The sequence below is a fragment of the Megascapheus bottae genome, chromosome 23, assembly GCF_031878675.1.
Source record: "Megascapheus bottae isolate mThoBot1 chromosome 23, mThoBot2.hap1, whole genome shotgun sequence".
Lineage (NCBI taxonomy): Eukaryota > Metazoa > Chordata > Mammalia > Rodentia > Geomyidae > Megascapheus > Megascapheus bottae.
The window spans coordinates 25,240,911-25,305,340 of NC_143531.1; the positions used below are offsets into that span (position 1 = coordinate 25,240,911).

Genomic DNA, 64,430 nt, shown 5'->3' on the forward strand with positions numbered 1-64,430 from the left:
CTGTAGGGTTCATGTTGAGATATGTTTGGGGCACTGATCTTATTTTTAAGAACTTCATGTGAGGTTTCATATAAGATAACTACAATAGAACTTGGCGCTGGCTTCTGGAGCTTATCCAGTTGTGCAGTTGTGTTCTGCAGCAATTTATCTGTTTAACAAGTACCATGGCTGAGAATGGCAGAAGAAAGGATTGGAGCTTAACTTAGACTCAGTCCACATGCATGCTTTCATTTACTTGGATAACACAGCCTTGTTACCCAGTGAGTTAGGACTCACTCCCTAAGCCCTTGCCTTGGTACCCTTTCTACTACAGGACCTAGGGAAAGGTCGAGAAAGCACAGCGGCAATACCTGCCCAATCTGCTTTGTGTCAGATAAAGTGAAGGGCAGGGTTAGGTTAAAGTCAGCTTCAGAGGCTACACTGTAGATGAACCTGAGACTACACCTACTTAGAAGCTATTAATAAATGAGAAATATCACTAAGTTTGAGCCTCTATTTTTTTTTTACAATTTCATAGTCACAGTTCATTTCTTTGCCTTGATGTCTGCCATAATTTGTCTTCAGTGGTCTTCAAAGGTCTATATATTAGAGTGTTACTATTGGGAGGTGGCAGAGGTGGAGACTAATGCAAGGTCTTTAGATCACTGGGGGAATGGTCTTAAAGATTTGGGGAGACCAGTCTCTTCCTCTTTCTCTCTTTTTGTTCCCCATGTGCCTCTGCCACGCCAGGCTGCTCTACCACAGGCCTAAAAACAACTGCAAGTCCTAATAAGTCTTTTCTCTTTATAGCTAATTACAAACAGTATGATGTCCCAAGATGAAGTCATCTGGAAGCAGCCTTATGTGTGGGGAAATAGAATCTTTGCTGTGTAGTCAGCACTCGATAGGCATTAATTTTTTATTTTTATTTTTTGATGGGTCATGAGGCTTGAACTTGGCCTGAGCACTGTCCCTGAGCTCTTGAGCTTAAGGCTACCGCACTACCCTTGAGCCAAGCCCCACTTCCCCTTTTCTAGTGATTAATTGGGAGATAACAGTCTCAAGTTCTTTAGTTCCCAGGATGGCTTTGCACCTTGATCCTCAGATCTCAGCCTCCTGAGTAGCTAGGATGACAGGCGTGAGCCACCTCGCCCGGCTTTTGACAGGCATTATTAATGGCTCAAGGAGCTGGCGTGGAGGAAACGCTGTGTACACACAGAGGTTAGCACAGTGCTGTGGATGTCTGGATCATTTTATGCAGCCTGCACATCCTTATTTTCTGTAATGAAGTATAAAGTATAGTAAATATGAGTTTCATAGGCCATTCTTTTTTTTCTTTCAGTCGTGGGGTTTGAACTCTGGGCCTGGCCATTGTCCCTGAGGTCTTCAGCTCAGAGGCCACTTCCTCAGAGGCCATTCTGTCATTGTTCCAAACACTCAAATCTGTGGCATGAAAACAACCACAGACGAGAAATGGTCCTGGTGACCCTTTGTGGAGCCCTCACCTGGCGGCTCAGAGATGGCCCTGGATCTCAGTTCTTGGCAAAGGAAGCGAGTGTGGAGGATTGTGTGGGACGTGGCTAGGAACCAGCTCCACCATGGAAATGTGGACAAGAGCTCACTTCCCTAATCCCACCATACTTCAAGATAGTCTGGAAATAAATCATCTAGGTGTAGGTTCAGAAGGAAAAGTAAGCAAGGTTTGGCAATACCCTGCTTCTCCTAATTCGTTCTTCTACTCACTAACAGTGTTGCACAGGTAGCACATTCAACCTCCCTGCAATAACCCTAAGCCCCACATAGTCCTTGCAACTCACTCCAGGTCCAGGGTATATACTCAGATGCTCTGGTATAAGTTTCCACCACTAGGTCCAGGTTAGGAGAAGACAAATCACTTGTCCTTCGTCTTCTCCTCTCTCTAACAAGCGACTATGGAATAGGATAACACAGCCACAGACAAAATTTCCATTTGGAAAAGACAGCAGTGAAGACAGAGCAGACTCTGGTTCATAAATTTATGAAATCCCATTGTATAGACCTTCGGAATGCTTTCAAGTTTCCCCTTTTCAGCTCTGTGTCAAGACCTTTCTTTTCTACAGTTCTTCCTAACTCTACCACCTCTTGCCTAGTGTTTTCTTTGACCCCATCTGCAGCAGGGAATATTTGTTCTTACAGTCCCTGGGCCTTTGAAAATTGATTTCTGTTGGATCAAAAGTTGTTTTAAATAACTTTAAGGTGGCCATGTTATCTTTGACAATGAACTCTCTTTAAAAGAGAAGTTTCTAGCCAGTTCCTTGTACACATGGAAGAGTTCTTCTTATAGACACATTAGACACATAATTCTCAGTTGCTATACTTCTGCTTCTTAATTCTAGGCCCTGCTTTATCAATTGGATGGTCCCTACTTTATGTTCATCTGAAACAATGAACCAAGATACTACATTCTAATCTACTGTTAGCCCTAAGATGGAATCTTTGGTTTAATTGAGAAGCACCACTGGCTTTTATTCCTCAAAGTTGTATTTTTTACTATTTGGGAACACAACCTATCACCTTTCCCAACACCTCAATGTCACATTCCTTGATTCATTTTGTGTATATATGCATGTATATATATATATATATATATGTATTGGAGATAGTCTCACTATATGTTCTAGGCTGATCTGAATTTGCAATCCTCCTGCCTCAGTTTCCTGAGTGCTGAAATTAGAGGCATGTGTTTGATTCTATTTTTACTTCAACTTGCAAATCAGCATTTTCTGGGCTTATTTCAAACCAGTGTAAGTCAATGGCAGCCAAGAGACACGAGCAGTCAAATGATCTCCAATCCCTTCCCCTAGAGCTCTTCCATTCGTCCTCAAGTTACATTGGGAGGCCATTTTTCCTGAAACAGTAGCCAATATTCCAGCCAGAGCCTCACTCTTCTTTCCAGTCATCATCTTACCACTTAGGTCTCCACTTCAAAGGCACCAACATTACAATGATTTAAAACCAACGTCTTGAGCCGGGTACTGGCAACTAATGCCTTTATAATCCTAGCTACTCCGAGGCTGAGATCAGAGGATCATGGTTCAAAACAAGTACAGAACTAAAAAACAAAACAAAACCAAAAAACAGCCTGGGTGAAAAAAGACTCTTTATCTGGAATTAATCAGCACCAAGTTGGAAACGGAGGTGTAGTTCAAGACATAAAGTACCAATCTTAAGTGAAAAAGCCAAGTGAGAGTGCAAAGGCCTTGAGTTCAAGCCACAGTACTGCCACAAACATTTTAAAAGACAAAGAAAAAATGATCTTTTGATCTAAAACCACCCAACAGGCGGTTGTGTTCCTGGTATCTTTCTTCCTCCTGACAACTCAAGAGCTTGGGCTTCTTCATCTTTTAATCTTAAAGCTCAGCAGGCCAGCATCTAGTCATATGGTCCCACCTAACAAAGGAAACCGGGGAAAGGAAACACAAAACAAAAGAAAAGCAGCTCTCTTCCCCGGGTGGGGGAATAATGACACCAGTGAAAAATTAGTATTGCCTCTGAACAGCTGTTTATTTGGTACAATTTTTCTGATTGCAGGCAGCCACTGAGTCATCAGGATTAAAGGAAACTGCTTTGCCTGTCTCCATGTTCTGAACAAGAAAAGAAGGCTCCGAAATGCACTGAGAGACACCATGTGGAACAGACACAGTGCGAACGCCAGAGAAGAAACTCAACTGTCAGCCTCTCAACTGACAGCTGAAGCTGGGGACAGCTGGACAAAGGCAGCCCCTGTGCTAAATGGCTTCAATCTGTGAACATGGTCCAGGGATCTTAACACCATGAGTTGAAAAATAGTTGAAACTTTTTCTCTGGATAAAGAAAGCTAAGGAACTAGATTTAGCTATGATTTAATAAGAGTTCAATAATAGAAGGCTAGTTATTTATAGCTAGACATTTATGGGTCTTTGGATAATACCCTTTATTTTTTGTTATGGCTCATGTTTTTCATTTTAGAGCTTATTTTTAGAAATCATAAATCATGTTGTGAACTTTTCATTCTTTTTTTATTAACCTCAAAGAAACCCTGGTATTGTTAGCTATAATCATTAATCGAACGTATGTGAGGATGAAACTAGATAAATTGAAGGGGTGGATGGGTTGGGTGACATGAGGGAGAATGGTGGAAGGGGTGACACAGCATGGTACACTGTACTTACAGACTGACATATTGAATTGAAAGTCTTTTGTACAACTAAAGATAATACCAATTAAAACTGAAAATCCTTCATTGATGTGTCTGTTACTATAACAAACACTAGTGCTAGTCAGTTCATAAAAAGAAAAGGGTTTCACCAGCTGTCTTCATGTTTTGGAGGTGTGGGTAGCATGTTAAGGCCCATCATTACTTCTTCATGTATGATGACACAGCTCATCGCCAAGGGTAACGCATGATGCACTGCAGTTACTCAGCCCAAGACTCAAGCAAGAAAGAGAAGAATGGATCATGATCCCACAATCCCCTTCAAAAGCAAGTTCCTGAAAACAAGCATACCACGCATTGTGCATACACAAAGGTGGAACTAGGAAACTTGAAATGTGGAAGGGAAAAGGTCTCCACATTATGCTTTTCTTCTACAACAAGGATATGGGGGGAAAAAAAAGAGTTCAACATCCCTAACCACCAGGGAAATGCAAATCAAAACTCTAATGTGATGTCATCTGGCTCCGCTGGAGTGGCTATTATCAAAGGAGAGAAACCATCTTTGCTGGCAAGGACATAGAGAGAACTCTTCAGCACTGCTGGTGAAAATGTAAATTGGGACAGCCATTATGTAAAACAGTATGGAGGCTTTTCAAATAACCAGAATCGAACTACTATGTGATTCAACAATGCCATTATTGGTCATACATTCAAAGGAAATGAAATCAGTTTGTTGAACAAACATCAGAACCCCTCATGCTTATTGTAGCACTCTTTCCAGTAGTTAAGAAATGGGTTCAAACTAAGTGTATCTGGGGTGATAAGTGGATAAAGAAAATGGGGTATTCAGAAAGATATCTTATTTAACTATAAAAGGAATGGGACCCTGTCATTTGTGACAGTATGATTGGAACTGGGGGATATTATGTCAAATGAAACAAGCCAGCCACAAAAAGATCAGTATCATATGATCTCACACATTTGTGGACTCTAAACATCTCAGAAGCTGAAAATAGATAATGATTTCCAGAGTCTGGGAAAATTAGGCAGGAAAAGGCAACAGCGCAAGACTGGTAAATAAGCTATTGTTAGAGAAGAGAAACAAATTCCGGCGCTCAATGGCATGGTAGGTAAATTACATATAACAATAATGTGCTGTGTATTAAAAACCTAAAAGAGGGGCCGGGAGTTTGGCCTAGTGGTTAAAGTGCTTGCCTAGCATGCACGAAGACCCAGGTTCGATTCCTCGGCACCACATACATAGAAAAAAAGCCGGAAGTGGTAGAGTTCTAGCCTTGAGAAAAATCCAAGGACAGTGCTCAGGCCCTGAGCTTAAGCCCAGGACTGGCAAAAAAAAAAAAAACCCCAAACAAACCCAAAAACCTAAAAGAAAGCACTTTGATCGTTTACATTATAAAGAAATAATAAATATTGCAGAAATGGATAGGCTTGCCTTGACTTGAATACCCCCATACATGTATATCACTGTATATTGATTAAATATTTACGAATTTTTAAAGCTAAAAAGAGAAATTCTTTCTGGGCAACAATAAATTTCCTTTTTCATTTATCCATTTTCTTTCCACTACCTGAACTTAGAGGTTTATTTAGTTTCTTCTCCTATTTTTATAGTACTTTATCTCTCCCCCCCTGTTTCTATTTCTTTCTCTCTCTATCCCTCCCCTCTCATTTTCATAGATTCAGGGTGGTTTCTTTGTGGTTATTACTTAGCTTTGAATGAAGGGAATTCTTTATGGACTATCTGCAGTTGACTCACAGTGCACAGGCAGTAAAGTAAGTATAGCTCTGACTACAAATGACAGCTTTGCGACAAAGTTGCCTGATGTTAATAAAGTAATAACAGCATTTATCTCATTGAAGTGCTATGAGGACAAATACATGAATAAGTATGTGGACAAGACACAGATAGTAAGTATTCAAGATGATAAATACCATCTTCACAAAGTCACCTCACTGGGCGGAGTGGTGCATGCCTATAATTCTGGCACTCAGGAGTCTGAGATAGAAGAGTCACAAGTTCCCGGCCGCTTAGGGCTAGGTAGCAAGACTCGGCTTTAAAAATGAAAATGTGTTGATTTCACGGTATCTTTTTATACCTCCCCTTTATCTTACCTATATTTGTCATATCTTCTTTACTTTTTTTTGTCAGTCCTGGAGCTTAAACTCAGGGCCTGAGCACTGTCCTTGGACTTTCTCAAAGCTAGACCTCTACCACTTGAGCCACAACACCACTTCCAGTTTTTTTTTATGTCTGTGGTACCAAGGAATCGAACCCCAGTCTTCATGCATGATAGGCAAGTACTCTACCACTAGGCTAAACTTCCAGCCCCTCTTCTTTACTTTTTATAGTTCAAAGTTACATATACCTTTAAGATCTATGTAAGATGAAAATATTTCTGGGATTTTTTCCCTCCTATTTTTAAATTATTTTTTGAGAAATGTTATGTACTTACCATTTCCTGCTATATGAAAAGATAAAATAAGCATCTGATGCTAATTATAGTTGATTCTAGGTTACGGAATTTTGGATTAGTTTTTCCTTTCTTTTTTGTATTTTTTCTTATGTACACTCTATATTCAAGACATCTTTTTTTAATATAAAATTGGACTCTTTTTGATGACCAGGCTTTATTTATATTTTTTAAAGAAGATATTTCCAAAATATCCAAATCCAAATAACAATAGCTTTTCTCTAAGTTTATATTTTCAGGTGAAATGTTCCATGAACAAAAAAGAAAGAACAACTAGTTTATCTTACAACACAGTCTTGAAAGTATTTTAGTTTTTTTAAAGAAAAATTATTGTAAAGGTGATGTCATGAGGGGTTATGGTTACATAAGTAAGGTAATGAATACATTTTTTTTTGGTCACTGTTACCCCTTCCCTCATTTTCTCACACTCCCCCTGCCCAAGTTCCTGTTCTGCCATGCTAGGCAAGTACTCTACCACTAGGCTAAACTCCTGGCCCCCTATGTTTAGTTTTTTAAAGGACCTCCATACTGCTTCCCAGAGTTGTTGAACAAGTTTACATTCCCACCAACAGAGTAGTAGAGTTCTCTTTTGGCCACATCCCCACCAGAATGTGTTACTACTAGTTTTCTTGATAATGGCCATTCTAACAGGAGTGAGGTGGACTCTCAATATTGTTTTGTTTGCATTTCTTTTTTATATATTTTCATTGTAATTAATAGAAGGGTTACATTATATTCACCAGATAGAAGGTGCATTACTTCACAAACATTGATACCCTTTCTCATGTCTTGGTCCCCATTTCCCTCCCTCTGCCCCCACCCTTCATCTTGTTTTCCCCCCTTCCCTATTCAATTTCAAATAACCAAATACGCATATATACAACATATCAGATAACAAGGTGAAATACTGTAACAATATGAGATAACCAAGGGACAGCAAAAGAGATGAGAGATAACATAGTACATTAAGGACAACAATCACTCATTATATGGCTTTTGTTTCTATATCCTGGAGGTCCTTTCATTTAGCGTCATTCTTTTTTTTTATATATATTTCTATTGTAATTAATAAAAGGGTTACATGATATTTGCCAGATAGAAGGTGCATTAATTCACATACATTGAAATTTAGCGTCATTCTATATGGCCTTATGTATCTAGGTTTTTCTCTATTGTAAATCTCTGCTAGGAGAGCCCAAGGTTTCTACTGATTATGACAAATGAGGGAAACCATTGAGCCTATGTTCCTTTGAGTCTGGCTGACTTCACTTAATATGATTTTTTCTAAGTCTTTCCGTTTCCTTACAAATGGAGCCATGTTGTTTTTTCTGACAGCAGCACAGAATTCCATTGCAGGTAAATACAAGACATCTTTTAGTGCTTTTGTATGTACGTACACTGGTAACACTGGTCCGAGGTCTTGAGCTTGGGGGCCTGAGCACTGTTCCAGAGATTTTTTTTTAACTCAAGGCTAGTGCTCTACCACTGAGCCACAGCTCAACTTCTGGCTTTTTGTTGTTAATTGGAGATAAAGAGTCTCATGAGCTTTCCTGCTCAGGCTGGCCTTGAACTGGATCCTCTAATCTCAGCCTCCCAACTGGCTAGGATTACAGGCATGAGCCACCTCGCCCAGCTATTTCAACAGAAGAGAAGAAAACTGTGAGAATGTTTCTCAAGAATATTAGAACCCTGGGGTATGCTAACTTCAGACGGAGGGGAGGGGAAGAGAGAATAAGAATAATTCCTCTGAAATAAAATAATAAAAAGGGCCGGGAGTTTGGCCTAGTGGTAGAGTGCTTGCCTAGCATGCACGAAGACCCGGGTTCGATTCCTCGGTACCCCACATACATAGCAAAAAGCTGGAAGTGGTGCTGAGGCTCAAGTGGTAGAGTTCTAGCCTTGAGAAAAGTCCAAGGACAGTGCTCAAGCCCTGAGCCCAAGCCCAGGACTGGCAAATAAAATAAAATAAAATAAAATAATAAAAAGATAACTGGAGATTTTATAAGATAAACATAGTAAGGGTTACATAGAGCCCCACACCAGAGGTTCAGATGACTCTCTCACTTAAGGAAAGAGATAAAGTGGTTTCCAGTGGAACCACTCTTTCATAAGAAACATCACAAAGAGCATGGAGTCTACGTCTGAGGCAATGGAGCGTTTGGATCTGAGCTGTAAGTGGCTTGTTAGTTTTCTGACTTAATTATTGCATGCATTAGATAAAGATAGCCATAATGGCACTGGATAAAACAGAAGGAATGAAAATGCAAGAAGGCAGGAACATGTAGGGATGACGAGAGAGAAAGAATACACCACTAATATAACGGCAGAAGCTGCCATTTGTTGAATGCACATTCCATGCAGAGCAAAAACTAAATGTGCTCAACATGTTACCTCATTTGGAGATCTAGCGTAATTCTAGAATGTTCCAGAAACCTATCTATGGTCATGCAGCTAGTCAAAGACAGATATGGAATCTGAACCCAGCCTGTTTCACAAAGAACGATGGACCTTTGATTTCTAAATAAGAAATTGGATTTACTTTTCCTTCACATATTGACTTCTTCAAATAGAGCTCTACCTAAAATTGTGTAAAGCACTTTTCTTGAGATTTCTTTTTGTTTTCTTAGATATATTAAAAGAACATATTCAAATGCCCTTTGAGTGTTTTCTGCAGAGTGAAGATTGAGTTTCCTCTATCTTATTACTTTACCTCATATTACTTTCATTTTTGCAAACTCCATTTCTTCCCAAATCATTGGAATGGCACCTTTGAGCCCAGCCTAGAAAAAGTATCCATCTTTATCTCCTCCTGTTTGGTAATGCGACACCCAGACATGGATCCAAGACTTCAATTTCAGTGCTGACACATTTTTTGCCTTTGTCCTTGGCCCATCTTTCTGCCCCCATCTCCTCTCATAAATAAGGATAGCAGTGAGAATTGCATTCTAGCATACCTAAGGCCCAGTCAATTTGTTTTTAAGTATTAGATAAGTCTCTAGAAAATGTTGAAATGTCAAGTGTTACCGGACATTTTTTATTGCTTCAAAATAAGGTAAGTTTGTTAACATAATAAAATAATCCAAATCAAGAAGAATAATTCACTAAGGAATTTGTATCTACTACACAAGTTGAAAACACAAAGTAGTCATTTTCCCTGACAAAAGGGGCCTCAGAGTGCGGACACAGGAGGGGAAATTCATCGTCTAAAGCACACTGGTCCTGCCAAGTCACTGGTGGCTCACACCTACAATCCCAGATAGTCAGGAGGCTGGATCTGAGGGTTGCGGTTCAAAGCAGGAAAGTCTTGGATCCTGTTCCTAACATTTTCTCTTGTTCGTTGAAGTAATAGGCTCCAGGGGGCAAAGGCATGGGCTGGAGTCAGTGGGTCCTAGGAAACTTTGGGGACTAGCTAAAATATGGAAGGGAAGTCCTTAGTTTTCATTGCCAGGAAAGAAAGCATGTAATGGCTCACCATTTAATTAGTGGGGAAACCGATTCTTAGCCAACATCACATAGCAGGTAGCCTCTGAGTTCTGACAGGACTTCATCCTTTCTCTCCTACCAAATCCTGTTTCTCATTTTGGGAATAGATAACTGTACTTAGAGCCTGCCAGTACTGTTGAACTATGAATTCAAAGAATATTAGGCTAAGTTCGAATGCCCAGGTGATAGGGAAAAAGCTGGAGGCAAAGCTATACCAACCTTACCCTGTAAAGTGCATGGGCCATTTTCCAAGCTCTTCTTTTAGTCTCAGTGGCTTAGTGGCTTTGCCTTCATCTCAGTTCCTCTAACATAACATGAAGAAATATTTTCATGCCTTCTTCATTGCTCTGCAGTAAAGATTAATTGGTCCATGCTTATTGTTTTCTTTGAAGAGGAAAAGCTTGGGCTGGAATTTTCATCCTCATTCCATATTTCTTGATTCTATTCAATAGATCTGGAACTGTGAATTCTCTACCAGTATCCTTTTAAAACTGGTTGAAACTAGGAACCAGGGGGGATTTCTTGAGCTTTCCTAACTGGAAGTGGTTTGAAGGGTTGAGTTGTTGGCTGGGATTGAGGAGAGGGAGGGAAGAAAGAAGCTTGACTGAATGGAAACTCCCAAACATTCCGAGGTCTGCACCTCCACCTGGAATTCTGGGGTTATTTCAGTATTGGCTTTGACCTTGGCTGGATATACTGCTTATTTATAACTTCTTTCCCTTCATGTCCCCTCCTTTCTTCCAGCCCCTTCCTCCTGCCAAACTGTGCAGAAATGACACACATAGGACACTCCAGCCCACCGAAAATGTTAGCACATATCACATCCACATACAGGTTGGATATCCATTATCCAAAGTGCTTGCAACCAGAAATGCTTCAGGTTTTGTCCACCTTTTGAATATTTGTGACCTAGGGTAGGTAGAAAGGTCACGATCACACCCAGGAGCTACAGAGCAGCTCCAGCACTGTATCAGAACATTTTGTCAAATATCCAGTTTCATCACTCTTTCTCATGTAGCCATCCCCCTCACTGAGGTCACATTTTTTTTTTTTTTGATCAGTCACCAGCGCTTGAACTCAAGGCCTGGGCACTGTCCCTCATCTCTTTCACTCCAGGCTAGCGCTTGACCATTTGAGCTACAGCACCACAACTGGTTTTCTCGTGGCTAATTGGAAATGAGTCTCATGAACTTTTCTGCCCAGGCTGGCAATGAAAAGTGATCCTCTGATCTCAGCCTCCTGAGCTGCTAGGATTACAAATGTAAGCCACCAGAGCCCAGCTCATTTCTGGAGGAAAGAAAAAGAAAAGCTTAATCTCCAATATACATCCCCAGTGCACTAACAGATATCAATTCAGAATGGAGCCTGGTTCATTTGTTGGCTAGAGCGTTCCAGAATCAAGCTCTTGGAACCTGGATGAACCACGAACTGCATTTTGTGGTCCTTGCCTGGTCTTTTTCATGTTTCCACTGCCAAGGTAAACAATCCCAGAAAGTCTCCCTTTGCTTCCCAGACCAGACCAATAGAATGTGATAATTGCAGTCAGCTATCAGGACTGGGCACTTCCACAGCTCATTTACATAGGTGGACCAGAACGAAACTGGCAGGACCTTCCAGTATTTCTCTATAGAAGGGGGCACTTCCTGTGTCTCCTCTGGAGCAAGCACTTTCCTTTTATATGGAAGACTTTCTCCCCTGTTTTGCAGTTGTTGCTTTCTTCTTCTTCTTCTTTTGAATATGAAGTCTTCTCTTTTATCTTGAAGTCTTTCCCAGTGAATTTTTGTTCACAGGGGCATAGGAAGTTTTTCTTTGGGGGATTTCTGGCCAGAGAAACCCCTTCTTACAAATGCTTTTCAAACAACCCCTGGCTTTCTATAAGAGCCCATTCTTTGGCATGGAGTCGGTTGCAGGATTTGGTGGGAATTCCACAGTCCTGGTGTACAATGGCAGGGTCAGACCCACGCTGCGTGGAAACTCAGCCTGCCTACCCTGCAGAGAAGCTTCACAGGGAGCAGGCAGGCTGTGGAGTTTGAAGGTTTTGTTGGTAAATGCACATTTACACCTTAAACAAGAAGGCACTCACCCTCTCCCTTGCCCGGTGGGAACAGTGCATGCCAGTTACTTTGTAGTCACACAGGTCAAGGTTCCCATCTAGGACTGACCCAGTGACCCTGAATGACATGGAGACTCCTTCAACAGCCCCTCTGGCCAGGGGCCTGCAGCTCATTCTAGTCCACTCATAGTCTCCAACCCACACATTGAGTGCCATTCTGTCTTGCCCAGACTACTGCTCATCTTCTCCTCCGATTCCTCCTCTTCTTGTTCTTCTTCTTCCTTTTTTCCTGCTCCTCTTCCCTTGCTTCAGAAAGGACAGCCTTGCTCCCATGCTGAGATCTCATTCCAGTCTTACTAGCCATAGTTCAGTGCCTTGCTTAAATGCCATTTCTGTTTCCCCCCCCCGTGTTGTTTTGAGAATATTCCTTGTCTATACCACACCTTTTGAAGATTTTTCATAAACTATCAAGGTTGTTATTCAATTATTCATTTATATTATATATCTATATACGAAATAAGTCTTTCATTTAAGAACAGGTCTATCTGACCTGTGTGTAGAAAGCTATTCTATAAATATTTATGAATTATAAATCGTTTAGAAGTAATTTTTCATGATCAATCCACAGGTTCACCAAAGGTATACTGAATTTTATTCTATGTCAGCTTGTGTTCCATAAATCTTTTGTTTCCTTCTCTCTCTTGTATTTGAAAATGAGAGGGTCTCTGAGCCATGATAAGAACAACCGATGCCTCTTTCTACAAACAGATTTCTTCAAAAACACATATTTTTGTGAGAGAGAGCAAGGCTGGGTTCCTGTTGTTTCGGCGCCATGTTGCTTCCTCTTTAACACATATTTTTTTTTAACTGACTACTTTTGGGGATGGAGTGGAGTATGTGCCACTTTATCAGAATGAAAACAAAATGCAGTATCTCCCCATGAGAAGGAAAATGGATTTTTTTCTTTGTAATTCTCACAGTAGGAGATAATTCTTCTTACTGTTATTATTCTATCTTATTATTACTTTCATTATACCTACTGTGTTCCAGACTCTGTGCTGAGTACATGTGAGATTTCATCTGGTCCTCACAGTAGCCTGCTGAGAAATTTCATGGGTAAATTATGGGGGTATCAACTGTTTTGACTATACTTTGAGCCCTAAGGAGTTAGAATGCCTGCTTGCAGATTGCAGGATGGAAATGTATTTGAGGGAAGCAGGTCATGACCAGGAGTATTAGAAAACACTCTTAGGAAAACTAGAGAGCACGGTCTAAGTTGGAAACCACAGCAAATCTATATTCACAAATCAACTCAGCCTCTTCATCTTCCCATCATGATACCAAGGTGCAGATGTGATGGAGAATCATATTCCTTTGTTAGTAGTCCTGAGATATCCAAATCACACAGCCCTACACTTAGTAAATTCTGAGAGGAACCAAATCAGGACGATATGCATTCCCATTTTCTTCTTTCTTTCCTCACATTTCCATTGATCTTTTTAATCAGTACATCAAGAACTAATTGTAAACATCTACCAATAAAGGCAGGCACCATATGGATTCTCTGACCCCAGAAGAATTTAGAATGTCCTAGCAAAGACCAGAAATAAGAGCAAAGCAATAAGGAATAACCCCAGTGATGTCTCCAGGTGGTGAGCAAATGTGTTACCACCACTTCAGAGGAATTTCAGATCAAAGCCAAACAGGCTGCTGTGCTCTCAGATTTCCATTTCTTCAGCAAGATGTGACTTGAAAACCTTGAAAGAGAGGTAAGATTTAGCTACTTAGAGGAGACAAGAGCAGACAGGCAGTTGATGTGATAGCTACAGAGTGAGCAAAGGAATAGAAGGATTCCCAACTTTGCCTTCCCTTTTTCCGATTTCCCTTTTACCTCATCCCAAAGATGATTGGAATTATGTTGTTGGTTTGTTTTTTTTCTTAAGGGGTGGGTGGGTGTGGACTGTTGTTCTGACTGAATAAAGAAGGAGATTCCTTTTGCGTTTGGACCATTCCCTTTATATTTTGAAATACTAAATGATATTCAACTCTGGCTTGGGAATATGTCAAAGAAAATACTATCTATTTAGCTAGTTAACTATGTCAATCCTGGGGCTTGAACTCAGGACCTAAGCACTATGAACTTTTTTTTTTTTCCTTGAACGTATCAATCTATCACTTGAGTCACAGCTCCACTTCAGCTTTTTTTGTGTGTGGTTAAAAGTGTCACAGCCATTCCTGCCTGAGCTGGCTTCAAACTGTAATCCTCAGATCTCAGCCTCCTGGCTAGCTAGATTACAGATATAAGCCACTAATGTCCAGCTATATCTATTTTTTTATTGGAGCTTGAACTAAGGGTCTCATGCTCTGGCTTAACTATTTTTTTTCCTCCTCAAGCATTCTACCACTTCATCCACACATCCATCTGTACATTTTTTCCCCTGTTTAATTGGAGGTAAAAGTCTCTTAATTTGTCTGCCTCGGCTGGCTTTGAACTAGGATCCTTAGATCTCAGCCTCCTGAGTAGCTGGGATTATAGGTGTGAGTCACCAATGTCTGGCTAGGGAAAAATACTAATTAAGGAGCAGAAATGACACCTTACACAAAGTATTAGGCCAAGTGGTCTTAAAGTTATAGCAAATATAACTAAAGTGGCCTAAACAATAAATCACATGTATTGCCTTGTGGGAAATGAAAAGGATAGAAATATTGTTCCGCGTGGAATAATGCACTCACTTGGTTCTGTCCAGTTTTCCGCCCATCCCCATGTGTATTACATTTGTCCTCAGACTGGCTCTCCACATGGTAGCAAGATGGTGGCAGACATGAGATGTCCGCTCAAGACATCTGGATTTATGCCTCTACTTAAAAGTTAAAAAAAGAAGAAGAAGTCATGAAGCCTCAGTCAAGCCTTGCTGGACATGTTCTTTCTAAGACTGGGTCACATGTCCCTTATAACCCACTCACCACTATGACCAATATGATTGCCATGGGAGCATCAAACGAATGCAGATGGACCTCTGTGTTACATCATAGACGGAGAGAAACTAGAGAAAAGGCTTCTGGGGGGAGGAGGAAGAAGAAAGGAAAGTAGAGTAGTCTGCTAGGTAGAGGATGCTGTAAAACCCCACTACAAATTCTTGGATATGCCTACCAAGATGGTGAGCCTAATTCCTTCCCTACATTAGGTGTGTCATACCCATCACACAGCTAATGGAAAGGCAATATCAGGCAAGGAATAAGGCCTCCTCTCAGCAGGTGTGTGGGTGAGGGCGCCATCTTGGAAGTGGCTCCTCTAGGCCTGTCAAGGCCAGTGAACTCCACCGACACCCTGACTGCAGGTAAACGAAGGACCATGAGCCAGGGCTACCCAACAAGTCACTCCTGAATTCCCCACAAACATTGTGAGACAATGTTTGTTGTTCTAGACCACAAAGTTGTTTGTTTGTTTTTTTTTCTTGTTACTTCAGAGAGATTTATTTCAGCTGAAGATTTATGATGTGTGCTAACCAGGGTGATAAAATTACAGAATCCAGGAATTAGAACAGTATATTCCAGAATACTAGAATTCTAACAGATTGGGTTAAATCAGAATTTTCACTGCTGTCTACACTCTGCTTATTTGACAGACACACATGAGTTCAAGTTCTGTCTATTCTCAGTTGCTGGACACTTGACACATTACTAATTTCTCTATGCCTCACTTTCTTCCTTGGTGCAAAGTAGACCACAACGTTTTAAGGTAATACACAATAGATTAGGCAACTAACTGTAACAGCTTGAGTAGTCACTCATTTGGAATGTGGAGCTCAAACGAATGTCTTTAAGATGTCTGATTAAAGTGCGAAGGAATCATTGCGAGTCTGAATAAAGTGGAAAAAATTGGATTTAGGCCAACCCAATTCTGGTCCTACCTCTAGTACCATGAAACTCTTTTAAATGATGTTTCTTCTTGATCTACTGAGCATAAAGGAACTTTATTAAATACTACCTGATGCCTCTTCCAGCTCTCTCAGTTCCCTCAGACGCTGAAGTTTTGCTTTGTTTTAGCTGATAGAGCACAGAATTCAAAGCTCCAGTTCTAGAATGAAATGCTTTGTGTTTAAGTCACAGTATAGTTTCTTACCAAGTTGAAGTCATGATGCTTGGATGAGTATGTTCCTCTTTTTAAGCCTTGATTTCCTCAGAGCTTTGGAGAGAGGATCAAAGGAGATAGTTCAGGTATTTTTAGCATACAGTTAGTAAGTGCTAAGCAAATGCAAATCATCATGTTATTTATATTATACAGCAGCCAACTTTTGAAATGGCAGACCTGTGTTTATTGTATCATTAATAGATGGTTTATGGTTTATTTGGCTTTAACCTCATCAATATGCAGAGGAAATTCTATAGGATCCTGGAAGGCTCCTATTCTTTTACTATGACAGAAATGTATCTACTGTGTTTTCCCTTATCATTCACTGTTGGTTTGCCGCAGATCGGGAAGCCAGCTGCCTAGTCCAGGCTCGTGCTATCAGAATGATGGAGTCTGTGGCCCTGATGATCTACTTTTTCCTGGGTTCCAGAAATTTCTCACAGTAGAAAGTGAAGCATTTCTATTTGCTTGATTATCTCCAGAACACAGCCTACAGTTGGCACTATATTTTATGTGCTTCAGCTAGCAAATAGAAGTCTCTGCTGTTTCTTCTCACATCTTACAGTGTGTTCATTAATGTTTGAGTTTATTGTCCACCAGATGCCAGTACCTGGCGGTGCCAGCTTGGAAAGCCTGCCTTCCAGGTCTCCCTGACTCACACTATGGGCTGGACAGCCCACAGTCTTTTCACAAGTCCCAGTCCTCCTCACACGCATCCGTAATGCTAAATCCCCGTTGGCCTAGCTCAGTTTTCTGAGATAATATCCAAGATCAATATCTGATGTTTATATTTGCTCTGGCACCTGTTGCTTGACTTAGGTAGGACTCATTTTGTGGAAACAGGCTTAGAATATTCTGAGATTTCTATTTTCTTCTTGCACATCCAGGGTCACCTGAGGTTTCAGACTAACTCTCCAGCTGGACGCATGGGGTATCTGGGGCTAAATTCCGTGCCAATGCGCCTGAGTAAGGCCAGGGCAGTGATTCCCTGTGCTCAGAGTTTAATATGCTAAGGTTTAAAAATAGAAATAACTTTTGTTCCTTATTTCTGTACTGTTTTGTAGCCTAATTCCATCCAAGCCACAGGGTTAGCATTCACATTGTGTTTTTCATTCAAAAGTCTGCTGTTCTTTTTACAGCCTTAAGGGGACTACTCTAAATATTCCTGACGGGCCTTGTTGTGATGTGTAGCACGAGTTATCTGAACAAGTTGAGATCTTGTGTGTATGTGGGGGGGCAGTTCTGGGGTTTGAACTTAAGATCTCAGCCCCTCATATAACTTTTTAGCTCCAGGATCATGCTTCACCACAAGAACCATGCCTCCACTTCTAGAAGTATTTTTTTGCCAGTGTGGGGCTTGAACTCAGGGCCTGAGCACAGACCTTGGGCTTTTTTTTTTCTCAAGTCTAGAGCTCTACCACTTGAGCCACAGCACCACTTCCAGCTTTTTCTATGTATGTGGTACCAAGGAATTGAACCCGGGTCTTCGTGCACACTAGGCAAACACTCTACCACTAGGCCAAACACCTGGCCCCTGGAATTTTTTTTTTTTTTGCTGTTTAATTAATAAGAGTCTCATAAGTTTGTTTTCTTGGGCTGGCTTTAAACCTTAAACAATCAGCTCTGAGCTTTCTGAGTAGCTGGGATTATGGGCATGAGCCTCTGGTGGCCAGCACAAGTTGATATCTTAGCTCAGTCTATTTTGTGGCTATTCTCTTGTTCCTCTATGCTTTATTATTTTGGTAGGTTTTAAGGTATTCTCTGCTTTCTAGCCTAGAATCATATCTTTCACAGTATTAGCGCTGTTCAGTTTGCATCCCATTTGCGATGTTAGGTGCCTATTTACCTCAAGACGTGTACTTTTCTATTGACTATGCCATCAGGAAGTGGGAACTCTGTCCACAGGGTATTATTTCTGTTTGTCTGTCTCTCCACAGGTACTATGAAAAGAATATTCTGCTTCTAATAACCATCAATAATTTAATGAGGCAACTTTTACTCAAAACACTTGTTTTCTAACAAGTCATATTAAAGTCTTGTTATCAAAACACAGGCAAAGGAGGTAAAAAACTTGTTTTATGGTTTTACAACTCAGATCAGATAACATTTAACCCATGTCAGAGTCCTGTAGCAAACACCCTCTGCTCGCCCTACGATATATTGTTGTGATGCCAACAAAAAAATCAACCTGATTGTAGATGATAGATTTTAAAATACACACACACACACACACACACACACACACACACATGCCTTCCTGCCTTTCCCCCCATATTCTGATGTGTCACCATCAACTATGCACATTTATGTAGTTGCAGTCAAATCTCAATTGTTGTGTGAGATTTAATAGCTCTATAGGTGATTTTTAATGACATATTTAAAATTGCTTATATGTGACTTCGAAATATATTTCTGGAATGGCATTTGGCAATAGAATTAGCTGACATTCTGAGAATTCGTTTCAAAGACAGTACTAAATATTTACTAGGAATTATTGATTCCTTTTGTTTCCCATACTTACTTCATCAGCTCTTCCCAGCTCTCCATTCTGTGTTTTCTCTCTGAAGGCTGAATTTGCTGAAACTTTCTTCAAGTGAGAGATATGTAAGTACTTAGGTATCAGAATTTTTTCACTTACAAATAAATTAAATATCAACCTGCAGAATAGCTACTGTCCACAGTGAGAACCCAAGAATCCATAAAGAATAACAAAGAATACATATATATATACATATATTATATATATTTGTGGGTCATGGGGCTTGAACTTGGCCTGGGCACTGTCCCTGAGCTCTTCAGCTCAAGGCTACCACCCTACCCTTGAACCAAGCCCCACTTCCTGTTTTCTAGAGGTTAATTGGAGATAAGAGGCTCAGGTCCTTTTGTGCCTGGGCTGGCTTTGAACCTTGATCCTCAGATCTCAGCCTCTTGAGTAGCCACCACGCCCGGCAACAAAGAATAATTTTGACAGAGTAATGATAAAAGAAAAGAAGAGAAGGCTTAGAAGGAAATTTGCTCTAGTCTAGCAATGACTGCTGTGCAATCAGGAAATACTGGCCTTGCCTTCTCTTTTATCAGCTGCCTGATGTCTACAAGTAACTTAACCTCTCTGACCTTCAGGTTTTTCTTTGTATACAATAGGAAGAATGTATCCACTTTTGAGCACTGTGTGAGGATTTGGTATCTTTGTAAAGAATGTTGATCAATGTTATTTATCGGAAGACCTATAAGAGTACTTAAATAGAGTAATTGAGGGATGTTCACCATACCACACACCCATAATCCCAGCTGCCTAGAAGATAAGGAAGGAGGATCTTGGTTTGAAATCAACCCCAGAAGAAGTTAGCAATACCTTATCTCAAAAAACAAGCTGGGCCGGGAGGTTGGCCTAGTAGTAGAGTGCTTGCCTAGCATGCATGAAGACCTGGGTTCTGGTTACCAATTCCTTGGTACCACATACATAGAAAAGCCAGAAGTGGTGCTGTGGCTCAAGTGGTAGAGCATTAGCCTTCAGGAAAATCCAAGGACAATGCTCAGGCCCTGAGTTCAGTCCCCAGGACTAGCAAAAAGAAAAAAGAAACAACAACAACAACAAAAAAAAACCCCAAGCTGCACATCATGGTTCACACCTGCTACTCAGGAAGAGGCAGTACAACTTCCTATCTGAAAATTTAACTGAGGGATAATGGCTCGAGTATAGAAAACTTAACTAACAAGTGCAAGGCCCCAACTTCAATCCCCAGTACCACCTGGATAAATTAATCAAATATAGCTAAGTATTCAGTGAATATTTATTGAATAAGTGGTAGCTATAACAATGATAAGAGTTAAGCTGGAAAAATTGTTCTAAAGTAAAATTATTACTGTTGTAAAGCAATTTAGAAGTAATATGGGTTCTTGCTATTTGTGGGCTCGGGGTAGGATTAGACGTGAAGCACTAAAAGACAAGCAGCTTCATTTTAATACAGACAGAATCTAGTGCATCCTTTGTAGGGAAGACGTGTTATCCATGATTGCATTGTTTAATAGTTACTGCTAAAAAAAAATATTGGTGTTTTAAAAGAATTCCAGGAAACCAGAAGCTTCTAGGTAATATATGAATCATAGGGAAAGGAAGCCCCATTTTCTGGCTAGAGTTTGATTCTCTAATGTTAAAACAATGTCTGCAGGCCAGATATTCCATTACCTTAACTTCAATTAACCTCTTCTAATGGCAAAGCATCCCCTGTGACTCAGGCAAACCCTCAGGCCCAGCCTCAGGAATGAAGCTCAGAATGTATCTCTGCTGTTGACAGAGATCTCTTGCATGGCCTTGAACTCCTGGCTGCTTCATTTTGCTCTAGGTCTTCTTTCTACAAAAAAATCATTCTTTAGCCATTTGTTTATTTCCATCTTAATTTCATTAGGGGAATTCCATGCCCTCTGTCCTAAGATTTCTGTAACCAGAAGTTGTATGTATGCACCAGCGTGTGTGTGTGTGTGTGTGTGTGTGTGTGTGTGTGTGTGTGAGTGTGAGTGCCTCAGTGTGTTTTAGTCCCTGGCTCTACTAGTGGCTGGAACCATGACCAAGGCCCAGTGTGGACTTGGTGTGGAGCTTCTTCCTAGCCCAGAGCTGAATGCACTAATCCCAGGCTACTCATTTTCCAGCTTCTTCTTCTTTATAACAATGACAGCGAGTATCCACATCCAAATGATGAACGAGACGTGGGAACATTCCCCCATTGGGCATCTGCTGGTCTTATAACCTTCAGAGGTGACGAGGAGAAGAATCAGGTGGATGAGACACACAGGTCTGTGACACGGGGCCCTGATTGCTGAGTGGGGGAATCTTGGAGCGTCACAGCCAAAACAAAAACAAAAACAAACCAAACAAATAAAAACAAATCTCACATTTGAGTGCATCTCAATTCTTACAGGAGCCACAAGGCTGAAGGCCTCTGCCCCGAAGCCCCAGGCTGCCTGCGCTGAGCTGCACTGTTTGCTTTCATCCTTTTCACTTCAGAATCCTGCCTCCAGCGAGGCAGTGCACTGCAGCCTGAGAGACCAAGGCGTGGGGAGTATCAGAACCCTCTGTCCACTCTAGGAGCTGACCAGAGGCCCCACTGGAGCTCACTGGCACAGGTACTGGCCTGTCTTGCAGCTGCAGCCAAGGTCAAGCCTTTCCTCATTAGTTCTCTGTGGGGAAAAGGTCATCCCCTGCTACTTGTTAGACATTCCTGCCCCCAAGACACCCAATCCCAAGGATTCCCATGATTAAACTCTTTCAACTCTGCCCAGGCCATTTCCCAGAATGCAGCATGGGTTCCTGGAGTGCTTGGCCAGTCAAGTTCCCATCTTACTCTGCAGGGATGGACTTGTATGGACAACATCTGAATTTGGGCTCTGCTCTTCTCCCGGAATAATAGCCAAGTCACCCTGCACGTAGGTGACTAAGCAAGGCCACTGAAATGGCCCAAGCAAGAGACGTCTTCCCATAGTGACATACCAGGACACAGGAGGCTGTTCACATCAGCCTTGTGTAAGCGTGTGGATTCCTAAACATTTCTGCCCCTCGGTCACCACACACTGAAGCAGCTGCAGACTTCTGCCTCGGCATTGGGAAGAGCAGATGCAAATGTTCACGAGGAATTGTACGGGGTGGAGGGGTAACAGTTCCATACACGATCCACGGACAGACACTGTGATGCTTTTTAATTCCCTCTTGTGTTCTGTGTATTTACGTCTCAAATCCTGAACATGAGACACAACAGTAACTCTATCTTTAATTAGTAAACATAGCAGCTTATTTCAACAGATGATGATGGAATACACACACACACACAGACACACTCACACACAGACACACAGACACACACAGACACAGACACAGACACACACACACACACACACACACACACACACACGTGAGGCTTTTGCGTATTATATATACCACTGCAAAAATCTGGACTACTCTTTTCCTTTCCTCTGCAGACAAACCTAAAAATCACAATTCTCATCTTTTTGAGGGGTGGGGTGATACTGTCTTGTAAACTCAGAATGTAAGATTTATTAGGCAGGCACTCTGCCACCACTCAAGACACATTTCCAGCTCTTCTTGTGTTAGAGAGGGCCTCACTTTTGGCAGAGGACCAGCTTTAGACCACCAGTCTCTTACCCAGAGCTGGGATCACAGGCTTGTGCCACCATACCCAATTTGATGGATATGAGATCTAACTTTTTCCTCTTGCTGGCTTACACTGAGCTCTTCTAGATTTCTGCTTCCTGAGTAACGAGGACCAAAGGCATGGTCAACTGTATCTGGCTGACTTTTGCCTCTTAGTGACAGAAAGTATTTAACGTAGGAACAAGGAAAATATATTTGTGCTGTGGAGCCAATATTATGGTACATGTCTACTTATGTTCTTCAATGCTCAGGAAATGTTGGTCATATGCTAATAGGAAGCAGGGAGCTATGGCTTTCTCCCATTATGAGACAGGTGGAGTCTGAAAGGACTTACTATACACTGTGTGCAAGTGGAGGGAGTTACATGACTTTGATGTTAACACAAACACCTAGCCTACAAGCTAGGACATCTCTAAGGGAATTTTTACTGGGATCTATATTCATCTGCATTTTAGAAGTAACAAGTGAGAGTTCCCTTCTCACGCTTCTGCCACCAGCCTGTCAATGGGGATAGTTCTGGGTCTCCTGGCTGGCTTAGAGCCAGAGTGACTTCAGGGATTTCTTGGCTTGGTTGAAAGCAGTTGGTCAAACCCAATCTGGAAGACTGAGCCAATGGGATCCTGCAGGCACACATACTCTAGCTTTCGGTTTCTCTAATGGGTTTGCTTACTGGTCATTTCATGTTTCTTGCTAACCTTCTTGTTTCTACTTCCCAGCCCACTTCCCAGAACATGTAAAGGTTGAATCTTTTGCATTTGAGAATGAAGACTGGACAGCGCATGAAGACTAAATGAATCACAAGCAAATTTGCATCTTCCTGTGGTCTGCTGGAATGGGATTTACTTGCTATGGCCTGGTGAGCTTATCTCCATCCACCTCTATCCTACAATGTTCTAGAACATTTTCTCATTCCATCCTCTAGGGTAATATGTAAGATTCCCCAAGAAGTGGATGATACCAAACCCCAAGAATATATGTCAAGTCTGTTGGTTGATCATAAACCCAAACATCTACTTGTGGGTACAACCAATTGGCTCTAAAGAGGAAGGAGTGGCCCCCTGCTCTTGAAATCACACAATATTAAGTGGATGACTTCTTAAAAGCCATTAATAACTATCAGGAAAACCTCTCCCAAAGCTTGAGCTGGCAGCGAGAGGTTTTATCTGAAGATGGGTTGCATTATATTATCACAGCAATAATTAGGCAGAGACATGTCGTTTCTATGCCAGCAGTGACACTGATGTGTTTGAATGTCAATATAAATAGACATCAGCATATGATGCAAGGGGTTGAAAATATCATTGAGAATGTGGGCGTTTTGTTGGCAAAATAGAGACATTGAAATAAAGACACTGAGAAAGCACATATGTTAGTCTAGTAAGCCACAAAAATGGAAGCTCATAGGTGCCAGTGGCTAATGCCTGTGATCCTAGCTACTCAGTAGGTAGAGATCTGAGGATTGAGGTTCAAAGTCAGTCCAGGCAGGAGAATCCATGAGATTCTCAAGGCCAATGAATCACCAAAAAGACAGAAGTAGAACTGTGGCTCAAACGGTTGAGTATCAGCCTTGAGCTAATAAGTCAAGTGAAAATGCAAGGCTCCGGCACAAGGTCTAGTACTGGCACAAACAAACAACAGAAGCCTAACGACAGAGGAGCATGCTTCCGGCAGGACGTGAGGGGGCTTTCTTAGTTGTCTTTCCTTGGGAACAGCTAATTCCTGTCTGTACAGGTACAGTCACACATTTTTTCTCTAGGGATGAGGTGTGGGAAGGAAAATAAGTGTTTTAGATGAAGAGGAGACAAAAAGAATTCATATTTATCACCAGCAGCCTGTTTCATTAAAAAAAAGACCTTACCATTTGTCCAGAGAGTGAGGTTTTCAGCCAAAAGTAAGTTAGAAGATGAGAAATGACTGCAAATAATTCGTGACTTTGGAAATTTCTTTAAAAATGTTTTTGAGGCCGGGAGTTTGGCCTAGTGGTAGAGTGCTTGCCTAGCATGCACGAAGACCTGGGTTCGATTCCTCGCTACCACATACATAGAAAAAACGCCAGAAGTGGTGCTGAGGCTCAAGTGGTAGAGCTCTAGCCTTGAGAAAGTCCAAGGACAGTGCTCAGGCCCTAAGCTCAAGCCCAGGACTGGCAAAAAAAGAAAAAAGAAAGAAAGAAAAAATGTTTTTGAAAGGAATTTAAAATGAAGATAGGGTTTTTTAAAAAAATCATTTTCTATTCTTTTCCATTATTCAGAACCGCAAGCAGAACTTGAGAGGTAAAGATACCCAGAGTTAGAATGCTTGTTTTTTGTTGGAGCGGAAAGTCCTGGGAAGTGGAGAGACTGAAAGGGTATGGTGCTTGACTTTTTGACCCTTGTGGGAAAAGCGTCTGCATAGGTGTGAGCTGAGCCCTCCAACCATTAAGAGCTTTAGGGCTCGTTGCTGGACTGGGATGGTTGTGTCTGTTTGTCAGGAGTGTGTAGACTCCCTCTCTCCCGCTCTTCTTTAACAAGCACATATTACCTATGTAATATGTAAATACATAAGCAATTTCCACCAATACACAATTCAAAATCACCACGTGAAATTAATTGTTGGCAAAAATCTACTATTGACTAGCCTCCCACAGTCTCCCCAAAAGGAGACATGAGGAAACTTTACCAAGCTCCTATCCCAGGCCTGAAGCCCGGCAGACACTGCCTCTCCAGGCATCCAAGAGAACGGCGGCCATCAATCCCAGCCCCTGAGCACCAAGAGTCAGATCTTTACACTGTAACTCCAAACTGCTCTGAAGGAATAAGTAACGGGACTGTAGAGGTGCATTCTCCTTCACAAGCTTTCTCTTCAAATTCAGCAAAGCCTTGGAACAGCCTCTTTAGGCCAATTACTACGCCTGGTGAACACTGTAATAATATGTAACGGGTTTATAACTTCTTTAAAATTGTCTTCATGCATCTTAATAACATATGAATTGTGAAATGGTCAGCTCACATACTGTAATGGTAATGCACAGCTACTATTCTATCTAGATATTTACGGATATCAATATCTATAATATGAAACGATATCTATTTATAGATATTGACATATCTACATTGATATCCATAGATATATTTAGTTTCATAGTATAATTTATATTATAGGGGTTTGTTTTTGCCTGGGACTTGAACTCAGGGCCTTAGGCTTTCTCAAGGCTAGAGCTCTACCACTTGAGCCACAGTACCACTTTTGACTTTTTCTATGTATATGGTACTGAGGAATCGAACCTGGGTCTTTATGCATACTAGGCAAGCACTCTACCACTAGGCCAAACTCCTGGCCCTATAGTTTTATAATATTAGTTTCATATTATATATACAATATGTATAGATACACATATAGAACAGTAGTGTTTTCCAGAATATGATATATGTGTGCCTGTAGCTAACCCTCACCTAAACTTCTTCAATGGCCACTCTATATGCCAAGAAGAGACCACTTTCCTTAGATTCATTGTTACATCCAGGTCCTAATTTCAAAGGATCTAAAGAGTTTCCCTCCCTGTCTTCCTTCCTTCCTTCCTTCCTTCCTTCCTTCCTTCCTTCCTTCCTTCCTTCCTTCCTTCCTTCCTTCCTTCCTTCTTTTCTTCCTTCCTTCCCTTTCTCTTTTTCTCTTTTTTTTGGTCAGGTCAGCCTGTAGGTACTGTGATTTTTTTTTTAACACTCTACCACTTTGAGTCACAGCACCACTTCCAGTTTTATGAGGGCTAATTGGAAACAAGGGTCTCACAGACTTTTCTTTCCAGGCTGGCTTTGAACCACAGCCTTTAGACCTTAGCACCCCCCCCCCCAGTAGCTAGGATTATAGCTATGAGCCACAGGCACCCACCATGAATACATTTCTCTACCATATGCTCTTACCATGGTGTGCTTATCCCTTCCAGAGGCTTAGGATCAAGACATGAAATCAAGGATGGACTAAATTCTCTTTAACTATGATTCAAATAAGCCTTTTCTCCTTATAAGTTGATTTTCTCAGGTAATTTGCTGCAGCAACAAAAAACTGACTAATACAAGGCTTCTTTTTTTTATCAATAACATAACAGACCAGCTTTTCTTTTGATCTATTTGTGGATCAAGAAAATGTGGTTGTATCTACACAATGGAATTTTACTTATCCATCAGAAAGAATGCTATGGTACCATTCGTAAGGAAATGGAGACTTCATTTGTGGTAGGTAGAATGTACCTATAAGTCTATAAGGACACACAGCGGGATGCATGCAAGTGGTTACATGTGAACTGAAGTATAATCGCCTGTATGGAGAATTCAAATAACATACATTTTTAGGAGGACTAGGTCAAAGCCCAGCAAAATCAGCACCAGGAAATGGGTACATGCGAGAGGGGGTGGGGCCAAGGGGAGAGGAGTAGGTGGGAGAAGGAGGGAATAGGCCAGGTGGTACATAGGGAGGGGGTGAGAAGGCTGAAAGAGTGACACTGACCAAGATGCATTATATTCATAAACTGCTTTGGTAGATGGCATCTCCTTTGTGCAGCTACCGAAAGATAATAAGAAAATTAAAGAAGCTTACATCTTATTTTTTTAAACCCCATATAGCTCCACATTCTATAAGGAACAAGTAGCTTTTTTGAAAGGTTCCCATGCAGAGTAATCTTACATTTGGTTTTGGTCCCCATGTTTCAAGGTGTCAGAAGGGATTTCAGGTCTAAGTTTTCCTATAGACTTTGGGTAGGTAATTCTGAGGGGCAAGGGTGAAGATGGAATGTGCTGAAGCTGAGTGTTCAATTCTGGTTTGCTCTTCGCGTTCAGTTGCAGGTTTTGTTTGTCTTCCTCCCCTGGTTTTGTCCTTGGGTCACAGTATTCCCATGGCGAGGCTGATCCTGGCAGTCACCCTTTGGAATAAATTACATGTTGGCATAATTGTTAATAAGGAAATACAAGCTAAAATGTAAGTCCCTTTATTGCAAGAGCGAGTAACGTCCTTTGGCTGACTCCTCCTCTGGCTGAGCTTGGCGAGGCCCGTGGTCCTGCCACAGGCTGTAATTTACAGGACTGTAAACTTTCCTCCCCTTCATTTCCTCCTCCTTTCCTCACCCTAACAACCGCTGTTCTTAAATATAGAGCTGTCCTTAGGGTCATGGTTCATAGCTAGTTATAGCAAGACTCTCTTGATATCCAGCCAGTGTTTGATTTTTTTTTTAAATTTAGGTACCAGTTAAGAATACTCCAAGTTAAGAATAAATTCCTGCACAAGTTCAAAGTAAAAACTCTCCCAATCCCTTTTCCCATAATTATTAAAATAAAAGATAGGAAGTTATTTCCCTCCATCTCTACATAGTTTGCTTCAGAATTGCCCTTCTTGGGCCAGGAGTTTGGCCTAGTGGTAGAGTGCTTGCTTAGCAGGCACAAAGACCTAGGTTTGATTCCTCAGTACCACATACATAGAAAAAGCTGGAAGTGGTGCTGTGGGTCAAATGGCAGAGCTCTAGCCTTAAGAAAGTCCAAGGACAGTGCTCAGGCCCTGAGTTCAAGCCCTGGGACTAGCAAAACAAATTGCTCTTCTTGGTCTGGTGCCATGGCTCACACCTGTAATCCTAGCTACTCAGAAGGCTGGGATCTGAGCATGATGGTTTTAAGCCAGCCCAGTCCAAAAAACAAAAAAAAAGTCCCCAGGAGAGTGTTATCTCCAACTAACCAATCAAAAACTGGCGGAGGAATTTTGGCTCAAAGTGGCAGAATGGTAGTCTTGAGCAAAAGAGCTCAGGGACAGAGCCTAGGCCCTGAGTTCAAGTCACATGACTGAAAACAATTGCTCTTCTTCCTAATGTTTGAAATTAGCAGTGGATATTACTATGGCATGCACTATTGGCTGAGGAATAAAATAGGAAAGAATGAGGCATAGGAGCAGGATGGGACAGTGCAAGCAGCACTCCACATGCAGAGGTAGTGAATCCTTGCCAGCCAATGGGGACTCTGAGGTAAAGAGGTACCTGTGAGAGGAAAACAGTGTTGGGTGAAAACAGCCAGGCTCCTGGCTACCTCCATGTGCAGACAGTCAGCCTCCCTTGTTCAGTCATGACTGGCTCTCCTGAGGAAAGGATGGGATGACCTTGATCTCAAAACTGACCTGGATACTCATGGAGGTCATTGCAGGCCATTCTTTAGGAGGATCTGTCATGCATTACTTAGCCATTGGCACACAGGCTAAGAAAAGACATGTTAGGCGGTTTTAAAGTTGCATGACTGTCAGGATATATGTACCTAAGCCCTGACAGTATGGCTTATGGCATCTAGGCACATGGTAGAGGTACCATCACCACGTCATTCCTTGTTATTGACTGAACTCTTGTTACATAACACCTAATTGTATATCTGCATCTGCCACTGTACGATTCTCCTATTGGCCTTATATTCTAGTGAAGGAAAGGGACAGGAACCCATGTTTTCTGTTCTCTATGGAATGCACAGCAGTGTCAACTCAGCCCAAGCAAATGGTGGGAGGCAAGACAGTTCCCCAGGGTCCTCACTGCCCTGAATATCAATCCCAGGGCTATGATCATCTCCCCCCACAAGCAAGCATGTCAACGTGAAAGATTAAAAGAAGACCATCTCGTGTGTATTCACAAAGGGCCAATTTATCTTTGGATTCTTAAATGAAAATAACTAAAACGACGCTTGGCATCTTCCAGCCACAAATGGCCAAGTAGTTAGCCAAAGTGGATACTAATTTGATTTTTCATGGAATTCTAAAATAAAGCCAAGAACATGTCTTGGTGCGGAATGTCTTATGCTTATTTGATTTTAAAGGTTTAGTAGATTTTTTTCTGACAATTCCCCGAAAGTATTTATTAAGTGAATGCGCTCAACGTGGCTTGTGCAAAACAAAGATACTTAACTGAAGAATGTCTATGGAGTTTGGAGTAGTCAATAAATCATTCTAACATCTAGATAAACCATCACCCAGAAAAACCTTTATTCCATTTCTCCAAAATCCACTGCCACAGTTCCTGTAAATTTAGTGAACTTTTCTCCTTCATTGGAACTCTTAAATTACAGAAATAGGAGGTACTTTAAATAAAAAAAATTACAAAAACAATAACAGCATCCTGCACTTAGAGCAAGAAGACAAGTTTTCTATTTCCCCAGAGGTTTTTTTCTAGATGCCTTTATTTCAATCTTAGCAGCCTGTTATGCCTTGTATATGAGAAAATATTACTAGATTGACATTCATACCTATTTATTTAAAAATCCACTGGAACATGATAAATTCCACACAGAGTGAATGAGGATGTTCTTAGGAAAGTATTACAAAGGTGCAATCGTCACGCGCATCTGAACAAATAAAATAACGTGCATCAAAATGACCTCCAGGAAGTGGAAACAGAGGTATTTTTTTCCTTTAACTGTGTTTTGGTTGTCTTTTCCTTTTGCCTTGTTTGTTCATTTATCTGTCTTTGGGAGGGGAAGGGGGGTCATGGAAATGGTGGGATAGTGAACAAATGCAGCCATGAAGGGCACCAGACACTATGTTGAAAATGAACTATACAATTTGTGTGCGGGGATGGGAGGGAAAAACCGGGAGAGAGCAAGGGAACGGGGGGAGGGGCATTGCTCAAAAAGAAACATGTTCTTTATGTGATTTATGCGACTGTAACCTCTCTGTACATCACTTTTACAATAATAATAAAGAATGCCAAAAAACTACTATTTGTGCAAAAAAATCATAATTCCCTATGATGACTGAAACAAGGACTGCAGTATACCAAGAAGGAGACTAATAATCTCCACGAATCTGATTTTAATTAGTCTTTATCATGAACCTTTTGAGTTTAACTATTAACTCACCTTGAATGATTCTCTATAGAATATATTATGAAGTTTTTCACAAGTTGATTTCACAGATGTATTTTCCCTTATGGTCTACTGTACAGAATATACATATAGTCTCTATGTTTTACAAGTGTCTATGGCTATAAATATATTGCTTATTCAGAACAGGTGCATAAAGAATTCCATGCTCGGGCCGGGAGTTTGGCCTAGTGGTTAAAGTGCTTGCTTAGCATTCATGAAGACCCGGGTTCGATTCCTCAGTACCACATATAGAAAAAAGCCGGAAGTGGTGCTGAGGCTCAAGTGGTAGAGCTCTAGCCTTGAGAAAGTCCAAGGACAGTGCTCAGGCCCTGAGCTCAAGCCCAGGACTGGCAAAAAAAAAAAAAAAAAAAAAAAAAAAAACAACAACAAATAAAAAGAATTCCATGCTCTTAAAAGATAGAAGGAGTTTGACTTTTACATGGAATCACTAAGAAACACTTCTCACAAATAAAAACTATAGTTTTTTTGTAAAGCATGAATATTCTAAATCAGTCAGAAACCAGGGTTCCATGAGTATTTATTTTCTTCCCAGAATCTCTGAGACCTGCTTCTTAGAGAAAATGCCTCTAAGAGTCTTTAGCCAATGTAATGGAAACCATCAATTATCCCCTTAATTGTATAGTCAACAATAGAAATTTCCCAGCCTTGAATATTCGTCTTGACTTTAATGCGGAGGGCTTGTCAAATGGTGTGCAAGCAACTCCTGTGATTCTACAGGGCCACATGTTCAGCGGGGTTTGATTTAGTTCATCTATCAAGTACTTCTGTGCAGTTTCTTTCAGACACATGGTTTTGCTTCTCTACTTTTCAAGTGAGTTGTGTTTACTTAAGCAGATGTTGAAAATTAGTTCTTAAAATATTGCAAATGAAGTAAAGAAATCCTTTATAGCAGGTCTTACTATAACACGAATTTCATTAATGACTAATAAAGTCAGAACAATTGTAGAATTCCATGTGAGTCCTTGAGAAAAGTCATCATTATCTTAGGAAAAAAAAAGGCTCCCCCTTTGCTTTTTTGTCCTTTGCTATATATTATTTTTATGGTACCTTATGTGCATCAGATATCTGGAAGATGTTAAGCTCAGATTCTTTTCTTTTTCTTTCCTCTGTGTGTGTGTGTGTGTGTGTGTGTGTGTGTGTGTGTGTGTGTGTACAGGTTGTTAACTCTGGGCCTTGGCAGCATCCCTTCACCTTTTCACTCAAGATCAGAGCTCTACCACTTGAGCCACACTACCACTTTTTGTTTATTTTGGGTGGCTAATTGGAGTTAAGAGTCATGGACTTTCCTGCCTAGGCTGGTTTTGACCTGTGATCCTTAGATTTCAGCCTCCCAGCTAGCTAGGATTACAGATGTGAGCCAGGTCTGCCAAACTACACGATCATTTTTAACTGCAGGAAAAAAAGACAAAAACAAGTTACCTTTAATCTGTTCTTTATTTCTGCAGTTATTCCATAAATCTAAAACTCCATCTATAAAAAGTGCTATTAAAGTATCCACTTAAACTTTTAGTTGTAAGAATGTCATTAATTAGACAAGTAGCAAGACTTATAGATTAATCATAAGTTTACACTAATTGACAACTCTTAAATCCACCTAACATTTAAAAATTACTATTTTGATAACATTTATTATGAATAAAAATATTTTAGTGTTATGCAATAAATTTGTTTTGTTTTCTCTTTAATCAATTTCATAAAAATGAATAAACTGACCTTTTTTTTTTAAAAAAAGATAGGAATTATTTATTTTTGCTCCATTTTAAAAGTTTGCTCAAGGTGGGAAGCGTGGCAGAGTGGCTTGCATCACATGACAGGAAGGAGAGAAAGAATGTCTGTTTAAGAAAACTAAATAAATTACATCTCAAGTTCCTCTGTTCACGTGTCAGCCATTCATTCAGCTGATGCCTTACTCCAACTTTCATTGACCCAAATAGTCCATACACCCAACCATCTACACAGTGTCATGGCCTGAGTAGAAGTAGTACAGAGTACTTCCTCAAGAAAGAACCCCACTGTTGGTTATACTGGGGTGGGAACTGCTCCTAGCCCAGACCCTGGCCACTCCCAGGCTGACATGAATATCAAGAGTCCCAGGATCCAGTTAGAATGCCGAGTTTCATCTGACCCCACTTCTCCTTCACCATGGTCCACCAGTCACCAAGATAAACATGCACCAGCCTCAGAAGCAGGATTCCCAGGAACAAATTAAACTCCTTAATACACAAGGCAATGATTTAAATAAAACGGCAGTAAAAAATAATCAAAGAACAAAAAACAAAACTAGTGATCCGAATGATCAATAAAATAAAGGAGACAATGGTTAAAAACCTGAACAAATTTGAAGAGGATTCAGACAATTAAGGAATTCAGTTACAGGGCTGAATGAAATAACACAATGCAGGATATGAAAGATGAACCCAGTAAAGCTTTAGGAATCTTGAAAAAAAAATAAACTCAAAAGTCTGAGAATAAGAAGCTCAGTAGCCCTGAACCCCAAACAAACAAAAATCTCAATTGAAAGCCTAACTAATAAAACAGAACAAAATAAGTATCAGGGATTGAAGATAAAGCAGACAATCAAAAGACCCTGAAAGAAAATTAAGAAAATACAGTACAAAGCCAGGTGCAGTGGCTCACACTTGGAATCCTAGCTACTCAGGAGGCTGAGATCTGAGGATCAAAGTGATCCCGGACATTAAAGTTCATTAGACTCTTATCTCCAATTAACCACTACAAAACCAGAAGTGGCACTGTGGCTCAGGGGGTATGGTGGGAGCCTTGAGCTGAAGAGCTCAGAGACAATGCCCAGGGCCAGATTTCAAGTCCTATGACCAATGACGAGAGAAAGAAAGAAAGAAGGAAAGGAAGGAAGGAAGGAAGGAAGGAAGGAAGGAAGGAAGGAAGGAAGGAAGGAAGGAAGGAAGGAAGGAAGGGAAAGAAAGAAAAAGAAAATACAGTACAAAACATTTCATCAACAGAACAAACCTAAGAATGAGGGGTATAGCAGAAGGAAAAAAGACCTAAACCAAAGGCATTGAGAATCTATTCAATAAAACAGCAGAAAAGATTCTCAATCTCAAGGACAGTTTCATCCAAGTGGAGGAGGCTTACAGAATGCAAATATTCAGGCAGAGAAGCACCCTTTAAATGCACAAGAGCCTTTCCGTGTGCTATTATTCCATTTTACAAACAAGGACCTTACATTCAGAGATCACAGCCCAAAGCAACAAAACTAGAAAGCAAGTGAAATGATCAGACCCTGAAGTCTATGTATTTGGTTCTAATTTCATGTTTCTCATACTTTGATGTCTATATAGGTTACCTGAGGATCCTAGAGCTGTGGTCTAAAGGCCTCATCCTTCATGCATCCTGCAAGTCTCACTCCACAGACAAATTTAGTCCTGGAACTTCCTGTTAAACTACTCCAGACATGGTCAGGTCTCCATTATGTCCAGAAGATTCCCTCTGTCCAGTCTTACTTCTATTTCTCATTTATTCTCCAGCACAATTTTTGTGCTGTTAATTCTACCTGAGTTCCTTCTGTCCCAAGATCTCAACTTACAATGTGTTTTGTGTGCGTGTGTGTGTGTGTGTGTGTGTGTGTGTGTGTGTGTGTGTGTGCTGGTATTGGGGTCTGGGTCTGAAGACTGTCCTTAAGCTCAAGACTAGTGCTCTACCTTTGGAGCCACAACTCCTCTTCTGGCTTTTTGTTTCTTAATTAGACTTTCCTACTTAGTCTGCCTTTGCACCATGCTCACATGTCAACTTTCTGAGCTGAACTACCAGTGCCTAACTGCAGTGATTTCTGAAACCAGTTTACTTATCTGTCATAGTGCAGAAATGCACAGATATTCAATTTTGTCCTGTTGAACCAAAACAGTTTTATTCTATGGAAAACTATATGCTTGGCCAGGGTTGAGTTACATGGCAGATGAAGGCACAGTTTCTCTTCTACTTTTTGTACCCATCTTTTGCAGTTTAAATAAAGAACAACTTAGAGATTTGAACACAACAAGGATGATGATGCTTTGGTTGGCTCCTTAGTTAATAACATGAGACACAATCTAATTCCTCCAAATTCTTTGCAATTTCCTGAGACAGAAAAATTCCCAACCTGGGAACAGATGATGGATGCACTTCTATTTTGTGTTTACATCGTAAGGAATTTTCACCAAATATATTTTGCAAATAGCGAAGATATATTCATCCTAGCCAGTCACATTTGAGATGCAGCCTATAAAGACGAGGCAGTTAAAATAGACCATCAGCTCCCTCCAAAACCACATAAAAGCTGCCAGGGCAAAGCTTAAGCCATGCAGGCAGCTGCCAGAGCAATCAGTCAGTGCTGAGAGGCACACAGCACCTCACATGGTGGCTGAAAGACTATTTGAAAAGTTTGGTAAAAGCGGGTGGATTTTTCTAAAGGGGCCTTTAAAAAGGAGAAACAACAACAAAAAATGATTGAACTCAGCTACCCTCAAGTTTCCTGTGTCACGCTGTAGATGGCTTTGCAACTACACATAATGCTTTGCTCCTAAGAAGTGGTATAAATAGCATGGCTCAAATGCACTCCATAGGATGAGAACAATCATGATAGTAACTCTAGACAGATCAAAATGGTCTCGTTCCTGGTCAGAACATTTAAAAGGAAAGAACTCAGGCCCACTAATTTCATTTCAGAGATGAGAAGAAATGCCCCCAACACGTTTCCATTGGGTATACTGATGACGGTTTCCATCATCTCCTGGGTCTACAGTCTTGCTTATCTTATTACCCAGACTGAAAATTAGAAATCTGCACGGGTAGCTCATTTCTATAATCCTAACTACTTGAGAGGCTGAGATTAGGAGGATCACAGTTTTAGGCCAACCTGAATAGAGAAACTGGACTCCATTTCCATGGAGAGAAGCGGACTACAATCACACATGCCTGGAATCCCAGTAACGACAGGAAGCTTATGTAGTCTGATCATATCCAAGGATGTGTAAGACCCTATCTCAAAATACCAGCAAGATACATAGATGGAGGTCTGCCTCAAATGAGAGTGCACCAGCCTAGCAAGGTCAAACCTAGTACTGCCAGGAGGAATCTTGGAAAACTAGTATAAGTTCTCACTATACCACTTTTATTTGTACTGAGTCTCTCCCCCCCCCCCCCTCTCTCTCTCTCTCTCTGTAGTTTTGTGTTGTTCTGGGGACAGAGAGACAACATAGTTGACTTTGTCTAAGAAGAATTTTTCCAGGTGTCCATTCACATACTTATTTGTACCCCATTTACATTAACCACAAACAAACCCTGTAGTGTGTTGGCACCTTAGACAACTCTTACCATATGTCTGACATAATTCTGGAAATGATGTTAGCTGTTGATCTGTCATGTATAGGCTTTGTTACTTTGAGGTATGTTCTTTCTGTTCCTAGCTTCTCCAGAGCTTTTTAACGTGAATGGATGTTGAATTTTGTCAAAGGCATTTCTGCATCTGTTGAGCTGATCATGCGATTCGTGTCGTTGGCTTTGTTGGTGTTATTCATATCTCAGGAATGAGAGTAGCAGAGAGTGGTTAGGAGAGTTAACCAGATACTACATACAATTTTTTTTACTGTACATGTTCTGGGCAAGGATAATTTAGAAGATATATCTCTTGCAAAATAAAGAAACTTTCCTTGAGTGCTTGGCATTTATTCATTTGCTCAATTACTGATGTGGCTCTGAGCAGAGCATCTATCTAGCAATGAAGGGAATGGATACAATTTTCTCTCTTCATGGTGACTAAATTCTAATGGAAAGATTCAGCAAATTTGTGGGTGTCAAATGCCATGAAGAAAAACAAGCACAGGTATGGATGGATGGGAGGAAATAAAAGGGTTTGTACTAAAGGCTGAACTTTTAAACAGGTGGTTAGGGGAGAATGGCCTAAAGATGTCACCCACACATAGTCAAGGGAGGTAGGGTAGCCATGTAGAGCCCTGGTGAAATGGTGGTTGGAGTAAGGTTGACGGGTTTAAGGAGAATAAGGAGGAAGTATGGCTGAGAATGTGGGAGAATGAGCATGGTGGGTGGGTGAGATCAAAGTGACTTGGGGCCAGATCATAAAGGAATTCACAGGCCACTGTAAGAAATCCAGCTCTCCTGTAAATAAAGAGCCACTGGAAGGTTTTAAACAAAGGAATAACATGGATTTTCAAGGGAGCTGGATTTTATGCATCTCACTTGGGCTATAAGAGGGGATAAAATAGGAAAAAACACCTACAAGTGATTATTATAGTCCAGTGAGAGGTGGCTGTGGCAGGAAGAAAGCACTTGATGCAATGTATAGATCCTGCTTAGATCTTAATTGGAGCAGAGAAAGATAAACATTGATTGGTTCATCTCATATAAGTCATTTGATAATGAAGGAACTTTTTTTTTAAATCACCGAGAAGTTTTACTTATGTATAATCCATAAAAAATATTAAGCAAAATAATAGCAAAGTACCCATAAAACAGTTTTAAAATCATACACACATACACACACACACACACACACACACACACACCCCACAATGACCAAGTGAGGCTTGTTGCAGACATAGAAGAACAGTTTGACATGAAAAATACGTTATGGGGGCTGGGAGTTTGGAGTAGTGGTAGAGTGCCTGCCTAGCATGAAGACCCAGGTTCGATTCCTCAGTATCACATACATAGAAAAAAGCTGAAAATAGTACTATGGCTCAAGTGGTAGAGCTCTAGCCTTAAGAAAGTCCAAGGACAGCACTCAGGCCCTGAGTTCAAGCCCCAGGACTGACAAAAAATACATTATGTCCCTCACATATTTCAACTTTGAGAAGGAAAATGGTTTCATTATTTTTATAGATGTTGAAATTTTACTTGAAAAATGATGATTAAAAATTGTCAGAGGATTAAGGTCAATAGATATTTCTTGAGCATGATAAGCTGTGTCTGTCTCACACAAACAAAACACCTAGAAACCTGAAACACTGTAACGCTAAAAGCATACCCAGCCAGAAATTTTCAGCATGGCTACTATTCTACTCTGCTTGCTGTTTATTACAAATATGATTGAGCACAATTAGATAAGACAGAAATCAGAAATAAGAAGGATCACTTACTTTTCAGATAATATAATTTTGTACTTGAAAAATCTAAGATAATTTCCAAAAACCTTATAAAATATAAACATTTCAACAAGGGGTAACATATAAATTAATATAAAACATATAAGGATTTATATAAGCCACAACTAGATAGAAGAAGTACTATATTTAGACCAAATATATGGAGATAAATACCTAAGAATAAACTTAAGGATATGTGAAGAAAATAGGCAAGACTCCAGGTCTTAGGAAAATAAAAACGATGCTGAGATATAGGACAGCTGAACTTGATAGCTGATCTTCAGGTCCACTGAAAATATTACAAAAAGGAAGGATTTATTATAGCATCACATAGTCATAGAGCAGGAAGACTGATTCAAATTCATCTGATTTGTGTAACTTTGTAAAATTGTCCTTGACATTGAGAACATAATAGAAGGAAATGCTTTCAGTTCATTTCCAGACTAAGATCTTTTCTTACTACTTGACATTGTGCTTTAAAAAAGGAATTTTTTTTCTGACATTGCTTTTCTTTCACTATACTTCAGGTGTTTTGTGCAGGAGATGGAGTGACAGGTAGGTGAGGGAAGGAATGGAGGAACAGAACAAGAGTTGGGGGAAGTAGGTTCAAGGTATGAGAACTGCGGAAGGAGATGCAGGAAGGGCTGCGAATGGCCAACAGTCTCTTTTGGAGGTAGACGTGGCCCTCGCACTCTACCTAAATGAAGGAACTCTTGTTAAGTTGAGAGGATATGACATTGGTATTAAGATTGGCCTTTTAAGAGTCCCAATCTTTTTTGCCAGTCCTGGGCCTTGAACTCAGGGGCACTGTCCTTGGGCTTTATCAAGCTAGAGCTCTACCACTTGAGCCACAGCACCATTTCTGGCTTTTTTTTTTCTATGTATGTGGTACTGAGGAATCGAACCCAGGTCTTGGGCTAAACTCCCGGCCCATGAGTCCCAATTTTTGATAGATATGTTCTAAATTATTTACTGGTAAATTATTACTGGTGTCTAGGACTTGCTTTGTCATAATTTAGTGGTAGAATGAAAGAGGACCATCACTGGCAATTTTTATTCACCTTACATTTCTTTCTAACTTAATATACATCACAAAGTTTATATAAAAAAGAATAGGGGACAGGAGTGTAGTTCAGTGGTAGAGAATTATGCACGAAGCCATGAATTCAACCCTCCTCCCCCCAAACAGTACAAACAAACATACATTTTTGGTATGTATATATATGTATATATATATAGGTATACATAAGTATATATTGCACTTATATATAAGTACATATATATTTATATTTAAGTTTGTATATCTACTTATATGTGTTTGTAAACACACACATGTGGCAATGTTATAAAAGTACATAAAATTGATTGCATTAGTTGCCTTAAGAAAGAGGTGGCTGGCATCCGTAATGAGAGAGGCCTTTTTCTCTGTCTTGCTTCTGGGTCTTTCAAACAAAATATATGATCTATTCATGGATAGATACAATGGAAACTCAGCCAGCGCTGGCAGATGGTTGGAAGGGGCAACTTGTCCAGAAGAATGAGTCTCAGGACAAAGTATCCATGACCCACTTCTAGGTCATTTTGTTCTGGTCACTGGCTGGTTGTCCATGACTCGTCATCTCAAGGAAATGCCTAATTCAGCAACATGTATGCCAAGGTAAGAATGACTCAGAGAGCAGACCTCTGGGTGCTGAAGTGTACAGCATTATGAAGCACCTTTTTTTCTATGTGTATTTCATCAGACGGCTTCAAAATCAGTGCCTGCATTTCAATTGCCATTTGACTGTGGATAGCAGCCTATTTCTCAGCCTCTTCCATAGGCTTACATACAGGCACTAGGTTCAAATGCATGGCTGCTGTGTACATTGTAAGAACAACTACTTCAAAAATAGAAGGAACAGATTAAAGTGTATATCAATGATAATTTTGTTTTTATAAAACTAAACACCATTCAGACTGACTCCATTAGCTTGCGTGTCATTTTTTTTTAATGCAAGAACTATAAGATGGGGGCCAGGAGTTTGGCCTAGTGCTTAAAGTGCTTGCCTAGCGTGCATGAAGACCCGGGTTCGATTCCTCGGTACCACATACATAGAAAAAAGCTGGAAGTGGTGTTGAGGCTCAAGTGGTAGAGCTCTAGCCTTGAGAAAGTCCAAGGACAGTGCTCAGGCCCTGAGCTCAAGCCCAGGACTGGCAAAAAAAAAAAAAAAAAAAAAAAAAAGAACTATAAGATGATCTGGACTTCTAGGATTCAGAGACCAGTTTATGACATAAATCAGTCTGAAATGTTTTCCTTGATGCTTTACAAACTGTACAATTTACACACTGTGTTTTCAAAAGCTGTGGTACTAAGGATTGAACTCAAGACCTCCTGCTCCACCACACAAACCACACCACGGGTCTTTTCGCTTTCCCTGAAAGTATGATCTCATGCTTACTCTGCCCAAGCTGACCTCCTAAGTCAATATCCCAAGTTGCTGAGATTACAAGCATTCACTACCATCATCAGCTCCTAGCTCTAGGGGTCTAAAATCGGTTAGACTTTTTTTGTTGTTGTTGTCGGTCATGGGACTTAAACTCTGGGCCTGGGCATTGTCCCTGAGCTCTTCAGCACAAGGCTACCTATCACCCTACCCCTTGAGCCACAGAGCCACCTTCGGTTTTCTAGTGGTTAATTGGAGATAAGAGTCTCATGGACTTTAGTGCCCAGACTGGCTTTGAACTGTGATCCTCACATTTCAGCCTCATGAGTAGCTAGAATTGCAGATGTGAACCACCGTTCCTGACTTCAGTTGGATTTTTACTTTCTTAATTTCTTGGTCTAAGATTGTAATCACAAAATAAATAATACTGAATAGATTAATTCACAGGAAGACAACTTTTTTAACCCCAATATAGTTCAGGTAGATTGAAGTCTCTATGCTTCAGAAATGAAAATATTTTGCTTCCACCTTCCAATTTAGACATAAAATATATAAAGCAAAGTTAGGCATATGTCACATTTAACTATTTGTGTCTTTTTTATGTGTGTGCGTTTAGTATAGAACATTAATACTCAGTTTGGCAAAGAAATTAGGCTATTGTCTTTGAAACATAAGCTGTACAAACAAAAGCAAGTATAGCAGCAAAATCTCATAACTGGTAGTCAAGTGTTCTGCCAGGTTGTGGTTCACATGTATAATTCCTGCTACTTGGGAGACAGAAATCGGGAGGATTGAAGTTAATATGAATCTACCTCAGCAAAAAGTTCAGATGAATCTACCACAACAAACAAGCCAATGATGGTGGTAAATGCCTTTTTCCTGGCATCCCAGGCAAAAAAATAAGACTGGACCCAGGCAAAAATGCCAAACTGTGTGAAAAATTACTAAAGCCAGTCTGGGGGCATGGTTCAAAAGATAGAGAACTTATCTAGCAAACTCAAGACCTCATTTAAAACTCTAGTACTACCACTACCAACGAATAAAAAAAGTAAAAAGAAAAGAAGAAAGTCTCTGCTTTAAACTAGCTTGATTACCCAGCCTCTATCCTCTTCAGTTTTACATACTACAATTTAGAAAATAATGATGTACATAAAAGTCTATTAATACCTCTTAGTTTTACTGTATCACAAAAATTTTTATAAATTCCTAATAAGTGAAATTCTTTGATAACTACTATTAATATTCAATTACAGTGGTCTGAACATTTGTACTCCTCCCCTCAAAAAAGAAACAAAAACCACAAAAACCATGGGCCTGGAGTTTGGCCTAGTGTTAGAGTGATTACCTGGCATGCATGAAGACCTGGGTTTGATTCCTTGGTACCATATAAATTAAAAAAGCCAGAAGTGCTATGACTCAAGTGGTACAGCTCTAGCCTTGAGAAAGCCCACGGAGAGTTCTCAGACCCTGAGTTCAAGTCCCAGGACCAGCAAAAAAAAAAAAAAACCCAACCCCTCATGTGTTGAAATTCAAGATTCCAACATGACAAGAATGAGAAGGGAACGAGTGGGAGGTCATCAAGTCAGCTGGGATTAGTGAGTTAAACTTTAGGCCAAGGGAACTGTCTGCCTTTCCTCCCACGTGCCATCTGTCCCCAGAAAATGGGCCTCAGTGTTTTGACCTGGTACTTTCATGTATCTAGATTGATGAGAAATGCTTTTCTGTAGCTCACAAGCTACCTAGTTTGCTGGTATTTTATTGGAACAGCCTAAACAGAATAAAACATCATTCAGTATTTCCAATTCTTTTTTTACTAAGAAAACTCTGACTTAATATGTCCCAACAGTGTGCCTAGCTAAAATAATGTACTTTTAGACACCCTTTCTGATGAGATCATGAGATAGAAGTTGCTGGGGATTGTCTCTAGTAACATTTTTTTTGTTTGTTCGATGTGTGTGTTTTTTTAATAATCAATCAGATTCCCAAGAGAACAAGATAAATAGATTATGACAAAATATTTCTGAGATCTTATCTAATCAATGATGGCTATCCAGAACATACAAAGAACTCCTAAAACTCAGCAATAAGGAAACCAATGACATGACTTTAAAATGGGTTAAAAAAACACATGAATAGACATAAGGCAAAGAAAATATATAGATGAAAAGTAAGAGGTACAGCACTAGCCTTGAGATGAAGAGTTCAAGGACAGTACCCAGGCCCAGAGTTTAAGCCCCATGACCAACTTAAAAAAGAAAGAAAGAAAGAACATCTATACCAAAATGTGCAACATTACACATCATTGATGAAAGTTAAACTAGTGGCCAATCTACCAAAATGGCCAAAATCCAAAGTGCTGACAGCATCAAATGCTGACATAGGCATGAAGCAACAGGAACTCTCACTCACTGCTGTGGGCAACTTGAAATGGTGCTGAGTCTAAGAATAAGGCACAAACAACAGCTAAACCTATTCTTACCACACAATCTAGTGAAAACACCTTGATATTTGCTCACATTATTTGATAACTTATGTCCTTATAAAAAAAAAAAACCTGCACCTTGATTGCATAGCAGCTTCATTTTTAAGTGACCCAACGTGGAAGCAGCCAACATGTCCTCTAGTAGGTAGATGCATTAACCAATATCCAGACTGTGACATTTTATTTAGTCCTACAAAGAAGAAAGGAGCCATCAAAGCATGAAAAGACAAGGAAGGACAGGAGGCAGTCTGAAAAGACTACGTACTGTATGACTCCAAGGACATGATATTCTAGGAAAGGCAAAATTGTGGAGATAGTGAAGAGATGTGTTTGCCAAGGGTGAGATGGAGGTGGGAGGAATGGGTAATGAAGCACAGAATTTAAAGGGTGTTGGACCACTTGTATGACACTGTAATGGTGGGTACTTGTCAAGCCCGTAAAGCATACATCCCCAAGAATGACCCTTCATGTGGATTAGGGACCTTAGAGGACAAGACAGTGCCAATGTGGGCAGACAAGTTGTAATATTGTAATAAATGTACCCCTCTGAGAGGGCATATCCATGGTAGGGCATTCTGGGTGTGAGAGGCAAATAAGCAATCTGTACTCTGCTTCATTTTGCTGTCAATTTTAAATTGCTAATAAGAAATAAAACCAAAAAAACAAAAGGGTCCATCCAGGTGTGGTGACACATGTCTGTGATCCAGTTACTTGGGAGGTAGAAGCAAGAAAATCACAAGTTCAAGGCTAGAATGGACAAAAATTTAGCAAAACTCTATCTCAAAACAAAACAAAACAGGTCTGGGAAGGTGGCTTAGTGATAGATTGCTTGCCTAATATGCATGAAGCACCTGGGTTAATTCTTCAGTATCACATACACAGAAAAGGATAGAAATGGCTTTGTGGCTCAAGTGGTGGGGTGCTAAACTTGCACAAAAGAAGCTCAGGGACAGTGCCCAGGCCCTGAGTTCAAGCCCCAGGACTGGCAAAAATAAACAAATAAAATAAATAAAAAGGCTGAATGTGTGTCAGTATCACAAAAAATGAACAAACTCTATGGGAGGGAGGGAGGAAGGAAGAAAGGAAAGAAAGAAGGAAGAGAGGGAAAGGGGAGGGAAGGGAATAAGGATATATTTATAATATTTATGGTGGGTTTTTCTTAATCCTTCACATGAAATGCTAACTTTGGAATAGGGAAAAGAGAGGGTAGGTGCCCTTTTCCATTGATTTTATTTTGGGCCTGAGACTTGGACACAGTGCTAACAATGAAAAAGCCATATGTAGTTATGAGGCCAAAGGCTTGGAAGAGCAAAAGAAATGTAAGAACTTGGACTTTGTATTAGTTTCCTATGACTGCTATAACAAACTTCTAAAAGTGAGGTGGCTTAAACCTCACACTTCTAGAAGCCAGATGTTTAATATCAAGGCCTTGGAAGGGCCCTGCTCTCTCCAAAGCTCCCAGGGAAGAATCCTACCTACCAAGGCCCCTAAATGAAAGGCCAAGGTGCACCTCCAGTCTCTGCCTCCACATTCAGGTGGCTGTCATCTTTTTCTAGAATGGAATCCTACTGGACCAGAGTCCCCCTACTGAACTCATCCTCAGTCATTTTCACCTGCCAAGATTCTCTTGTTTTTCATTCATAAGAACCAGGGACAAGGACTTCAACATATCTCTTGAGGGAGACACCACTCAACCCAAAACAATCACAGACAGACATTTGGACTTGCGTTGCTGTTCCTGGGTTGTCTACCTCTGATTTCATTATAAGAGAAAAATAATGCCCCCATGTCATTCCTTCATGCTGTTTAACGCTAACGCTTCCTTATTGTTCAGTCATTTTTTTTTTTTTTTTTTTTTGCCAGTCCTGGGCTTGAGCTCAGAGCCTGAGCACTGTCCTTGGACTTTCTCAAGGCTAGAGCTCTACCACTTGAGCCTCAGCACCACTTCCGGCTTTTTGCTATGTATGTGGGGTACCAAGGAATTGAACCCCGGTCTTCGTGCATGTTAGGCAAGCACTCTACCACTAGGCCAAACTCCCAGCCCCTTGTTCAGTCATTTCTAAGTGAGGGTTTTGGAAACTTAAAGGTGATCGGCCATGAGGTGTCTCCTCATCTGGGGGAAATCTTTTTAAAGATAAAGGTCATTATTCTCTTATTTGGAAGTGTTTGGGAGGGACTCAGCTGTGATTTTTTTTCGAGTCATAATTTAAAGATCAGACCTGTTTTCAAAATACAGTGTGCCAGAATCCTGAAAAGGTCAACGGACATGTTCTCAGTTGCCAAATTTAGGTCTCAACTCTCCCCAAGACTCACACCCATCTCAGATAGATTGTCATTAGTCACCACCGTGTACCTCAGTGAAGAAGAATCTGAATGCAGCTATTGTGCTTGTATTACCAGAAGCACAGCTGGCTTGTCCAAGACAATCATACTCAATTTTACGACGCCATCTCTCTGCCAGGTGTGGAGCTTGGAATGACGTGTGCCAGAAAACACTTCTCAGCATCCAACATGGAAGTCTCTCTAAATTTGCAGAGTTGCTAGGAATTTTCAGCCCATTTTTGTGGCATCCTTACTGGAGACATAACCATGATTCATTTTGCTTATTTATGGGCTCTAGCAGCTAGGACCAGCAATTGCTTCCACTGTCTCTGTTAGCCAGAGTCTTCCATTGCTCGTTTTACTGCTAGTGAGCTCCATAAAGGCTGACATCACAATTAATAGGCTTTCCTATCACTTCTCCTTAAAGACAACAAGGACTGAGATGGTAAATTTCGACTTTCTATCTTTCCTGACATTTTTCCAAGGAAGTACTCATTTAGTCTCCAACTTATGCCAGACCAATTGCTGGCACTGGAAATTAAACAAGCACGGCTCTGTTCTGGCCTTCAAGAAGCCTAAAGTTTAGCTACAGAGACAGACAAAGCAATAGAAAAATTCAAGAAGGCAACAGATGATCTGTTTGATTTAGGAACTGAGGCAGTGTGGAAACACACAGGGCGGTAAATGCTTTTGGGGGAGTCGAGTAGGAGTTCCCATGGATAGTAGTGATGCCATAGAGGCCTGCAGGCACATAGCCCAGGAGGCAGACAAGTGAGAAACGCGGGAAGAGACCCACAAGGGAGAGAGCACAGCACACACTGGAGACTTGCCTGGAGTTTGATGTGGTGGGTTAAGATCTGTGAGGTGGGAAATGTACAAGGACATGAAAACATTTTAAATAAAAAATACTCCAATTACCATCATAATAAAAAGCAGGAGGTTCCACACAAAGAGCAGATGTTTGGTAACTACTAGAGGCAGAATGAGTGGCTCCTGAACATGGAATTATGTGGGTTCATTGAGGTGGTACTCACAAATCACAAAGCACAGTCTTCAGTGGTTGGTGGTTATGACAGCATAAATTAGCAGCCCAGATCCATCCTCTGCATTATTCTATGCACAAGGCCTCTGACCAGACTGCATTTCCCAGTCCTCTTCTGGTTAGTGCAGCCATGTGAAAACAGATACTAAAAGTACGTGGTCCGAAATAGTGAGATGTCTTTCTTATTTCCTGACCCCTAAAATCCTTGCGATTTTTGCATCCTCAAACTTATAAGAAATTTGTTTCTGGTTAGAATCATTTCAAATGATAAAAGTTAATAAAAAATTTTAGAGCTAGATTTGACTTTGGTTGGCTTTTGCAAAAAGGGAAATCAAGGGCCAGGAGCATGGCCTACTGATAGAGTGCTTGGCTAGCATGCACAAAGATCCGGGTTCGATTCCCCTATACCACATGCACAGAAAAAAACCGGAAGTGGTGCTATGGCTCAAGTGGTAGAGCTCTAGCCTTGAGGAATGCCCACCGACAGTGCTCAGGCCTCGAGTCCAAGCCTCAGGACAGCGAAATAGAAAAAAAGAAGAAAGAAAAAGGGAAATCAACTAAGTAAACTGTGTCCCAATCAACATTAGTTGTAAAACAGGCATGGTGTATGTAAGGTATGCAAGGCACTCTCTCAGATGTCAATCTCTCCCTTGTGAGAAGGCCATGGTTTTTGAAATCTAGTGGGGATGGCAGATGTAAAACTAATAAGAATTCATGGTAGACTAAAAATGAACTCCAAAATATTTGTATAAAGAAATTACATTCAGGCCATCTTGGAAGGAGGAGTCAGTATTATAAATCTTGAGGAATGCAGAGAGAAAAAGAGAGAGGAGATAGAGTCTAATTGCAAAGAATATACTGGTATCTACCTTACCCATTTCTCAATCCGGGAAAGTGAACTGGGAGCCCTGTTTTGGGAGGTGGTGGCTGTAGCTCTATGGCAGGATTTTTGTCTATCATGCACAGCCTCTATGTTCAATCCCCAATGCTGCAAAATAAGTACATGAAAAATAAAATAGTAATATCAAAAGCATTGTGTTATCCAGTTTTCCTGCTTCAGGATATTAATACCAATTTACTCTTGGAATCTGATTTGTACTGATATTTAGGTACTTGATAATGTATCACAAATTAATTGTATTGGAAATTAAAACCTAAAGGAAACATTTTCAAAAACGGGAAGAGATTAGGTCCTGTCCGATAGCAGAATATGGGACTTGGACACTTACAATGACATCAATAAGCAGCTGGACTCCAGACAGATGTAATCAATAACTACATTTGGGGTGTTTCATTAGAGATCAAGTATCCTGAACTTTCCTGACAGATTGGTTTTGAATTGGTACCCTCAGATCTCAGCTTCCCGAGTAGCTGGGATTCCAGGTGTGAGCCACCAGTCCTGGCAACTGTCTATTTTGTATTGTTCTCTTCCATTCCCCAGTATTATAGGGGACAGGTAAGTTTCCTCTTCTGGAAAAGGCGAGTTCTAAGTAAGGCCAATGAAACCTGAGCTAGAATTCTTCCCTTTCCCTTCAGAAGGAAACTTGCATTCCTGGAGGGCTGGCATTTTAATGTTGTGGCTTGAGATCTGCTTACCTAAAGCCAGTTCAAATGCTTGGGAATCAGATGACAGGTGACTAGTGACTTTTTCTCACACACCGCAGAAGTGACGTCAGTCCCACAGTTCCGCTGGCCTATGCCTCATCTCTAACCCTTCCTGCCTGGGAACACGTGTGGACAGATTTATAGACTCAGCATGACTCTCCCTGCACTCCAACCTCCATGACCTTGGGGCAGTTCCTTGAACACACAAAACCTGGTGTTGGAGCCCTGGTCCTACTGCTTTTCTGCCTCAAGAGTTTGTCCTTCATGTAAGCTCATGGCCACTTCTCACATGCCACCCTCTTTCAAAAGCTTTCTCAAACTACCCCGCTTCACACAGGATCCTCCACTCTTTTCTTCCTCCGTCATTTGTCTCCCTACAATTTACTGCTACCTGAGGCAATATTATAAACTTACCTTGTGTCTCCATGCTAGAAAGTCTCCCAAGTCAAGGATTTTGATTAGTTCACCACTGAATCACCTGTGACTAGATCAGTGACACTCCCGTAGTCTATAAAATGAATGAATGAATGTTAGCCCATGAGTGTTAGAGCCAGCAGATCCAGGTTCAGGTTCTCGCTCTTCAATCTATAAACTGCCTGAATTTTATCAAATCTCTTCATACAGCTAATGGCATTTTTATATTGATAGTGAGGCAATATTTAAGAGCCATTTAGCAGAATAAGCAGGGTTGCTTGTCCGCCATTCTGGTCCTCTTCTTTTATGGGTATGGACCCAGAAGAAGGCTGTGGTGGAGGGACTGGGCCAGCATCTCTCCTATTGAGGAAACCATTTGCACGGAAAGCGGCCACCCTCCAACTACCTCCATGAAGACATCCTTAGGAGACACTGAAACCTTTACATTCATGAATTGACTTTGACTCAGCAGTTTTATTTCTGTAAACTTATCTTAATAATGACCTAAGTGAGCAGAGATTTAGCTACCTAGATTTCTTTTTCTGGGCCTCATTTATAATAGAAAGAAATTAAAAGTACACTAAATGTCTCATAGGGAATTGATACAGTGAATTATGGTACAGCCATATGATGTAATATTACATAGCAATTCAGGATGGAACTGAAGTAGAGTTAATAACAGGCGAAAACGTTTACATATGCTGAAATGGAAAAGACTACACCTGACAAAAGATCTGCACGGTTAGAATCAGGATCAACTGGATGTTCATCTTTGTGTTTCTCTGCATCTTTCTCGTTTGAAATAAAAGACATTCTCTTCGAAACTGATGTTATTAAAATTTTAAAGATCATAGCTGGCTGACCTCTTTACAATGGAGTGTCACTACATTTTTATGGAGAAGGCAATAAGAGGAGCCTAAACTTGGAAGTACATACTTCCCTGGTTCTGAAGGAAATTCTTAACCCCTTTGCTGAAATTTACACGTTTCAGAGAACAAGCCCCCCAAAGGCCTGGGCATGCAGCAGGTGCCAAAGTATTCTGGTTCCATGACTGCATGTGACAGAATACCTCTATTACTCCATATTAGAACATTTAACTAATGATCCTAGCTGTGTTGCATTAAAAAAATGACTTACAGCATTACTCATTAGATTTAAGTACTGGGATGATTCAGCATTTACAGTACATCTATTAGATAGATGACACTGCAAAAGTCACCACTGTCAGCAAGGCAGGCCTGCCTGGAAATTAAGAATGGGGAGGGAGGGAGGGAGAGAGAGAGAGAGAGAGAGAGAGAGAGAGAGAGAGAGAGAGAGAGAGAGAGAGAGAGAGAGAGAGAGAGAGAGAGACCTATCTGTGATTTGAAATGTAAACTTAGCTATGGCAAGTATCTGAGCCTGGGCCAAAGAGGCTGGAGGCCTCTGCTCCATGTCTAATATTAGCCTGGATCTCCTCTGGAACCAGTTAATGTCTCGATTCATAAAGAAAAGTCGTGCACGTGAAAATACTTTAAGGACGATTTCCTTACTCTTTAAAAAGGTATTCCTGGTATAACCTGGCTGTCCATTTGATACTTGTAACAATTGTGGAGTCTCTGTTGGCTAAATATAGTCTTGAGTAGCAGGCATGCTCACCCCGGGGCCCTGGCTCGCCAGATGTTATTCTACTAATACTGAGTGAGCTCATCCTTGGTGTGGACGGTTATTCATTCGGGAGAGAATAATGAAAGTGAGACAGCCATGACGTCACCCTTTCCTGTACATTATCCTCCCCTGCAGCTAATCAGGAAAAGATGCTGCCTCGTGAGTTGTGAGCTCCGTTGGAGATCTTGCTCGCACAGACTTACATAAAGGGAATCAGGGATAATTTTTGCCCCAAATGAACTTGGAATCTATCATCTGTTCACTCCCATCTGGAGTGTGGGGATGTGGGATGGTTGCCAGGGAAGCCACAAGTCTCGGATGGGGTGATGTGTGACTTGAGCCATTTCCTTCCAGGGGCAGTGTCTGTCCTCTTTCCACTCTTCCACTTGGCTCATTGTCCTCTCTAGAAACATTAAGACTTCTGAATGGAGTCAACGTTTTAAAACAATGCTCATGAGAGCATGTCTTTTTTGTTGTTGTTTGAATGACTCATGTGGGCTACCTAATCAAGCCCCAAGCTGAAACTCAGAATAACATTACTTTATGGATCCAGTAGTGAAAAGGGCAGGAGGTACTTAATATAGGGTGTTACAGTCACACATACATGTAATCCTTAATATACATATGGCTATGTAGTTATGTATATTTTTACTTAAAAAAACACTATTTTCTGGAAAAGTAAGGCTGTTTAGGAAAGCACACATTCATCTGTTAAGAACTTGAATTTCGTACTGAATTTTTCTTTTTTTTTTTGGTTGTGGGGCCTGGGCTCTGTCTCTGACCTCTTCAACGCAAGGCTACTGCCCTATCTCTGGAGTCACAGTGCCACTTCCAGTTTTCTAGTGCTTAATTGGAAGTAAGAGTCTCATGGACTTTTTTTTTTTGGCCCCAGTCCTGGGGCTTGAACTCAGGGCCTAAGCACTGTTCTTGAGCTTTCTCAAGGCTAGAGCTCTACCATTTGAGCCACAGCACCACTTCTGGCTTTCTCTGAGTATGTGGTACTGAGGAATCGAACCCAGGGCTTCATGCGTGCTAGGTGAGCACTCTACCACTAGGCTACGCCCCCTTCCCACCCCCACCTCCCATCTTCCCACTTGAGTCTCATGGACTTTAATGCCCGGTCTGGCTTTGGACTGTGATCCTCAGATCTCTGTGATCCTAAGTGGCTAGGCTTGCAGCATGAGCCACCAGTGCCCAGCTAGTCCAGATTTCTTGCATTTTAAAAATAAGCATGTTTATAGAGGTAGTACAAGTACTAAAATGCAATTTTAATAAGAATCAACTGATTTTCCCAGAATAGACACTGACCCAGATTCTATTTGCCCTGGTGGGCCCCACCCTCAGACAGTGGTTTCCCAAGCTAGCCCTGGGCTTGGCAATGAGACAGCTTTGAGATAAAAGCAGATATGCTGTACATAGACATTTAAGTCAACTCTTTTTTTTTTTCTTTGTTGGTACCTGGGGCTTGAACTCAGGGCCTGGGTACTGTCCCTGAGCCTCTTTTGGCTCAAGGCAAGTGCTCTATCACTTGAGCCACAGTGCCACTTTTGGATTTTTTTTGAGTAATTTGTTAGAGATAGAGGTCTCATGAGGATTTTTTTCTGCCTGAACTGGTTTCAAACCACAGTCCTCAGATCTCAGCCTCCTGAGTAGCTAGGATTATAGGTGGGAGCCACTGGTGTCCTGCAAGTCAACTCTTTTCTGAAGCACATGTGTTTGGGTTGGAAACGAAGGCTCATCTTTCAGGAGACATTCACATTTCTCTCAGCCAAGACAATGGCAGGAAGAAAAATGAAGGGGTGGGGGTGGGGTCATGTGCAGTTGGCACTTTTAACGTATTTTTAATTTACTATCATCTGAAAGTGCAAAAGAACTCTGCTTAGTTCTTCAGTAATTAAAAAAGAGGAATCGATATACCAAGACACATTAAGCTGAGTATTTTTCTTAGTGAGTGGCCTTGCAAGCAAGCAAACACACACACACACACACACACACACACACACACACACACACACACACACACAATGGCTCTGACCCAACTTACCATATGGTCCTCATTTTTCTGCATCTATTTCTATTTCTATTAACTCAAGAATTCTGCCACAGTCAGACAGCTAACTAACCTTTTGCCCCTTATTTCCTCTTCCATTACACAGAGGACTGAGTCAGGAGCATTTCTTGGGGTGCTGTTTTCTTTTTTCACAGGGGTAAAGGGCTTCAAAACTGAGTTGCTACTAAAAAAGAAGTGACACAGTGGTGATAGTATTTTCTTTAATGTGTTGCCCTATATGCATTGGTTGAGTCAAATTACTTTGGAACTTTGTTTATTGAAGGCCGTTTCTTTTTCTGCCAAGGAAGAAACAAAGAATCCAGAAGGAATCTGTAACTAGTCAGGCAACTACTGAGAGAGACCTCTTCTGCCTCCCAGCCTGGCTTTCTACTGGACATCTATCTGTGCTTTCTATGGAAGCTGAGAAGTCCACTGCCCCGGTGTCCACCAGCTCTCCAGCCCTGGGAGGGACAGCAGATTGTGGTTTAAAGCCAGTCTGGGCAGGTAAGTCTATAAAACTCTTAACTCCAATTAAGAAGTATGTGTGGTCCAAGTGGTAAAGTGCCAGTGAAAACACTAAGAGACAGCAGCCAGACGGGAGTTCAAGATCCAGTACCAGCAAACACAGACACACACACACACACACACACACACAGACACACACACACTCACACAGAGCTGGTGCCTGAGAGGAAACCCAAGGGATGACAGAGAAGATCCAAGAGCACAAAGAGCAAACCTTTCCTGCTTGCTTTCCTTACTCAACTAGGAAAGACTTCTTCCCATTTGGTAAAAGAAGAGAATGAAAGACAAAATAATAGTGGCTCTCAGGAACATAGGCTGTGTGCCCTACTTTCTAGGCTGAGCACTGAGAAGTAAGCCAGAGCCAAACACTCAGCAAAGGAACTACGGAACCCACTAGCAGAAGACATCTATGGCCCAGAAACGTGATTTTTCCATGCTCTTAGCCTCCAGGTCTGACCATCAAGCTATGAAGGTGGGATAACAGCAGCACAATCTTCAGGCATCCAGGGGAAGCGTGGAAGTCAATTAGACAGACTGGCTAGCTGTGCAGGGCAGCATCGATGAGAGGAAAAGGTGTCTCCATAGCAACCTTTATGGACCAAGGAGGAAAAAGAGACCCCTTTTGGCTCCTTAGTAAAGACCAGACTTCCTCCACCCCCATGCCACCACTGCAAATGCTTAGGGAACTGTCCAAAGCACAGAACAATGGAAGTGTCTGTGAGCTACCCGAAGTCAAAGCTCGGTTATAATCCGTAGAAGAGAGAAGGCTGGGCCAAAACTGGGAGAGATGAAGTTCCTGCCATTCTCATGCAGCAGTGATCAGAATATAAATTTAGCTTATGTATAAGAATAAGGCTAATATGCTTCCTGGGGACCTAAACCCGTGGCCTGAGATTCATGCCTATTACACTTAGTATGTTTCTCAGTGTCCTATGAATCTGAGAGGCTCATACAGAGTAATTTAGATGGTGTATATATGTACAGCGGAACCTCAATTTCCTCATTGGAGGACTTTAACACTCAAATCATAAGGTTAATGGGAGGATGTAACGTGTTGTATATAAGCTGCCAGGACCAAGGTAGACACTTTATAAATACTATTTCTCTTGTCTCAATACAGTTACTTCTATTGACATCCACAGGATATTAAAACTTCCAAGTTTATAGCTAGCCAGACATTAATTATGCTTCTTGATGGCATTTTAGCATCTTAATCTCATCACTAAAATGTCCCCAAATCACATGGATGTCTTCTGGGAAGGATCTCTGTGGCCAGTTAGTTCCACCCGCAGCGTGTGGTTTCCAGTAAGCCTCACTCAAAGAGAGTGGCCCTGCTCTGACCTGAACGTGCTGTCATTTCCCAGTCCTCTGGCCACAATCATTCCAGCGTCCTTCTTCTGGCATTGTCTGTCTGTCTGTCTCTCTCTCTCTCTCTCTCTCTCTCTCTCTCTCTCTCTCTCTCTCTCTCTCTGTCCCTCCTGAATAAGATGAGGTTTTCCCTGCAAGTTCTGAGTCCAGGAAGTGGGTGACTTTGCAGTCTCTGCCCCTGTCACTAGGTAGGGACCTAGATCCTTCACTATATCTCACTTAGCTGCACTTTATGGAGGAAAGCTAGGGTTCAGAGCAGTCAAGAGATTTCCCTGGTATCCAAGATGTCAGAGCAAAGCTAACAGCTAAATCTAAAGGGCTCCAAAGTCCATGATCTTCCCATCATGGAGGAAATGGTAAAACAAGCACGATGATGGTTGACCAGATGATATAGCCAGTAAGAAGAGATAATTGCCGTAGTCAAATAAATGAGATAGTAGTGTATAATCCTGGGCCAGATAGGGAAAGCATTCAAGCATCTATCACTGGGCTACAATCAAGGTGTTAATGGACACTTAGTTGGATAGTAGTTAGCAATCATGAAAGTAGCACTTTGTATATCTAGTATTTAGCTTCTAAAGTATTTCATTTCCATTCTATGATTTAATTCTAGCAAAATCCCTGGCTAGCAATGTAGGAAGTCCTCATTATTCCCATCCATTGAAGGAGAAAAGCAGCACCGGCAATGTCAAACCAGAACTGGAGTCTCAGGTGGCGTTTGTGGTTTGGGTGGGTACTTGGAGTGATGGCTGGAGATACAGGACAATGTGAAATCCCATTCCTTGATTCAAAAGAGAGAGCAAGGGGTACCACCCAGAGCCTCAGCAGGACCGAATGACATAGTTGCATGGCTCCTTAATAAAGACCATTTGCAAGAGAGCACACAGGGTGTGGGACCATGGGAGCCCGTGAGGCTCTTTACTTAGTGCCCAGTTGGTCATTCTCCTTCTTAGAACCAGAATGGCAAGAAGCAATGATGGTCACTACAACCAAGCGGGGCTGAGCCAGGCAGGGACAGCCTAACAGGAGCTCTGGTCTCTGAGCCAGCAAGGCAGCAGCCCTCAGTGACCCTACATGAAAGTGTCCTGAAGAGCCTTAACTGAATTCCTTCCTTCTCCCTGATCACCTTTCCTTTGGCCAAGTCCAGCCGGAAGTCAGAGGCTAGGATGTAGATGGGTGTGGTCACTACAGTTTAGCCTCAGAAAACAGAGGACACAGATCAAAGGAGTAGAGTGGATCTGGAGGAGCACGTGGGAGATATCTTCTATGAGAGGTTTTCTCCTGAGCTGGTCATCTCAATAAAACAGAGTATAAGTTCACTGGGTAGAATTCAAAGGAGTTACTAGGCAGACTTCAGGCCCTGTCAAATCAGGAAGCTGGCTCTCTGCTAAGTTGTGAGATCTGTTCTTGTGTGTCCATGTGCTCAGGCTACATAATAACAAATGGCTGCAGTAACACCTGACAACTGTACCTGTATGTCACACTGACTGCTGACTCTTATTTTAAAAATCCCAGGAAAAGTCCTGGTATATTGTGTATGCTGTAGACTTGGTTGTGGACCATATCACTAGACTATTGAAGGTACCGACTGGCCTAACTGAGGTAAAGCATTTTACCCCTGAATATGGGCTAACGTGACTTTCCGTAAATCACATAGCTGCTGGAAGAGAAGTAGCAGCTTTGTGAAGCCACTGAAAGATGTCCACTCAAGTAGAACTGCAATTCCTCCACTAAGAGCAAAGGGAAATGACTGGAGCAAAGAGGAATGCTGCAGCCCACGGTGTAATAAAAAAATAGTCGCCTAGCCTAGCACGACCAGCGGCTCACAGCTGTAATCCTAGCTCCTCAGCAGGCCATCATCTGAGAATTTCAGTTCAAAGCAAGCCTGGTCCATCCCATGACTGTTATCTCCAATTGACTACAAAAAGCCCGAAGTGGAGCTGTGGCTCAAGTGGTAGAACACCAGCCAGGAGCTAAAAAGCCAAGGAACAGCACTTAGGCCTTGAGTTCAAGCCCCAGGACCAACACAAAAATTAATTAATTAATTAATTTCCCAAAGATCTAGAGAAAGGCTGAGATCCAATCACGGCAAGTTCAAACTCTAGTCAAGCATTGAATATAGCTTCCTACAAAGTACAAGCAATTTTCCCACCTTTGGTATATAAAACTATTGGGATAAAACCATACTAATAATTTATTTTCACATGCCAATGAATGGTAAATGTCAACAAGTATCATGGCTGCCACCGGCCTTCAATGTGAAGTAGAAAAGGAAGATAATGCAGTCACTTTCTACGGACAGGAAGCAGAAGAAAAGTGGCATCGGTGCCCACTATTGGAGCCTCTGTTCTTCCTCCTCCAAAGTACAACAGCTTTTCTTCATCTTTAACTGATGAGCTTGTGTCTAATCATACGGAAAATAAACCAAATGAAACAGCAGGAAGAATGTCTAATCTTCTACCACCAAACACACCAACTTTGCACTTGCCCATCCCTATCTTAGCCACGTTTCAGCCCTGTGGCAAAGCAGCTAAGAAAACCAGCTGAAAGGAGGAGATGGCATTTGGCTCACAGTTTCAGAGGTTTCAGCCCATTGCTGGGACGAGGGTAGAATGTCGTGGCAGTGGGTGCAAACCAGGGGGTGGGGGGACAGGCGTTTCAAACAGGAACATGTAGGGAACCTTTTATGTTTTATGTTTGAACCATGGCAAGGGACATATTTTCTTATTGCTTACCCCCTCCCACCTCATATTTCTCTTTTATTGACCTTGCAGATCACTAACTTTCTCTTCAACTGTATCAGAATTCAAATTCTCTAATGCTTTTATATGCCATTGATGTTACATCTTATTTACAGTTTCTTTCTCTCTTTTTTTCTTTGCTTATTTTTGTTCTATAACTTCTTGGTGTCCTTATGCTTTTATCTGTTTGAATGCCACAATCATATTTATATTAAGCTCTTATTGAACTGTTCCACAGACAAAATTAATAGCGATTGATTTTGCTGGCTTTCTTTGTAAGCATGAAACCTAATTGTGTTTTGGGATTTCGGTTCACAGGCTCAGATGGAAGCATTTGGATGCTTTGAATGTTTTTCTTTTTCCTTTTATCTTTTCCCCATGCCTGCAACAATGAGTTCATCCTGTCAGCAGATCCTCAATCAAGAACCAAGTCTTGGAGCAGCAGCTTGTAATTCGTGCCCCAAGGTGCTATCAACAACCCACAGGCCCATTTGCAGAGCAATTGAGCAGCTTGACTTGATTGTTGATTGTGAGATTAAATCTTGGTATCCCTAAAAATCTGCACAGCTTCCTAAAAGCCATGTCTGGGAGTTGGAGTCATCTGGAATTTTGATTTCTTATTTTTCCAGCCTCACTAGTGAGAAGGAAAGAGTTCGGATCTAATTTCTCATGGGATACTTTTAGGTTCCTGTGCCTATCAGGAGCTGAAACCCTTCCTGGCCAGTACTTACTTCATGGATTTTTTTTCATAAACTTCATGACTTCTGCCCTACAGTAGGCTTAGACTTGTTGTATTCTGTCTAGGAGATACCTTAGTATTTTTCCCCTTTCAGTTTTGCTCTATTATTGCCATGCATTGGGATGAGAGTGAACTATTAAAGCTTAAATGCAGATCAGAGGGTGTCAGCCATATGCTGAGGGATGGAACAGAAACTTAGAAGGAGCCTGCATCTCCGGTGATGTGTTGGCTGTGGACAGCTCCTTCTGACTCCTGATGTGTCAAAGCTTTTGAAACTGGATTGCAACGCTCAGCAGTGAGCAAAATGTGTTAGTGAATAGATGCTACTAAAGCCACATCACTTGATGAGCTCACCAGGAAGAAAAAAAAAAGAGTCTAGCATCTTAAGGAAGAGGATGTAGGGAAGGAAATTGGACATGAGAATTCAATTGAGTGGTAAGAGATCCAAGATGGTGAGGTATCCTGACAGTCAGGTCATCTGGCCGAGTGAGAGGGGCTGAGGCTAAGTTGGAGAGAATTAATTTCTGAATTTCACAGTATGGAGGTCATTGGTGACCTTGCTAGGGAAAGTTCAAGGGCAAGTTCAGGGGCTGAATTGAATACATATACGAGAAAGGTTGTGGGAAAGATAGAAATTAGAAAAGAGGGCCTAGAGTTTGGCCTAGTGGTAGAGTGCTTGCCTGTCAGGCACGAAGACCCAGGTTCAATTCCTTGGTACCACATACATAGAAAAAGCCAGAAGTGGTGCTAAAGCTCAAGTGGTAGAGCTCTAGCCTTGAGAAAGCCAAAGGACAGTGACCAGGCCCTGAATTCAAGCCCCAGGACTGGCCAAAAAATAAAATAAAATAAAAAAGAGAGGACACGCAGATCTCTCAAGTACAGTTTTCAAGTAGTGGTTGGAGAAGGAAGTTCAAAGACACTACCTTTACCTCAGATGAGACATTGAATTTAACGATCTAGGAATGAAAAGGTAGAACTGTTGGTTGTAATGTCCTTGTTTAAATCAGTTTACTCTCTGAGCATAATTTTTTTTTTTGCCAATACTGGTTCTACCACTTGAGCCTTCCCTCTAGCCTGACTTTGTGCTGGTTAGTTTGGATATGGAATCTCAGATTTTTTCTGCCTGGAATGGCCTTGAATTGTGTTCCTATGGCTCTCAGTCTTCTGAGTAAGGAGGATTATAGACACAGTGTGTCCAGATTATAGTGTCCTGCTGAGCTTAACTTTCATAATCCTTTTATTCAAAATCTTCTTTCTATCATTAGCTCTCATAGAGCTGTTTTTTTTTTCTGGTTCTTATGTAGTGTGGTTGCAGCTAAAATAGATTAAAAATGATTTAAATAATTGTAGAAAAGAATTGAAAAAGGAATGCTTAATCTAAAGTAACTGAGTTGGACGCTGGTGGCTCATGCCTGTACTCCTAGCTACTTGAGAGGCTGAGGTCTGAGGATTATGGTTCAAAGACATAAGACTCTTATCTCCAATAAGCACCAGAAAACTGGAAGTGGTGCTGTGGCTCAAGTGGTAGAGTGCTAGCCTTGAGCTGAAAAGCTCAGGGACAGCACCCAGGCCCAGAGTTCAAGCCCCACTACTGACAAAAATAAATAAATAAATAAATATTTTAAAAAGTAACTGGACTATATTATAAGTCAATCTTATTTTGGTAGCATCATTTAGATTGGCTGTACATCCATCTTTGTCAGGAGGAAGTGGAGGGTGAAAACAAAATCAAAGTACAGAAATTATATTTTTGATATATTTACTTTTAAAGAAAGGAATCTTGATTTGCAGTGCATGCAGCATGATTTGGGAACTGTTTTATTTTCCATAGGAATTAACAAAAGTAAATCAACAAATACATTTGTGAAATAAACTTTACTGGCCTGATGGGCCAGCCATAGTTATGCAAAAACAGACATGGTTCCAATGTGAATATTGAATCTTAAGAGTATATAGTGCTCCAGAGAACCCTCTGAAGGAAGAACAGAAGGGGGATTCTTTAATATGGTGGCCAGTAGTGGAACTATGTGGCTCACTGGGAAGGAACTACAGTGACCCCTGCTGGCAGGATGAAGTACTGGTCTCTCCATGCAGGCCAGGCCTGGGGTTAATTAGGGAGACACTTGCAGAAAAAATCATACGAGGAGGGTTTAGAATGAGGAAGAAACACAATTCAAGATGAGATAATTAGGCACAAAAGCCTGAAGCACTTGAGTTTCTGATAAAATGTGAGCAAAGACAGGACAAAAGTCTAGGCAAGGAAAGAATCATAGTAGGTGAAATTCAGACAGGGAAACTTGGTGGAGGGTTGTGTTTTGGGTTTTGGCTCTAGTTTCAGATGCCTTTTGAAGAATATGTATGAGTTCCCAGAGAGTTCACAAGAGAAGAAAGTATTGTCTGTGCAGATAATATGACTTGATGTACAAAAACCCCTGGAGAGATTTGCCATGATTTCAGAGAACTATTGGGGTAAAAAGGCAAGTTTAAGGCGAGACGCGGAGATGGCAAAGGACATGCAAAACCTGGGGAAATCGCTTTTCTCCATGGGTCATCCATGTCCATTTTATAATTTGATATTTTGAGTCTGATTATTTTGTCTTACTAGAGATGTTAAATTATACTTAACAGATCAAGTAGAGGTAAAACTGGCTAGGTAACTATTTAGTACCATAAGATGAAGACTTGATAAGGGAGGTTGTTGGCCCAGAGTTAATGGGTTAGACCAAATGTAGCTTCCAAAGGATTGCAACCTGGGGAACATAATTTCTTCTTTCACAACTCCCCAATATTTACAAATTTGGAGGCACCTGGATGAACCCAGGCACAGGAGACTGCTCAAGTGTGCAACTGACACCAGGGTCAGGGACAAGACAGCAGAAGGCTGGCAGTACTGTTCAGACACCAGCGGTAAATACTTTGCCTTACAAGGAAACTAGTAACATCTCATACCAAGACAGAGGCTGCAGCCACAAAGGAAAGATGGAAGGGAAAATTCATTTCATTGGACTTTTCACCAATGCTTACAGAGTTCAAGAATATGTAGATAGGAAGACAGGAAGCAATTAAATGTGAATCCTTAGGTGGTTTTAACTGGAAGTATAAATGTTTGAGTATGTTATATTATTCTTTGGAATAAAATTAGTTAAAAGGTAAGAAATAATGTTTTCCCTTTACCATGTATAGGGGTTTGCTCTGTGTCCAAGTCCAGCTGAATAAAACCATGAACTCCTATGAGCTCATAAATTCTTAGTGTAGTGAAATCAGACAGTTTTCAAGACCAAAAGCTATTCTCTGTTCCCTGGACTGCAGCTATGCCTCAGGATAGACTGTAATGTATGTGAGCCAAAGATGGCCTCTCCATCTTGTCTCCTAGATTTATTTCCTCACTGCAGACCTGAGACCTATTCATTCAAAAACCTGCTGGCGCCAAACAGAAGGTTTTACACATCCAGTTATTTTTAAAACATAGCCTAACCAATAAAAATTGTAGCCTCTTAGAGCCTGCCTGCTCTGTACACCTGGAACAAACTCTTCTAACAGCTGTTACATTCTGATAAGATAATGCCTTGCGCTTCTGGAGTCCAAAACAATGCTGCTCTTTCAAGTTCTCTGAGCCACAGACTCCAAGAAGCCCTCTGTCCCATAGATCTCACGGTGCTTCCTGGCCTCCTCCCTGGCCATTAAGGCTCTGGGTGGTCTCAGGCTGAGGGGGACATCCCCTAGCCAAGCAGCATTCAATACACTCATTTGTCCTGCTTGTGGTCAGGCTTCCTCTCCATCAGCCACAAATTCCTCCATTCCCTACATAGCTTAGATTCAACTTCAGTGGGAAGTTATGAAACCTGGTTAGTTGTGATTAAGGCATAATTGTAGCAAACAACAACAACAACAAAAAGCCACCATTTAAAGTCCATTTACTGTCATTTTACGTGATAAAAAAGAGAAAACATACGGGAATTTTACCCGACTCCAGCAGCTACGTTCATGCGGAATAAGCAACTTGAATAAACTCTTTCTGCAATGGCAGCAAGGATAGTTCTGGCCATTTCCTAGTAATGAAAGCTTGGGTAAACTTTTCTTAAAAAAAAAAATCTGGGCTTGGAGTGTGGCCTCGTGGGAGAGCACTTGCTGAGCACGCATGAAGCTTTGGCTGTGATTCCTTGGTACCATATACACAGAAAAAGCCAAAAGTGGCACTGTGGCTCAAGTGGTAGAACACTGCCCTTGAGAAAGATCCAGGACAGTATCCAGACTCTGAGTTCAAGCCCCAGGACTGGCAAAGAAAAAAAAATACTCTGAACTTCCAATTCTGAGCCAATAGAATGAAGATAATTACGTTTATTTGAAGCTAGTGTGGGTTATTGTATTATTGGAGATTGGAGATTTTTTAAAAAAGTAAGGTATCTTTACTAAAGACCCTAACAGGTTTTCAACACGTTCCAACTCTCCTCTAAATAATGCTGAACAGATGCACCCACTACCTGACAAATGTAACTGTAACCCCTCTATATATCACCCCAACAAATACAATTGAAAAAAAAAACTACTGAACAGATATATTTTTCTGTGAAAAGATTCAGAGCACTGTCACATTATATCATAAATGTCATTGCTGGTTATAATTAGCAATCATTTACTAAAGAATAAGTGAACTGCTTAAAACATAAATGAAGTAGAATTACTTGCCTATATTAAAAATGTCTATTCTTATTGTTTCCCCTCCGTGCCTTAAAGTTTTCTCTAAAGCAATCAAGGGAGTAGAAGACCTTTCTTCTTGCTCTCGATGGTACTTAAGTAGCTACACAAAATAAAGATCTTTGAGCCATCTGATTCCAAAGGAGCCTAGAGGTGGCTAGGCACAAAGTCACCAATCTGAGATGCTGGCACAGTCCCTTGACCTCTGAGCCCCAGGTAGAGTCCTGACAGCAGAGGAAAATACGCTAAAGCTAGAGGGATTCTGTCTCTCTGAGTATAACTACTCTTAAATAGGTCAACATAGCTTGAGAATTTACCCAAGCAAACAAAAAACAAAGTGTTTTCTAGCAACACAAACTCTAAACCCAGCAGTATATAATGGCACTTAAATTATTTTTGCTGATAAGCACTGATTTCTTGACTTATGGGCCCACGAAAAGCAAAAAGCAAGAGAAAAAGCTTGATTTCCTGTGTCTGCTCTGGGGCATTCTTCCAGTCTCCTTGCAAGCCACTTGGCCTAAAAAGAAACAGTTGATTGATAACATATTTACAAAGAGGGATGGGGGACCTGCCCCCAAGGAAGGAAAATGCCAGGATCTCCTCAGGAACTATAGATAATAATGGCTGTGCACTGTGCATGTGTGCGTGCGCACACACACAAAGTTTTTTAGGATTTTTGTTCCAAAGTATCTAACTTAAAGCAAAAACTTAGAGAATATCGTAGAAAAAAATCAAGGGACAGATTTAGTCAGAGGAAGGCCTGGATACTGGAAGAGGCATCATAATATCTAGCTTATGTATTGATTTTTAGGTCTTCGAAACCTTCAGTAATATGCGTGTATACACACACACACACACACACACACACACACACATACACACATTGAAAAGCTCTGTAATACATGCTCAAGGATCTAATGCCACCTAAAGGCAATTATAGAAAATTGCACCAAAAACAAAACCAGAAAACCTAACTTTTCAATGTTTCTCTGACCATCTGTGGCCTTCCCCTGTCCCAGCTTTCTACAAATTTCCCTTAAACCTGACGGGGCTCCCCAAAACAATATAATTGCCTCTGATCTTACTGAACCTCTAATCAGGGAAGATTAAATCTTCAATTTCAGGAAGGAAGACCAAAAATCAAACATCTTATCTAGAACCCAGAGATCCTCTGTTTCAGGACATTGTCTCTTAATGACTCATTCATCTCCAAAAAAAAAAAGTTTTTTTCTGCTCTTCACTCTAATTTTTTTTTTGCTCTTCACCTCCTCCACACTCTGCTTCTCTCTTATTCTGCCCATCTATCCTGTTCATTCTACCGGATTCTATCTTTCCCCTTTGAAGAGGGTTTTTAAACCTCTATCATCTGGGCATTGTCACTGAACTTTTTTGCCCCAGGTTAGCGCTCTAGAGCTCTACCACTTGAGCCACAGCTCCACTTCCAGCTTTTTGAGTAGTTAATTGGAGTTAGCATTACAGTCACTTTCCAGCCGTGCTGGTTTTGAGTTGTGATCCTCCAACCTCAGCCTCCTGAGTAGCTAGGATTGCGGGCATGAGCCACCAATGCCTGGCCATCTCCTCCTATTTTTCTGAATTTTGTAATTTAATATTTAAAAAGAAGGATGGGGGCTGGGTGTGGTGGTTCACACCTGTAATCCTTGCTACTCGGGAGGCTGAGGGCTAAGGATCACGGTTCAAAACCAGCCCAGGCACAAAAGGGCCTGAGACTCTTATCGTCAATTAACCACTAGAAAACTGGAAGTGGCAATGTGGTCCAAGGGGAAGAGCGGTAGCCTTGTGCTAAAGAGCTCAGGGACAAAGCCCAGTCACAGAGTTAAGAATAAATAAATAAAGGAGGATTCAAGGAGAGGAATTTATCTATTTATCTGCTTTTTTCAGTTTATTTCCTGGTTTTAACTTCTGAGTTTGTCTGTCCCTTTTGTTTGTTGAAAAGGATATAATTTCTAGGGGCCAGGAGTTTGGCCTCATGGTAGAGTGCTTGTCTAGCATGCACAAGACCTGGGTTCAATTCTTCGGTACCACATACATAGAAAAAAGCCAGAAGTGGTGCTGAGGCTCAAGTGGTAGAACTCTGGCCTTGAGAAAGTCCAAGGACAGTGCTCAGGACCTGAGCTCAAGCCCAGGACTGGCAAAAAAAAAGAATATAATTTCTAGAGATGGATTCATCACCTTTCTGAAGATGATAGACATATCTTTTTGCTTGCTTAACTCAAGGTCATGGAACATGTTTGCCAGCTTAAAATAGAGAACAGAAACACTTTGGAGCATGCTCAGTTTGTATTATAAAGATGGCGTGTTCAGCTTCCTGCAAAGGTTTGGCAGAAAGAAAAGACACTTGGAAGGTAAGTTAATATAGGAGTTTGCCTTTGAAGAGGCCTGTATCAGTTGGCAATTTGCCAGCGGCCAAATCCTCACATTGAATTTCTAGGGCAGGGTACAGTGGAGTAAAAAGAAGATAGCCAATCCAGCCTCTTTCTCATCCGTCCAGTTGTTGAATCACATGCGAAGTGGCCGTAGCTGTGAGGATGGAGTCTCTGGTGAAGTCAGCAAGAGTGATTTCCCTTAACAAACCTGAGCTCCCCAGAGCCACTGCTGAGTGCCTGGGCTGCCAACAGAAAAGGCCAATGCTGGACCACTAATGTGGTGCAGTTTCCAGGGTGAGCAGTGAGGACTCACCAGCTACTTTGTGGCAGGCAGACAATGCCGTGCTCCTCTCCATCACAAAAGGAATGAATTAGACACATATGCACAGAAGGAACAAATTAAACACATATTCAGGGGCTGTGTATCTGCAGTCAGGTCCCCCAGCACAGCCATCTATGGGCTTATGGAAGAACTTACTTAATAACATGGTGTTCTATATAACATGCTACTTCTGTAAACAATTTTACAACCAAAAA

The 64,430-nt window shown here is 41.1% G+C and overlaps 1 long non-coding RNA gene across 1 annotated transcript; it reads left to right on the forward strand.

The window, feature by feature from the left end:
• Positions 1–16,312: 16,312 nt before the first annotated feature.
• Positions 16,313–21,825, forward strand: LOC150047469 (uncharacterized). Its single transcript, XR_016539402.1, has 5 exons — positions 16,313–16,399; positions 18,843–18,917; positions 20,961–21,103; positions 21,230–21,434; positions 21,660–21,825. It is a non-coding gene; the product is annotated as an uncharacterized LOC150047469 (long non-coding RNA).
• The last annotated feature ends 42,605 nt before the right edge of the window (positions 21,826–64,430 follow it).